This window comes from Adiantum capillus-veneris, chromosome 3, assembly GCF_014529385.1.
Source record: "Adiantum capillus-veneris isolate H3 chromosome 3, ASM1452938v2, whole genome shotgun sequence".
Taxonomy (NCBI): domain Eukaryota; kingdom Viridiplantae; phylum Streptophyta; class Polypodiopsida; order Polypodiales; family Pteridaceae; genus Adiantum; species Adiantum capillus-veneris.
In genome coordinates this window covers 102,284,891-102,356,979 of record NC_140933.1, presented here as the reverse complement: position 1 = coordinate 102,356,979, position 72,089 = coordinate 102,284,891, and the positions used below count along the sequence as shown (strand labels likewise).

At 41.3% G+C, this 72,089-nt stretch overlaps 1 protein-coding gene across 1 annotated transcript; it reads left to right on the top strand.

Annotated features, from left to right (window-relative positions):
- Nucleotides 1-40,559: 40,559 nt before the first annotated feature.
- Nucleotides 40,560-48,051, top strand: SMC3 (structural maintenance of chromosome 3). Its single transcript, XM_086508967.1, has 28 exons — nucleotides 40,560-40,788; nucleotides 41,229-41,318; nucleotides 41,428-41,529; nucleotides 41,617-41,793; nucleotides 41,911-42,041; nucleotides 42,194-42,272; nucleotides 42,374-42,531; nucleotides 42,606-42,681; nucleotides 42,781-42,909; nucleotides 43,000-43,144; nucleotides 43,242-43,372; nucleotides 43,437-43,589; nucleotides 43,676-43,865; nucleotides 43,964-44,097; nucleotides 44,188-44,346; nucleotides 44,609-44,917; nucleotides 45,005-45,181; nucleotides 45,265-45,348; nucleotides 45,674-45,883; nucleotides 45,958-46,047; nucleotides 46,143-46,264; nucleotides 46,353-46,508; nucleotides 46,589-46,696; nucleotides 46,784-46,844; nucleotides 46,923-47,057; nucleotides 47,248-47,335; nucleotides 47,428-47,500; nucleotides 47,594-48,051. Exons 1-28 carry the CDS (start codon nucleotides 40,657-40,659, stop codon nucleotides 47,709-47,711), a joined length of 3,717 nt encoding a protein of 1,238 aa, XP_086365093.1. The 5' UTR covers nucleotides 40,560-40,656; the 3' UTR covers nucleotides 47,712-48,051.
- The last annotated feature ends 24,038 nt before the right edge of the window (nucleotides 48,052-72,089 follow it).

The following is a 72,089-nucleotide window of genomic DNA, read 5'->3' as shown; positions in this document are numbered from 1 at the left end:
ATCTGTTACTAGTCGATTAAGCCAAATTGATTCTTTGCATGCCTCTGATGCTGCAACATATTCAGCCTCTGTAGTAGACTGAGTAACACAATCTTGTAATCTAGAACGCCATGATACTGCTCCACCAGCCAATGTAAAGACATACCCTGACGTAGACCTTCGGTTGTCTAAGTCACCTGCATAATCTGAGTCTGTAAAACCCTTTACACTTAGCTCCTGACTCCCATAGCATATACGCATACTCTTTGTAGCTTTCAGGTATCTCAATATTCCTTTCACTGCCTCCCAATGTTTCTTGCCTGGGTTTGACATGTATCGACTTACTACTCCCACTGCAAATGCAATGTCTGGGCGAGTAGCAATCATTGCATACATCAAACTACCCACTGCAGACGCATATGGAATCTTATCCATTTCAACCTGTTCTTCCTCAGACACAGGACAATCTTGTTTGCTAAGTTTCACATATGGTGGCAATGGAACACTCAGTGCCTTTCCCTTCTCCATATTGAAACGTTGCAAAACCTTGTCAATATACTCTGTTTGAGATAACCAAATCAACTTCTTTGATCTGTCTCTCTCAATGCGCATACCAAGTATATGACTTGCCTCACCCATGTCTTTCATGTCAAACGATTTTTCCATCTTTGACTTCAAAGCTGAAATTTCTTCCAAGTGCTTGCCAGCAATCAACATGTCATCCACATACAAAATAAGGATCAGCCAACTGCCATCCTTAGCCTTCTTTGTATATAGACAGTGATCGAACTCACTACGTTTGTAGCCTTGAGAAAGCATAAACTTGTGGAATTTATGGTACCATGCCCTCGGTGATTGTTTTAAGCCATAAAGACTCTTTAACAACTGGCATACCCAATCTTCCTTGCCTTTCTCAACAAACCCTTCTGGCTGCTGCATGTAAATTTCCACATCTAAATCACCATGCAAGAACGCTGTCTTGACATCCATTTGGTGCAACACCAAATCTAATATGGCAACCAATGCAAGAAAGCATCTCAATGTAGTCATCTTGACCACCGGAGAGAAGACTTCATCAAAGTCAATGCCTTGTTCTTGCTTAAAGCCCTTGGCAACAAGCCTTGCTTTGTACTTTGGCTGACTATCATGAGCGGTGATCTTATACCTGTAAACCCATTTACAGGTAGAGCCTTTTTGCCCCGTGGTAATTTAACTAGCTTCCATGTCTGGTTTTTATGCAGAGCTGTCATCTCTGACTGCATGGCCAATTGCCAATTCCCGGAGTCCTTCATTTGCACTGCTTCCTTGTAACATGAAGGCTCATTGCAATCAGTCAACATGACATAGTTCATAGATGGAACAAACCTATCAGGAGGTCGCGTGACACGTCCAGATCTACGCACAATAGGTGGCTCAGGCTCAGCCACAACCTGTGGTTCCACTCTATCCTGTCCTTGCTCCTCTTGAGCCCTGACATTTTGTCTTGCACGTGCAGGTCCATCTTCTTGGAAGACAACTCTTCTAATCTCCTCAACCCTCTCTGGTTTAGAATGATATTTGGATTCATTAAAGTGAACATCATTGCTGCGGACAAACCTTTCTGGATTCGGGATCCCAAAGTCTGTACCCCATCTCACCAGAATTACCATAGCCTAGAAAGATGCACTTTCTACTCTTTGGCTCAAGTTTTTCCTAAATTCCTTTGGAACGTGAGTATATGCCTCACAGCCAAAGACTCTGAGATGCTTGTATGAGGGCATTTTGCCTGACCATACCATCTCTGGCACTGAATCCTTCTGCAAAACCTTGCTAGGAGATCTATTTACAAGATGAACAGCTGTTGATACAGCTTCAGCCCAAAACCCATTTGGCAGCTGTGCATTAGACAACATACTTCTGACCTTCTCTTGTATGGTCCTATTCATCCTCTCAGCAACACCATTTTGAGGAGGATTGTAAGGAGCAGTAAGTTCACGTTTTATACCTTTTGACTCACAAAAGTCCTGAAAGGCCTTTGAAACATACTCTCCACCATTGTCAGTGCGTAAGCATTTAAGCTTCTTGCCACTCTGATTCTCCACAAGTGTCACAAACGTTTTGAAAACACTAAACGCTTCATCCTTGTGCTTGAGAAAGTAAACCCATACTTTCCTCGAGTAATCATCTATAAATGTCATAAAGTAAGAAGCTCCCCCTAGAGATAGGTTAGGCATAGGTCCACACAAATCACTATGAACAAGTGCCAACTGTGTATCTCTTCTACTGCTTCTATGCTTATGTGGCTGCTGTGTTTGCTTACCATACAAACAATGTTCACAGAATTCAAAATCATTAAATGAAAAGCCAGGCAAATAACCAGAACGAGACAAGATTTCCATTCCCTTCTTGGATATATGTCCTAACCGGCTATGCCACAAAGAAACGTTCGGCTGCTCGGTTACATTGATTACATTTTTAGAGACATTTGATACATAAATCATGTAAAGTCCTCCAGACTTTACTCCATGTGCTACTGTCATAGAACCCTTGGATATCTTCCACATGTTCTGTCCAAAAGTGGTGACGTAGCCAGCATCATCAAGTAAACCTGTGCTGATCAAGCTCTTTGTAATTGCGGGAACATGTCTCACATTCTTCAGCGTGAAAGAAGAGCCATTCTGAAACTTCAATTGAACATCTCCAACACCTAAGATCTCACATGTCTGCCCATTGCCTAGCCGAACATGATCTTTAGTGGTCACATAAGAGGTAAACCACTCCTTGTTTGGAGACACATGAAGTGATGCCCCTGAGTCTATAATCCAGTCACTCAGTGCATTTCCATCAGATGCTGTAAGAAGAGCTGAGTCCATTGTATTCTTCAAGAAGTAGATGTCTCCTGACACTAGACTGTCATCCTCTGCAACAGTGTTTGTCACATTTATTTCTTGAATCTTCACTGAGGACTTGTTCTTCTCACCATGGTCTTCAGCTTTCTCTTTGCCTTTTTCTGCTTTCCATTCTCTGCAGTCTCTTTTCATGTGACCCTTCTTGCCACAATGGTAGCATTCTATGTCACTCTTGCCTTTAGCACTGCGGGACTTGCTACGAGACTGATTCCTCTTTCCACCTTTGTACTTTTCTTTGGTCCTTCCCCTGACAACTAAGGTTGTTCCTTTGCCTTTGTCCATTGTCTTTCTATTGGTTTCTTCAGTAAGCAGACTTCCTTCTACACCTGCTATGTTCAAACCATCTGGAGGTGCAGAATTACTCAAAGCTGTGCGAAAAGTGTCCCAACTTTCTGGCAATGTGATCAACAGGAACATAGCTCTAACAGGTTCATCAAACTTGACACCTTGAGCTGACAACTGACTATAGATTGTGTTGAATTCATTCAGATGATTGGACATAGGTGTCCCTTCTTTCATCTTCAAGTCAACAAGCTTCTTAAGCCAATATACCTGTGAAGCTGCACTCTGCTTCTCATAAAGATCACTTAGCTTTAACCATGCTTGATAAGCCGACATCTTGTCTGCTACATTGAAGTAAACGCTTTCTGCCAAAGTCAGCATAATGGTAGAAAGTGCCAATTCATCCATTTCGCTCCATTCATCTTCGTCCATATCTTCTGGTTTTATCCCCTTGAGCTTTATAGGTTTTATCTGCTTCTTTTGTACCAACACGTGCCAAGTCTGCTTCTTCCACAATGGGAAATTGGTTCCATCCAGCTTCTTGATATTGTAAAGAGCAGTGTCCTGTGATCCAGCCATAGCTACGATTCACAGTAGTTTACTTTCCTATGAAAAATTCGGCAGAGTTTCCCCTGTAAACTGACCTCTGAACCAATATCAACCTGTCAAATGAACTAAGAAAGCTTCAGATTCTGCAGAATTTTGGCAGAGTCTCCTTTGTAAAATGGCTCTGGTGTACTAAAAACAAACCAAAAAACAGCTCAAAAAACCACTATCTCTCTAACACTGTAAGCTGTGGGTAAACCTGTGTTGCACCTGTACTGTCTCTGACTGTCTTGTCATTGTCCTATAAGCATAGACTGCAACAATGCCTCAACGGCAGTAAAGCAAAGATGCAATTCCAACTGTCTAACTCACAGTCAATACATCCTAGCTGCCTATCTAAGGGTGCTCGAGGGATCGCTCCAAGACCTGTATCACCGAAAGGATCTCAACATTCGAGAATCCCCCAGCTCAATAAAACCTAACTCGACCCTCAACAAAGGCTGCAGTAAATCTGACAGTACATAGACTTCCCACAAAGTCATACATCCACAAATTTCCCACTATATGCTGTAACCGCTGCGGCGGTTGTTTGCTGCGTGACTCACAGCCAACAAACCCTCAACAGACATACATCATCTCTGACAATACATCAAATGTGGAAGTACCTGCAATGTCAGGATGAAATCTAGAATATCAAGCAGCAAGCACAAGCTACCTGATGAACTAGTGGATGTTGCCTACAGTCTGTGTGTAGATGCGCCCGTGTCGTATGTGACACGCCTCCAAGAACTGTGAGCCGTCCTTCGATGTGTAGACAACCACAAATCAACACTCTGGGAGTGTCGATATCCTCGGCACCTACACTCGTAGGCCGAAAACCCCAAATTGGCAGAGTCGGATCTGCACCCGCTGAGACCACGTAGTCGAAAATGGCATGCGCAGAACTTTGTCGAAGCCGAACGGTGACCGAGATGACCTCAGAATGAAATTCTGAGCACACCAAGCCCTACGGGCTTGCCCACAAGATTTGGGGCCGTGTCTTTGCCTGTCGAATTTCACTCCAATTTGAGCTGGTGACTCTAGCCTCCTGCAGTGCTGCCCCGAGCCTCGATCTGAGCTCTGATACCAGTTGAAGGAGTACGAGCGGAAGTGCGACGGGAGAGAGAGTGCGAGAAGAAGAGCACGACGATATGGTGAACTCGCTCTACTGTAATGTGTAGAGCATAGTGAGTTCTTATTAGGTTTTTACAAAAGAATATGTGTACATACCTGGCGGCCCACCCACTTACCTGGGCGACCACATTGGGCTTTATACCCCAACATAATCTGCATATCATTGGCTTCGAGCATGCACCGTGCCATCTCTACCACCATCCAAGCGATTTTCCACAACTCCATTTTATTGTGGTGTGTAAGAAGCAGTAGTAAGGTGACGTTTGATGCCATGCTCGTTACAGTAGTTGCCGAATTATTCGATATGAATTCTCCTCCTCTATCTATGCAAAGCTTCTTGACCTTTATTCCTATTTCATTTTCTACAAGCTTGTGCCACACTTTAATTTTCTAAAAGCTTTAAACTTCTCATGAATGAAATACACCCACATCTTTCTACTAAAGTCATCGACTAACATCAAGAAATAGAAAGATCCACCCAAAGCAAAAATAGACATTTTATCACAGAGATTTGCATGTACCCACTCTAGAATTGACTGAGCTCGATAATTACTCTCTTGTGGAAATGTCTTCCTTTGTTGCTTGCCCATCATGCAAGCTTCACATACTTCATTCATATGTGAGATTTGAGACATGTTTGCCACCATCCTAGATCTTTGCATCTCTTTTAGCGCAACAATGCTTAGGTGATGAAATCTCTCATACCATAATTGAGTTGTACCTCTTTTTATAGTTACTGTAAGTGCAAAAAGTTGGTAAATATTGTTGCGCATTACACCCTCTCCCATTGTATTGCCTTCAAAATCCAAGATTTTTGCTCTAGCTCTCTTGAAGTGAACTTCAAGACCACGATCAATGATTGCAGCAATCAAGAGCAGATCCTTCTTGATTTGTGGCACATACAACACATCAAAGAGTTACTTAGTTTCATCTATAGTTGCTAAAAAATAAATTATCCCAGACCCTTTGGCTGGACATTTTGCATTATTCCCAACAATTACATTGATGGGTTCTTGTAGAGGCTTCCAAGTACTATACCAATCTTTCTTACTAGCCAGATGTTGAGATGCATCCCTAGTCATATGTTGAGATGCACCACTATCTAGAATCCAAGATCCATCAACAAATGGATTTTGTTCTAGTGAGCGAAAAGTGAGAATACTCTTTTATGACGGTCCATATTTCAAGGCCTACCTCAGCATTGTTGGCAGATTCTCTTTCCTTCAAAGAAGGTTTCATGGTACCGATCTTCGCATTTGCTTTCTTCTTTCTACAGTCTTTAATAGCATGACCCTCCTTGTCATAATAAAAATAGCTATCTAAAAATTTGTTCTTCTTAAAGGAATTTGACGTAGTCCCCTTGATTTTTGTGTTGGCTGTGAAAGTAGAATCACCCCCGCCATCCTTGGTCTTGAGTTGTGACAACCCAGCTGGCCGTTTTTTGATTACTTTCCGACTGTTGTTGAGCCAAGAAAAGGAATATTTTGACGAATCTTTCCTAAAACTTTGTCTTGGAGGCAACACCAAAGGTGGGCCCTGAATTTGCTTCGTACTATCCATGATCACAAATAAAGATCTCATCAGCAAGCAAGCTAGGATCCACCAAATATATGCTCACTAATAGCTTCTCCTAATATGGGGGCCTTACAAACTGTGCAACATACATTGTGGTGTGCAAAACTAACAAGTGGGTATTGCAAGTATAGTTTGAAAAAGACTCTATTACTCAAAGACGTGAGTACCAATGGAAAATTATTTTTGCAATAGTGCAGTCTCTTATTTGCTAAGGTTTGTCACATAGCTGACTTGTAACAATGAAACATCATATATATGTTTTCACTCCTTTGCGGTTGTAATACCCAGCCATACTTGCTAGTCTTAGAAATGAATTAATCCTTGAAGGCCAATTGTATCTAGAAAGTAAGCATTATATGTCTAGTGAGGATTTGTTGGGTACCAAAGTAAACAATATCCGTTATAGCCTTGAGACAGAGTGTTGGAAAGTTATTGTGGATTTTATTACTAAGGAACATCTCCAACATTTTTTGCTATTAAGATGCTTTTCTTTGGAAACCGTCTAGGGTGTAATCCCATATTAAATGGTGGATTTAGGAGGAGAAATGAATTGTAGTGGCCCCTCGCATCTATGAGTGATGTTTATGTATCTAGATTTGGTTGAGAGTGTTCTAACGTCCAAACTGTGAGACTGACTAGAGATGGAGTGCTTAAGTAATATATTAGTCTTCTAGCCTTTTACTTAGGGACTTGCATCAATTTTTTCCAAATGACCTCAATGTTTTGGGGTTGGTTTTTCTTTTGAGATGCCATGTAATTCTTCTTGCTTTTCTTGAAGGAGAAATTGTTAAGAGTATAAGTTCTTACAATTATTTTGTGGAATTTTTGTGGTATGGCACTTAAAAGTACAAGGTAACTATTGTCTTGCAGGTGGGATGGGACACCATGACTTGTACACAAACATTAACTTTTTCGTCTGCTTGCACACCTTTGTTGTGGTAGTGAAAAATGCACATTAGAAGAAGTAACTTGAAAATTATTAGACAAATTGCAACTAGGGCATAATTGCTAGCATAAAGTGTGTGGCCAACTTTAAGTATATAGAGTGCAAAGATCCTCTAAGAAATAAAGCTATGATGCATATGTGCTAGAGCTAATGGATTTAGCTCAAGAGTGACCTAAATCAAAATAGCTAGAAAGTAACTCTGTTGCTTTTTTGTTGCATGGCCAACCAATATTAGTGCTCAAATTTGAGTAAATTTTGGTTTTCAATGAGAATTAGTAAAGGTAGTTTTTGTTACCATATACATGTGGTAGTGATGTGTGTAAACACACTTAGGACCGCGGGGGCATTTTTTCCTCAATAGGAGTTTTTTCTCCCCGTGCATTCTATATATACCCATCACTCTAGGGCTATGTTATCTTTCAATTTCACACCAAGTAATACACTCTTTGTTGTGTTCCTTGAGCTCCCTTCATCTTCTCCAAGATGATTGTGTTTCCCTGCCACCCTATTTCCAACAATTGGTGTCATAGCAATTGCTCAATGATTACAAGGGTTGACTCTAGACTCTAGAATTAATGCCAAATGAACAACTGTAGAATGATCGCCTGTGGAACGATAGCCCCAAAATGAAGTAATGGGTAGGTCCTATTTATAGGTACCCAGACTAGGCTCTAACTGACAATACATTGTACAATTATGGGGGTAAACGCATTTGGTAAATGCCAAATTCAACTAGTGGTCTGACTATGCACTAGCGTAACGAGCATGTGGTACGTGCAGAGTGAGAGGGAGAAGAAGAGCAGACACAGAGTGTTGGTGGAGCTCTCAATGAGGATTGGAATGCCTCACTACTCCTTATTGTCCTATATGATCAAAAGAATAGAGAAGGTTAGTACGGTCAGTGTAATGGGTGTTCGACTAGTTGAACATAGCGCCCGGACTAGGGCCTATTCCCATTGTCTACACTCTTCCTCCACTTCCTTTGAATTTTGGCATATTCCAGAATCACAAATATGCATCTAACCATAATTGATATCCATGGGGATGCTCACTATGAATCCATCCACTTTCCTTCCAGCTTGCTCTTCTGCCTGATCTCAGGCTTCTCTGAAACGTCACCACTTCCTCTTATCTAGAGTTTTTTTTCATGTTGTCTTCTAAATCATATAACGTTGGACCTAAAGTGTCTGAGGTTGACTCATTCCTTCCAGCATTGTCCTTCTGAATGAGCCGATAGATGGCTTCTTGCTCCAGCTGCTCCCTATAATTAGTTATCATCTCCACTTTGTATGGTGTCACAACATTCTAGGTCTTTGTTTTAGCATCATAGAGAGTCCTCTTTCCCCTTGTGAGTTTGGCTTTGGCTAGTTTATGGAAAACTGATACGATGGGAATCCAACCATCCGGATATGGTTCGTTAGACTTTATTCAGATCTCATACAAAATTTCAACCATTCCTTTGAACTGAGAATTTGTTGTTGCTTTGTTGTCCAACTCCTTCTTTGGAATCTTAGATGCTTCAATACACAATTGGAGAAGCTCATTGGTGCACCTAAACAATGTGCAGATCTGGTCCCTCCACTGCATCATCATACCTTTGAAGTTGTGAAAATCATCCTTGTCTTTTGCCCAATATCATTGAGAACATTCTTCCAAGGAATGCAAACAGCTTCACTTTGTTTATACTATTCCCTAACCTGATCTACAATTTTGAAGTAGATATAATGCAGGGTAAAATATGGGCAATCCATCATCTTTCATAAGTAAGGCATAAATGAGAATTGGTGAATCAAGAACCGATTCATGAAGCTCATAACTATTTTATTTTCTTGCATCATCATCTTTTGCAAGACTCAAACCAGATGAAATAGATTCTTTGAAGCCATCTCTTGTTCTCGTAGGTCATCCTTGTTTGGGTCCTCTATTGTTGGAGGCATTATTTTTCAATAACATCCTTACCTTTTGATCTAGTATGTTTTTGGTGATCTGAATTTTAAGTGACCAGTGCCTACATTTCCATTTTAATGATTTTTAAACATGTGTATCCTTCATCCTTCCTTGCATAGGCACACATCATCTAAGAACCCCATTAATTCTCAATGTGTACAATGATCCTCCTCTTTATAACCAATGCCTTCTTATTGGACTATGGGATTAGCCCTTTAGAAATCCCCCAAATTGGAGGAAGTCATATACATCCTGCCACTCTGGATTTAGCCCATCTGTTGACACATCTTGGAATATTTCAGCATCTACTAGCTCATCTCTCATGGATGTTGCTAATGGGTAGGAAATCTGCATCACAATGTGGTTTTCCTAGTTTATAGAAGGTCTTGAATTCAAAATCCATCAAGAACATCATCCATCTAATTAATTGGTCCATTGCCCCCCCCCCCCCCCCCCCCCCCCCCCAATTATCACCTTGTTTATCCAAAAGGGGAGTGCTCGATGATCAACATAAAAGAGAAATAGCTTTCCCATTGAATAGTGTCTGAACTTGGTTGCACTAAACACCATTCCTAGTGTTTTCCTTTTCGTTATTTAGTATCATTGTTTGGTTGTATTAAATCTGTGACTTGCAAAGTAGACTGGGTAGTCTGTCTTCCCATCAGGCTGGGCCAATATTTCTCCCATTGTCATTTGAGATGCATCTAGATTCCGCATAAACATGAAATACCACATCTCAATTTGGTTGACAAAGGATTGGATTCTTGTTGATCACTTCCTCTAACCTCACGTTCCTGAGTCCATATCAACTTTGCTCCCTTCTAGATCAATTCATACAAGGGAAGATCCTTAATTGAAAACATACGCATGAATCTGCAATAGAAGTTGATGCACCCCTGGAATGAAATTAATTTGGATACATTCATTGGTGCTCTAGCCTGCTACACATTGAACTTTGTCCTTGACCATCTCAATGACATTTCTAGATACAATACAACCCCTTCCAGACCACAAAGACTGATTTGAAGGGGTTCAGACAAATCCATTGTGAAGAATTGGGCGGTTGGCTTTTACAGCACCTCAAATAACCATAAACAAAAGAGGACGAAGAGAGTAGCTCTCTCAAGATAATATGGGATGATCCTCGCTCACAAATTTTGATAGGGGCTCACTTACACTCAACCTTGCTAGCCCCAGCTATGAGCATTTGGCCTCAAGGAATGTAAAAAACCACTAAATTTTGAAGAAATTTTCAAAAAAGAAAAAAGAAAAATCATTGCACAAAATCCACATTGTCACACCATCTCAATAGCCTTTGCATATGTGAGACGGGGCTCCATAGTCACTCCCAACCATGTTTATAAACCCTGTTGGGGTAAAGCCTCATGTGGCCAGTTAGGCCAGGCGCCATCCACTACACTTATTCATTATGTACATAATAAAATAAGGGGTCTCACATATTCATGGTGAGTTTTAGCCCTTGCAAAGACAAGTCTCCTATCTTCTCCATTTCTACACACACACACACACACACGCGCTCTCGCTCTCGCTCACGCACTTCAACTGGTATCAGAGCTTGAGGACTGGAGAGCACCATTGGAGCTTAGCGGGGAAGCAGGTGGGGAAGCAGCAAAATCTTTAGCATGTTTTTGCAGATCTATTTTGGTCTATCAAAAAACTTCCATTCATGTCAATTTTTGCAACTATTCATTGTTTTTTTATGCTCTTCAACTTTACAAAAGAAAGTTTTATCATAATCCTCACCGATTTTGAGTTACGTTGCTCAGACTGCCTGAAGGTCACGTAAAATCAAGATTTTAGGTTGGTTCCCATGATTTCTAATTTTCTTTTGCATGCTCCACAACTTTACAGAAGGAAAATTTTTCAAACTGCGCATGGTTTGGGAGATAACTACTTCAGACAATAGGGTGGTCTACTTTTGTAGGTTCTTCTGCTTACAGGTCCTTTGTATTGCATGGGTTTTCTGGTGCATGTATATATATGCATACGCAAACATACACCTATAGAATGATATGCAGATGATGTATGCATATTGTAGTGATTTAAAGTGCTTTCAGAGCTGACTCTCTACATCCAGAGAGCTCGGATTGAGTTTGTTGGTTCTCTTGTTTTGTGCATATATGGTTTTCTCTTAGTGACGAGAGTGTGGGCTAAATTTTTTAGCAAATTTATGTACATAAGTTGAGATCATTTGGTGGATTTATGCACTCTTGTAGACTCTCAATACTTGAGAGTGGATTCATCACAGGTTATGCGCATTGACCTGTGCGATTGAGCAGATTTCAAAGAGTGTGGTGCACAGATTTGCAGAGAGTTTTGTAGGCATTTATGGCAGGATTGTGAGCTGAGTTTTTAGCTGATTTGGATGCTTATTTGATGCACGTTTGGTGCATGCTTTGATGTTCATTTGTATTGCCATGTGGATGCACATGATGTGTGATTTTTGGTGATGATATTTTCCGTTTTGCAATGGCATATGTGGGCTGATTTTCATTTGTTTTTTAGCATCAATTTGTGCCATATTTTGGTTTGTTTGCATCCAGGTTTATGCTAGTAGTCCCCTTGCTTATAGAGTGTGGTTGATGCACTTTGTGTTTTGGATTACACGATTGTTTTCTAGGTTCAGAGAGTTGAGGCTTTGGGGCAGCTCATGTATGCTTGAGTGCGGATTTTGCGTATGATTCTATCATGCTTTTGAACATATTTATGGCATGTATGGTTATTATGGATAGATAGCCAAAATATTGCTAAAACTCTGTTGTATTTTTTTTTACTTTTGTGTGTTTGTGTGCATGGTTTCCAATCGTGTTTGATTGCATTTGGTACTCATTGGTTGCTTTGCCATAGTGTTTTGGCATTGCATTGTGAGAGTGTTTACTCACCAGATTATGTCATTTAACATGTATGTGGTAATTCTCTTTGGAAAGAAGATTGTTGATGATAGATTCATTGATTACCACACAATGCTCTTGGATTAGAGCAGGGGTTTCTTTTTGGCATCATTTGAGTGGTCTTGCCCACTTGTCTCATTACATTGATCACCATATTTACTGACATTTCTCTTGGATAGCTTATGCCAGCTTATGCTATATTTTGATAGAGCTTGGTGTGTTAGTTAGCCTTGCTTTGGCTATTGTCAGCTATTTGATTTGTGCTTGATCTTGTTCATAGGTTATTGCAATGGATTTGGTAAGTACATCATTATCACAGTTTATGCTTTTCTAGTTTGATGGTTCAAACTTCGAGCATTGGAAAGCAGGTGTGCATGATGCATTGACTCAGTTGGGCCAGGACTTGGACGAGCTTGCATGTTAGACAATCATGTTACACCTTGGTGAGTCTGTATATTGCATCGGTTTGAATGCATGTACAGCTAGAGATTTATGGCAAAGATTGTGCAATGCTTTTGGCACAAATGAGTCTAGAGAGATGCCTATAGTCAAAGGACGATCTTGCATACATAGAGACGTTGTGTGTTGTCATTTGTGATCGTACAAGGCATGTATGTAGGCGTTGTTTTTGACAAATGAAATAGTGCAAGAGACAAACACAGGAAAAATGCTATCACTTTGGATGATGTGGGAGCAAATGTAGCGTATGTGGCTACGCATGACAAAGATGTCAACTTTGCTTCCATGTTTACTCATGGCTCTCTTATGTCGGTTTTTGACGACACATTACCTTTGCATTGGATATGAGTCACGAGTGCTAGATTTCACGTCATGCCGAGTCGTGAGTGCTTTAGCACATATGCTAGTGGTATGTTTCGACGTGTGTGTCTAGATAATGGTTCAGTGCATGGCATAGTTGGTGCGCAAGATGTCAGACTATGTTGCTGAGTGGTGCATCATATCTGTTGTGAGATGTATGCCATGTGCCAGGTTTGACGTAGAGCTTGATCTCTACGAGTCAGTTACAAGACAACAGATGCCAGGTTGTGTTGGACGAGCACAATTTCAGATTGCATCATGGATAGCTAGTCATAGCAAGAGGTGCTAGTGTTGGCACATTCATGCTATGCGAGTCCATCACATGCGAGATGACACATCTTTGTGAGTGCATAGCCATGCAGAGAGACGAGGCATGTCTCCTTTGTAGATAGGTTGCATGATGCTCTAGTTTGTGGGTGTTGAAAAGGGGAAAAAGGGAATGCACCTAGCACACAATCAAAATGTCCCTCTATAGCCAAGGGCTTCCACAACACCCCAATCCAATAGAAAACACTGACAAAACACCACAATTTCACAAGCAAACCAACGTTTTCACATAGTCTGATGCACGTACTCATTGCAATACCTCAAATAAGTCCACTCACTCTACTTTGCTCAATTCACAGCCCTCCAACACACAAAACACCTCTCTCTATCCCTCTCTGCACAGCACGACCTCGGAGGGGGGGGGGGGGGGGGGGGGGGGGGGGGGGGGGGGGGGGTGCATTTTTGACACCCCATTTTTTGTAAATTTGTAAATATGGACATGACATCCGATGTCAAAAGGATGTGTGGGCTTTCTTTTTGTGGATTGTTTAGAGCAAGCACATGTACATGCAAGGCAAGTCGCTAGGGTAGCGCCAACTCTCGGGTTACTATACGTGTCCGTAAGTGAGTTTTTGAAGTGAGACTTCTATATAACTAAAACTCATGTACAAACTAAAAAAAGTTCAGCCAAAGTTAAGAAAATTTCAGGTTTTAGCTCGTTGTGCCTCCTTGATGCTTTTGGATGTGATTTTTTGCCCTCGCCTCGCCTCCTCTATGTGTAGTCGTACCGGGATAGCTCTCTATTTGCGTCAATTTTGCACATAGCAACGTGTACAATCAATTTTGATCATCTTCAGCTTTCTTGACATTCATTTTTCAAGATTTCTTCCAATCTCTAAAGTGCCCCAAATGGAGTTGTGCTCTTCAAGTTACGAATAGTTCTTTATAGGGTTATGGATGCCATTGTTCAGGGTTATGGCTATGGCAGCCTAGTGGCAAATTGTGTGCAGACAGATTGTGAGGGCATGTATCTATGACTTGTGGAGTTGATGTTGAATTTTCGGTTTGTGATGTTCAATTGCAAAAGGGGAGGCCCTTGTCTTCATATGAATTGGTCAGCATGTGCTGTAAATCCGTGCTTTGACGAGGTTTTGCTCCTATGTGCTCTAGTCCTTTGGGTGGACGTGTGCTTGTAAGTTCCAGGGAGCATTGCCGTTTGGTTGGGGTTTACTAAGAGTGGTTTTGGTTTACTTTTTGGTACTGAGGTTGATGTTTTAATGCTCTTGGGCTATAAAGCTATAGAGGCGTCTCACTTTTTCTTTTTCCCAACAGTGTTTTCGTGCCCGCCACCCTTCGAGGAATCACTTCAAGTTAAGACAACAACAAACCCACAGCCAAACCCAATAAATGAAAGGGGCACCACCTAGTTATGGATGCAAATAGTATGCAGCCCAACGTGCAAAGAAAAGAATGCAAAATTTCCACACAAGCACACCAAACACAGTCCTTTGAAACTATAAAGATTTGGAAGAGAGTAAGGTAGAGTGTACAAATAAACTTAAACAACTAGATCTTGGCCTAAAAGATTAGATACTTCCAAGCTTAGAAAAATTAGAGAGACAACACAGGGCTTGATCTTATTGCCATTATACCATTGTCTTAGGGTTATGGGAGCCCTCTCCATATCAACCTCTTACAATTAGTCCTAGGCAGACAATTCAACAAGCCCCTTAAAACCACAAAGCATGAAAGGATACAAATAATCTTGAAAACAAGTTCACCTTATACAAGCCATTAAGCCAAATTGCCGAGCTCGTTTTGGAGAGAAGAGGCATAGTCGTTGTACACAATTGCACCCAAAATATCAATCTTATTTATGAGCAAGTGAAAGCTACAAATGTGATGGAGAGTAGGGCATCACCTCAATAGCCTCAAAGCATCTCTATACACATATGAGTATAATGTGATAGAGAGCTCGCAAGCTTACAATCTCTTCATACAATTAAGGTTGGAGAGTGCTATGTTCTGTGTGCGATGGCTTTCTTACAAAGAAGGAAAGGGCTCTATGTATAGATTTTTGGAAGCCCCGATTATGATTAAACCTAATCAATTTTATTAAGAGTAACATGAATTATATATATTTTTTAATTTCAAATGAGAGTGGGTCTCGCTTATCCTTTGAGTCACATGAATGTGGACTCAAAGGAGAGAATTATTGAGGTTGAAAGAAAAGAGGTTTGAGTCACATGAATGTGGATTCAAAGGAAAGAATTATTGAGGTTGAAAGAAGAGAAGTTTGAGTGAATAACTTGGGAGTGCCTATTTTAGTGGATAGTAGAGGGTGCATTTTTTACAACAAGGTTAGTGGTTAGTGTTAGTAATCACTAAAAAAGTTAGTGGTACAATTTACAATGGGTAGAATGAGTTTGATGGTTATAAAAATAGTGAATGAAGTGGGAATCCTTGAGATGGTGAAGCATTGAAGAAGCTTGGACTTATCTTGTGTAGATTGTCAAGAATGACTGCCAATCCTCTTCTTCTTCTTTTCTTTTCTTTACACCTTTGTTGCCAATGCCGATCACCAATTATGAAAATGACGATTCGATGATAAGATATTCCAATTTTGATGAGGTTAGGCATGGCCTACATGCTGAATTTTATGTACATAGAGAAGCGGTAAGATGAAATTATGATTTAGAGGTAATAGAGAGAGACATAGATAGGCTGTATATGCATGTAGAGTTCATATGAATACTAATGGAGGCGAGAGGGGAGGTTAGTGTGAAGAGGGTGAAAGAAACCATGGAAGCTGTAGTTTTGAGTGAGGGATTAAGAGAAATATGTATGTATGTGTGTGTGTGTGTGGAAGTGTGAAAAGAAGTGAGAGAAGACTAGGGATGACTCGTGAGAAAAAGTGGACAGACTGTAAAATTCATACCTCACTGATGGTAGCTCCAAAAATTATGCAAAAAATTGAGATGATTATTCAGCTTGTGGGCTACATTTTGTATGTTGGTCACTTCTTCAAATTTCAAGTAAAGATAGGCGCCAAAAATCTCACCAAAATGCCTATTTTTTATGCATGCAAGAGTCTTCTAGTGGCCCCCTCCTTTGTTGAATTTGCACAATGCATCTAAGAGTGAGCCCCTCCAAAAGTCATATCATGATAACAAAGCATCCAAGTTATCTTTACACATGCATGGAGGAGGATCATTGGTGAATAAAGAAGTAAATACATGGTGGGACTAGTGTATAAACTTATTCATGGAATGTAGCTTAATGAGCACATGGTGTTTGAATTATCATCACAAAAAATATATATACATATATATGTGTGGAAGAATTATTGATATGAAAAAAGATATTGAAATCATAGATATGGTCTCTCTTTTGTATTATTTTGGGTGAAAGGAAAAAGTATACAAGTAAATAAAATTTATATAATAAAAGTGACTAAGGGAGTAGAAAGTGGTTTTTTGTTTTCACATGGGTGAGGATAGAAATGTGGAGATGTTTAAAATAAATAAATATTTATGAGATTAGAGGATGTACACATTGGTAATAAAAATATACTTACGGTGCAAGAGGATGAAAGAAGGCATACAAAGGTATAATAAAACACGCACGTAGGTAAAAATATTTACAAAAATACCAAAAATTGAATTAAAAATCCCTATATTTAAGCTTTGAATACAATGAAATATTTACACACAAATGGGTCATAATATATTTTTTACTTTTTGTTTCTATTTTTTATTTTGGCTCAACTAGCCCAATGACTAGCTAGCTACTGGGGTTTTTTTGGGAGATATTGGAAAAATTCCCTAACTCACACACGCTTATGTACAGTGAAAGGGTGAGGATAACCACAGCGTTTGAGTGATTTTGATAGGGTGAGGTAGCTCACTATGGCAATTACAAAGAGCCGAAAAATGGCTAGCTCTTCAACACCTTGGTTCTCTCTTCAACGAGATGCTTATCCTCGCTAACAGGCTCGTCCACCATCGGCATAGACACATCATAAACCGAAAACTTCCAAGGAGCATAATTGACCATTGGTCTTACCTCAACAAGCTTTGCACTTTGAACATTTAGCACCACCTTCGGTTGAATCATGGGACACGTTGTCACCACAACTATGGGCATATAATCTATAGGCTTTAGCAATCCCAACTCCAACTTTTGCTTCACCTTCCTACTCTTCGCTTTGGCCAGATACACCATATCTTCATAGCTATCCGCAATGAATTCCACCTTTTCTCTAATCTTTGGATGCAAACACTCAAGAAACTTTGACAACTTGAAGTACTGGTTTCCTTTACAACCCATAGCAATCTCCAACTGCTTCCAATAGGCTAATTCAACCTAAGAAAAACTGAAAACTCTTTACTTACATATTGGCATAGCACCTTCAACTTTGCACCTACTTCACCGGAGAAATCACCTTTCAAAATCGCCCAAGAAATTGATTTTGTAGCTCCTACCATGAGCCTCCATCACCACTTCTCATACCATCAAACCGTACCTTTGCCCATCCGAGCATCAGCAGTGGCACCGTCTGCAACTTTTCCACATCCGTCACCATATGCATCGATAGCATCCATAATGCAAAATTTGCTACCCAATTTTCAATGTCTTCAGCACTCATAAATATGGGGCCAATACTTGGCTCCACCATCTCTACCAACTCTAAATCCGACCATTGCACATATCACTTGGCAGACTGCCAACCGACTGTCGGCTTCAAACACCGCTTCCAGCTTCAATCAGGAGCCATCAGTGTACTCCTTCGTGGGGCACTAGAAGATAAAAAAGGGGAAAGGGGAACACACCCAACACAAAATCAAAATGCCTCTCTATAGCCAAGGGCTTCCACATCACCACAATTCCACAAGCAAACCATTGTTTGCACACAGTCTGATGCATGCACTCATTGCAACACCACAAATCAGCCCACTCACTTTGCTCTGCTCAATTCATAGCCTTCCAACACACACATCACCTCCTCTCTCTATCCCTCTTTGCACAACACAACCTCGGGAAGGGGGGGGGGGGGGGGGGGGGGGGGGGGGGGAGGAGCAACACATGCACAACAACAAAAAAGAGAAAAGGGAATGAACACCAAGATACAAGAATGATGGATCCGCTTCATGCAAAACGACCATTTACAACGTTGTTTCATCGGCACACACATCGACGAGCTCAAATCACCATCCCGATAGTCCTCTTGGCTCTGCAAAGATACCATGGCTCAAGGCCTCCTCGATAAAACACAATGGCCAAAAAGCCCAATGGCCATTTGCCCCTCCTTGGTCAATGCGAAATTGCAAAAAGCCCTTCACATTTTTAAAAAAATCCTCTTATAGAGGTGACCAAACCAAAAAAGGATTTTTCTTTTTGCCTTTTCCTACTCATGCACCACCCTATGATCTCATTTTTGAATTTTCTTGCATTACACACACTTGGCACACCACATTTAGTATATATTGCATGAGACACCTTGATCACTCTCCATCCCTCCACACTATCTCGCATGGGCATGCTCAAATGGGATCGACGACTGAGGTGATCTGGGCCGTCAGATGCGCATTTGGTAAATTCGGGGCGTTTGGTAAATTTGGGAAGAAACGCACCCAATGTCTTGAACCCCCGACCTCCCCACCACGAGCCATGTGCACTAACCACTACGCTCTCATGCGTACGTTGAAATATAGGGGATTCGAGTATGTCATATTGTAAATGTGGGCCAATTAGTAAATTTGGGGCAAATTTGTAAATTTGGGCAAATTAGTAAATTCGGGGCAACCTCAAATCTGACGGTCCATGATTGACGCGCTCCGCCTTATCCTCCTCCACCATTGATCCCATTTGACCATATAGTGATGAGGTGTCCATCCTCTCTCACACATTGCATGTGAGACCCCCTTGTTGCTATCCTCAACATCATCTTACATTGTTGGACCCGCATGAGCCACCCTTTAAGCTCTAGGGGATGTCATGGTGCCATTGCAACCCCTTGGATGCAAGCTCTCCTCAATAAAAATATTGGCACCTTATGGGCATCGTGGAAACACCCCCACCTCAACCTACCATGTCAGCACTATTGAACATAGCCGTTGATTGTCACTATCCAGCACCAGACGCCACCGTAGCACCCTGCAGGGCCGCCCGCCACCAACTACCCCAACAAGCACTGCAAAGGCAGCACCTGCGAGGGCCTATGCCACAACCATTGAGCTCAAGGAGATCCCTCCATGATTTGATGCCTAATACAATGCGCAAATGTGTTATATATACCATAGCGGGGCTTCCATGCGCTTTGCCTATGGGTTATAGGCCCCGCCGTGTGACAGCATGGGATGATTCCCCCTCCAAGACTCCAAGGTCTTTGATTACAAAAACTTAAACAATTTTTTTTTCCTTCCCCACTTCAAACAGATGCAATCTACTACCTGATGGCGAGATTCTCAAGATGTAAGAACTATATGAAAACTTGCCCCGCCAGCCTTGAGCAATGCAAACCCCACTACCTTTGAAACTTGTTGGGCCCTCCAACCAACTGACCAATACTGGAAAAAAATAGACGGCACTGCATCCCCGTCAATTGCACTAAACTTCAACATGCCATATCTAGCTGTCCAGGCATCCGATAGACAAGTTGTCACTTCATGTTGGCTTCTCATGATGGACACTAGCTTTGCAAACCCTGGTAATGCTCAAAATCTCCCAGTTTGCATGCTTTCCAATGCAATCTAGTTGGCCCATAACTCACCCCCAACAAACTTTCAACTGACCATTTGGGGAGCCGTATGGACCAGCTTCTAAAGCACTTCATGCACTACATTTCAAGGCAAAAAAAAAAACACTTCTATACATATTCTTTCCCTGTCATCCCACCTGGCGTGTTTTGGAGCCCTTTTGGCCTATAGAACCACATTAGACATACACAACCACTACCACTTGCATGCCCACGATCTTGGTACTTGCTATAGCACTCCCATTTGCATATGTAGACACGAGCATGTTGAGCCAATTGTGCAGCGTGTTGAGCCAATTGTGAAACAAGGCATGTCATTCATGGATGAGATGACGAATATGGATGGCTTTAGTGCTAAGGATTCATCTATGATTCAATCATTCATTGATATGGTTAGGATAGAGGTTGATGCATGTGAGTTGGAGGTAGTCATTGCTCTTGTCTCACAAAGTTCAAGACAGACATATGCTCTTGGTGCGCATATACCATGCGATGGACATGAGGATGAGTTCTAGGGATCGGAGTTCGGGTGTCAAGGTGGTTGCCATGAGTGGAATTCTAAGCCAGATTTGACTAAGATGGTCAGATTGGCAGAGATTGCCAGGATTGCATCAGCATTCGAGAGTCCCATGTATGAGATACTAAACTTGAGACCCGAGATTGCATTTGCGGTAGGTGCATTTGCAATGGGGGCAGTTAGCCATGCAGTGGTTGATATTGGCCTTGAGCATAGGGCACTTTGCAGCGTATGGTAAGATACCTGCGATATGAGTGCAACTTTGGTGACGAGTATGTGGTCAATTGCTCTATACTTCCTCTACAATTAGGTCTAGATGCACACAAATTTAGCGAGCTAGTGGGCATTGGCTAAGGTCATACATGTGATGGCCTTGTACAGGTTTTGTACGGTTATCTTTTCTCTCTCACGGCCACATTGGCCTTTACACGGGAGGTTGTTGGGATAAAGCCCCATATGGCCAGTTAGGCTAGGTGCCCTCCCACTACACTTACTTATTATATACATAATAGAATAAGGGATCTCACATATTCATAGTGAGTTTTAACTCCTGCAAGCACGGGTCTCCTCTTCTCCTCTCTTCTCCATTGCTACACACACACACACACACACACACACACACACACACACACGCACACTCTTGCTTGCACATTTCAAACCAAAATTCATGATGTTTAGCCAAAACTTAGGAAAACCCATGGGGAACACGGGGAAACACTCACGCATTCACAATGATAACAAAGGGCTTTCATTGCCAACTTGAGTCATAGACACCACGTGTACAAGGGGAAGCAAAAAGCAAGAAGAGGGGTGAAAGTCCAAAATCCACCACCCATGTTCATAGCCCTCTTGATGAGAGACACGCTTTTTAATCAAGGCTCCAAGCCCTCACACACACACGCAGGCACCTCGACTACACAACCCCCATGCACCACCGTAGGCAGCAGCAACACACACTTTCTTCTTCATAGCTGAAAACTCTACTTCATTCATGGCCAAAAACTCCTTAAAATTTCATTTTTCTTCATATCTTATAATCACTTGGTCACTTGTTAAGTGTGGCAACTTGTATATACAAAAACAATAAAACTATGTATTATAGCAAATTGTTGTCCATGCACAGTGACACCTAGCATGCACCGCTTATGCACACTTTGTGCAAGCATGATCTATGTACATGTGGGACTCCCAAAACCGTATTCAAACATCATCAACGTGTTTCGGGTCTTCACACCGTTTTTCCGTGCATCTCTTGAACACGATTTCCAAAGATAGGAGATGCATATCCTCAATTGCAAAGACTATGAAATCATCCACAAATATAGTCTAAAAATTTACATAAGAACTCACTGAATATCTCCATCATGCATTGTTGGAATGTAGCTAGAGCATTACATAATTTGAACAGCATGATTAAGTACATGAATGCTGCCCATTTAGTGATGAACATTGCTTTTGCTCTGTCTTTTGGTGCTATTCTCAACAGGTTATAGCCACTGTATCCATCCATGAAACTATACATTTTGTGGCCATCAATTTTGTCCAACATCATGTCAGTGAATGGAAGATTGAATGGGTCTTTGATTGTCTAAGCGTTCAACTTTTAATAATCAACACATACCCTCAACTTTCCATTCGTCTTTGGCACAACCACTATCGGAAATAACCAGTCACCGCTTGCCTTTTCAATGTGATGAATCTTGCCTTCAGTAAGTTATCAATTTCCTCTTTGACCTTCTTCACATAATTGGGGTTCATCCCATACATCAAGCCTTATTGGTCTTGCTTCTGGTTTTAGTGGAATCCTGTGCTGACAAACCTCTAGAAATCTACCGGTTTTAGGTATGTATGTTCCCAAGCAAACACATCCTTATACTTTTGAAACAATTGCTTGACATTTTGTTTGATCTCTAGTCGTAGATGCTTATTGATTTTCATAATTTTAGGATTATCCTCTGAGTCAAGATTCCATTCTTCAATTTCTTGATCATCTAGGAATGACCAATCTGGTCCACCTCCTTTTCTTGCCAATGATTTCACCTCCTTATACGTTCATATTCCTATTGCATATTCATCAAATGGATTCCTTAATTCAACTACACTTTCTCCCCTATCCACCCGTTCACTGCTTCAATCAAAACTCTCTGTACTAATCTACCTTTGACCCTCCTATGATGCAAAGTCTTCAATTGCTTGTGCTATTTGGCTTGTATCCTTCCGTCCAAAGTAGTTGATCTCTCTCTTTGGTTAGACTCAGTGATCTCACTCTCAATCTAGACTCACTGATCTCTCTCTTGGGTTAGACTCAGTGAAGCTGTATGAATATTGTTGTCTTTGTCTTTTTGCTCTATCCCTATACATTAGCTCCGCATTCAAACATTTTTTGCATTAGGAAATATGTTCATTCATGCCCCATTGATGCAAGAATTTGCTTGATCTTCTTCATCCCATACTTTCTATAGAGCTCTTTTGGTTTTGCATAGCTTTCTTCTAGCTTCTAGTATTGTTGGTCTTCACCTAAATATATCGCTGAATGGTTAGTGTCTGGCCTGCGTAGTCATGAATGGCTCTCACACTCCTAAGCCATGGCTGAACCAATATCAAAAAGCTGATTTTCAAAATTCTCTTTTTTTACTCCGATCTGCAGGTTTTCCACTAATCCTATGGCTTGGACAACTCTATGGTCAACCATCATTATTTTGAATGGCACTGGCTTCATTTCTTGAATGTCCAATTTTGGTCATGTTCTCCCAATATATTTACCCTTGCCCCACCATCCAGTATGATACCTGACAATGGTTCCCTTTGTTTCCTTATCTTATAGTCTATCTAGATGAGTGGCACTTTGTCATCTTTAATGCCAGATAAGTCCATGACCATTGCTTCTAACACATTCTTCCCCTATTTTCTGCTAAACTTTGCAGTCTCTGGTAGGGTTTGCTTAATAACATCTAACTATATGATTATATTTTGAATCCTCTTGCAGACCTTAACATAAATTTCATTTTGCTCATTGTCGGAGCTGCTTTCTGAACTGAAGAACCTACTCTCTGATCGACTATCTTTGTAGTGCCATATCTCTGCTTGCCTTCTCCGTCTAGTGGCTAATTGACCCTTTGGTAAGGAATCGGATTGCCTTTGAGCATTTTCCATCCCTAGGTTTGTTTTCTCAACCTCGGCCAAGTATGGTCTAACTTGCCATACCTCCTCTTCCAAGCACACCATTGAGGCTTTGACTGACCTTCTACTTCCCTTCTCAGCTTCCTCCTTATCAGATACATTTTATGTGGCCTTGCTCCCCTTAGGCTTTGAAATCCGTGGCGACAACCTTTAGATGATTTTGGCATTTGAGCACTCCGACTGCTTTGACATCTTCCTAGCCGCATCCTCGATGATCTTGGATACCTGAGTTCTCTTCTCTTGCCATTCATCAACCTCCTTAGCCTTGCCTTAGCTTTCCAAGTGGCCCGCTACTTTTCCCATCTCCGAGCCTCTTTAGTTTGCTTTGTTTCCTGCATAGGCTCATCTAGTAAGTCCTTAATTGTCGGGGTAAAGACGATGTGCCGATCATACATGCCAAAGGCGTTTGATTGTGTACACACCTCTAGTAAAGAATAAGGGGCTCTCTCACACATAGTGTGGCGAGCTGCTCCACCCACATCGTGTGTTCTCCTCTCTTCCTCTCTCTCTCTCTCCCCCCCCCCCCCCCCCCCCCCCCCCCCCCCCCGCACATGTGCTGCATTCGCGCACTCACAACTGGTATAGAGTTTGGAAGCTTTGTGAGAATGCAATGGGAGCTTGTGAGCTCAGCAAAGAGTGATGTATGCTCTTGTGAAGAGACTATGGAAGATAATGTTTAGGTGAAGGTGTTGGCCTAAAAATTGTGGAAGCTCAAAAGAGACAGTGGAAGATAATGTTTAGGTGAAGGTGCTGCCCTAAAAATTGTGTGCGTAGCAATATTGTTTTCAAATTCATTTTTCTCCTTGTAGATTGCAAATTTGAAAATTTTGCTCGTAGAGCCCCTCCGTTTTGACGTGGTCTACAACTTTGTAGAAGAAAACTTTTTGCAAAATTCCTCCCCGTTTTGCTAATGTTCAGCTCATACTGAATTTATACAGGAAATTTTAGGTTTTTTGTTTTGCACAATGTGTGAGTATAATGCACTTTTGAAAGCACGACAGGTGCTCAAAGTTAGACGCATAAATTCTAAGGTTGAAGATGCAATTTCAACTTATGTGGAGCGACACAACATGTGTCGTAAGTATGTGCAAACAGAGGTAAAGCAGCTTTGTTCCCTAGAGACACAGGCTAGAGATGACGGACATGGAGTTCTTTCACATGCTCGTGCTAGAGGCTAATGCATTGATGCCACGACACATAGTTTTTGCATATGGATGAGAGGGACATAGCCATCCTAGTGTCGGCAATGAAACATCCATATGCACTGAGTAGTCCTAATGATGTAGTGCATGCAGATAGCGGAGGGACAGTCAGTACAACTAGGTTTGTGTAGATTTTGTTAGCATTTAGGCGTCTCATGTACGACATGCTAGTGTCCATGCCTCACCCAGTAGCTACAATGGGAGCATTTGTAGTAGGGGTTGTCAGTCGTACAATGACTGACACTAGCGTGATGCATTGTGGATCTATGCAGACCATACACAATTGTCTGCAGGATTTATGCGACCCTAGTGTGGATACGCATGCTCGACTATCAGTAGAACTGATATAACTGCATGTAGATCAACCGAGGTAAATTCACAATGAAATTGCTAATTAGAGGCTATTGGTGAAAGATGTCATACTTGATAGTGATTTGACCAATATGTATACCAAATGTGGTGTTTTCACAAAAGCATGAAAGTTCTTGATGGGCAAAGTCTTTGGAATATTGTCTCTTGAAGCACGTTCATTGTAGGATGCACCAAACATGCTTGTGGCAATGGGTTGTTTTAGCGAGATGCAAATGGAAGTTCTTTCTCCAATTGCATTCATCTATGCTTCCAACTTGAAGGCTTGTAGCCTCATGCAAGACCTTTGCATGTGTTATAGAATTGATATTTTATTATCTATTGTAGTTGACAGGTGGCAAAAGCATCAGCAGATAATGGATTATGCAGAAGGATATTACATTTTATGTATATTTGATTATTCAAGTGCTCTTTATGAGCTTTGGCCATTTATGTCGGCCGGATAGTTTGTACTGATTTTTGGGCATGCAAGAAATCTATAAATAAATACGTACAAGAGGGAAATGCTCACTCTTGCACGAGGGGAGATTGCACCCAGCGCCTGTGTTATTTTCCTCTCCACTCCTCCCTTCTCTCTCACCGTTCGGCGTAGCATTCCGCTCTAGGAGGTCCGTTGCATGTTCCCCTTCGCTCTATCTTGCTCTCTATCTATCTACGTTCGTGTTGAGATCGATCATGTGCATGTGCGACGATTCAGGTATGTTGATTTATCGTTTTTATGGTATGTATTGTGCTATTATGAGTATTTTGCAGGGCAGTATATGAGTGAAATCTACGGCCGCATAAGTAGAGTATAAGTAAACATCATCCCTGCACCCTTCTAGGTAACAAAAGAAAGAAGCTTTGATGCCTGGTTAGAATACGTAGCCCATGTGCCAGGTGAGAGTTTTAGAGTTTCACACAAAATTGCAATATTGTAGTGTGAGGGGAGATTTTGCAATAATCATTCGTACAATCTACTTAAAAATAAGATAAAATGAAATTATGTAACAGTTTACATATCTGGCAGCAAAAAATGGGTGTAAAACATTGGATTCAACATGAATATATCCCAATGACTAACAAAATTGTAACGTAAAGTTGTGGGTCAATATGTGTGTGATAACTGAAAGAAAACATGTCCCATCTATGAAATGAAGGTAGGGTAAGTTGATGATTAGAATTGGGATTCATGGTAGAGATTCACCAACGAGTGACACTCACTCTGAATGGTAGGGATCTACCTAGTCGTAACCATAGTATGAGCTAAGAGTGAGCTTAAGAATAATATCAAAAGTACAACACCAAGATCACTCACTACCTGTCTCTGTTGAAATCAACAATAAAATGGGGTGATTTTCGGCAATTAGCGCGAGTTATCTCACTTACAACCAGGGTCTCCTCTCTTCAAGGTTTACGAATTGTACGTATGTAGATAATTTAGACTATTTTGGATTTGGATTTAGAATTGTTATATGATGATTTTTTATCGCGACAGTATTTATGAAAGTGAACTTGAGATTGATGAGAACTGATTTATACAATGATGAGTGTGACCAATGATATCGTGATTCATCAGGGTATGGCATATACTGCTTATTCTAGTGGTATGGGACCCTAGAATAGGTAGTATGTGGATGACGGCAGGCATAACCAATGTGTCTAATTTTATGGATTTTTCTTTTACTATTTGATACATATTTCTAATCATTGTTTTTGACGAGTATTGTTTGCAGATTTTTATCTTCGCAACTGAGGACAGTTGCTTTCCAACCAAGAGGTATGTTATAGAATTGATAATTTATTATCTATTGCAACTGACACGTGGCAAAAGCATCAGCAGATAATGGATTATGTAGAAGGATATACATTTTATGTATATTTGATTATTCAAGTGCTCCTTATGAGCTTTGGCCATTTATGTCCGGCCGGACAGTTTGTACTCATTTTTGGGCATTCAAGAATTCTATAAATAAATACGTGCAAAAGGGAAATGCTCACTCTTGCACGGGGGGAGATTGCACCCAACGCCTGTGTTATTTTCCTCTCCTCTCCTCCCTTCTTTCTCGCCGTGTCGGCGTAGCACTCCGCTCTAGGAGGTGCGCTTGCATGCTGCCCCTCGCTCTATCTTGCTCTTTATATATATATGTTCGTGTTGAGATTGATCATGTGCATGTGTGACAATTCAAGTATGTCAATTTATCGTTTTTATGGTATGTATTGTGCTATTATGAGTATTTTGCTAGGCCTTCCACACTCCCGATTGTAGCAGCATGGGTGAGAGAATTTAAGATGTGATTGCTAGCCAAAGGTTGTTGGAGAAAGATTTCATGCTTGGCAGTGTTTTGATTGATATGTATGGCAAATCATGGTGCCCTCACTAGACTACAAAAATTTCTCAATGGGTATTCTATCTAAAATCTCATCTCTTGGAAGCGCATCAATTCCAGGATATGCCCAACATGGCTGTACAAGAAAGCTCTGGACAATTTTGATCAGATCCAAAGGGAAGGCCTTTATCCAAATGCAATAATCTATGCTTGCACCATGAAATAATGTGGCCCTTTTTTTTTGGTGCAAAACTCACAATTGTGAGTGGATTATATTGAGCAGCCCAAAAAATTACAAGGTTTTGTCATGCTCATGTTAAGCCATGACAACATCCAGGAATCATAATTACAACGGCTATTAGGGCAGCCACCCCAACCACCCCGCCTCCACATCCTTGATACACAAGGTCCATACTCTTGTCATTCTGAGATCTTTTATTTACCGATGGCCAAGATTTGCCCCCATCCTAGGCATTCCTTTTGTTGACAACAAGGCACAAGTAGTCCTAGACCAATCCTCCGAGTGATGCTTGCGCCCGAGTGCCCATATTAGCACTTTGCTTTCTTGTATAATTTCAGCGAAGCTTGCCACCTCAAATCCTCCTTCAAAAACACAGCGGTTTCTTGTCTGCCATACATTATGAAAGAAGAAGTATCTGACGATCTGAGTGCTGGCGAGGAGTGCAAGATTACCTGAATTTTTACCTCCAAGGCATAGGTCAGTCTTGAAAAAACTAATTTTCCATCTTCTTTGGATCCACTTGCATACTTTCCCTGCGAGGCCTTTTATAGCTGGGCAGTCCATGAATAGGTGGGCCAGATCTTCACTAGCTAACCTGCACCCCAAGCATCGATTTGACCCAATCCCTCTCTCCTGAATCTTCACCCCCGTTGGTAGAGCACCCCAAATAACCTTCCATAAGAAAACCTTCATGTACTGCGGAACCTTTGGCTTGCCTATGTTCTCCGTTACATGCTCCCACCTTTCCTCTGGCCATTGTTTTTTCCATAGATTGTTAAGGGGGCTAGACTAATTCTTCTTTTGCACCATTGTCTGATAAATGATTTTAGTATGGGGTTTCCTCAAGAGACTGCTTCCGGGTGATTTCCAGGCGTTCCAGTCCAACTCCGAATCACAGATTGGCATCACTAGATTGTCAAGTTCTTTCATCACTTTGTGGACAAGCAATACCTCCAAGCTATTAAGTTGGTATTGGGCAACCATAAGGTCAATGGTTTTCCAACTCTTGTTGACACTGTCCCAGAAGTGCTCAAGTCGGTTCAGACCCTTATTATTTAGCTTCCTGGCTGTCTCAATCCAATAGGGAGTTTGTGGTGGATCTACAACTTTGGAGAGTCAAGGGGACCAATGCAGGATGGAGTTCTTGAAGTATCTGGCTTCTTCCCCCCACTTTAAGACTCCTACTACTCTATTGCATTTTCTTACCAATTCTCCTGAGCTGCCCCCCAGTCTTACGGTAGACCACGCCGGGGCTAACAGTTTGTCATGAACCTCCACCCCTCTCCACTTTCCACCCTCGAGCCAAGTTTAGCTGCTTCTATCATATCTCTGATCGTGACAGCCCAACTTTATCCTGTTTAGCCAAGTAAACAACAAATTTGGCGCAACAATCTTCTGCATGGGCCACAGGGTTGAGAATCCTGAGGCCTCCTTGATTCCCCGGCCGAGCAACCGATTCCCAATGGGCCCATTGCCATGGCTTGGAAGATTTCGTGTTATTTTTCCATAAAAATATTTTTACTGGTTTTAAGAACTCTTTCTAGTGACACTTAGCCATCTTGAGAAGCGGGCTAGTGCAGGCAATATAAGGAATCATAAAGACATTCATCACTTTTATCCGACTTGGGAATGGGAAAAGAGCATACTCCCACCTACTCATTTTTGTTTTGATTTTTCAAGCACCCACTCGGATCTTTGCTTGTGAGTTACATCCACCCCCAAGGGGGCTCCCAGATGTCTAAAGATATTCCCTTTTGTGACAATCTCCCCTGACCAGACAGAAGCGTAAAATGAGTCATTTTTTGATAGAGAAATCATCCTTGACTTCTCAATATTACACTGGGACCTTGAAGCTATTGAGAACATTTGTACAATCTCCAGAGCTTTTCTAATGACCTAGGGGCACACCTTCAAGAAGAGGAGAGAATCGTCTACAAAAAGTTTTGCCAAGAGTTGTCTATTTCCTGGTAAAACAAGGCCTTGCACCTCCCCTCGTTCAGCACTAGCTTCGAGCATCGTGATTAGAGGATGTGATCCTATAGCGAAAAGTAGGGGGGGCGAGAGGGCATCCCTGTTTAATAGACCTTTTGACCTCAAAAGAGCCCACAATTCTATCGTTGAATAGGAGCTCTAACTGGCTTCCAACCCCCATTACACGAACCAGTCGACAGAGGCGCGGCCCAAAGCCTAGAGCTTCCATGCGGCTTCTATATATGTCCATGTTATTCTGTCATAGGCCTTGTCTAGGTCGAGCTGCAGCAGAATGCACTCCTGCTTTGTGACGATTGCGTATTCTATGCCCACCATTGCTGCCAAGATGTTGTCGTAAATGGACCTTTCTTTAATGAAACCATGTTGATGGGGGGAGATGATCTTGGTTAGTAAGGGGGCTAGTCTGAGGGCCATTGCTTTAGCTATAATTTTGTAGGCCACCGACATCATCGTTATAGGGCGCCAATGTTTCAGTTTAGAATAGCAGATCTGTTTTGGGATGGGCTTGATAAGCCCTCTCTTCACACTTGTCTCCAGCGACCCTTCGACCATGGCTTTCTTGGCCAAACTTGTGATTGGGGCCTTGAGATCATCCCAAAATTCTCTATAGAATTCCACCGTCATCCCATCCCAACCAGGGGACTTTTCCTTGCCAAGGGCTTGCAATGCTAGTGAAGATTCGTCTTCGGAAAATGCCCGTTCCAAGGTATTAGCTTCTGAGTGGGGAATTTCCTTCTTGACACTCTGAAGTAAGGTCCCTCTCACTTCTTCCACTTCTTAGGACTCGGTCTCCAGCCGTCCAATGATTTGACTAAGATAGCTCAGCATCAGACCAGCCATTTCATCCTGGTTATGAACTGTTGTCCCTTTCTCATCATCGAGCGAGCGGACGTGGCCCCGGCTCTCAAAGAGGATGGTAGTAAGGGATTATTTTAAAAATATGCTCTGTTGGCAATACTTTGATTGATATGTATGCCAAATGTGATGCCCCTTACACAAGCATTAAAAGTTTGTGTTGAGCTTTTGGTTCAAAATTTTCATCTCTTTGAATGCATTGATTGTGGATTTCCCCAACATAATTGTGGCAAGGAAACTCTATGTTTTTGTTCATCAAAATGCAATCACCTACACTTGCACCTTGAAGGCTTGTACCCTTATATAAGATGTTGACATAGTTAAGAGAATTCGCAATGGGATTGCTAGTTAGGGGATTTTGGAGAAAGATGTCATGCTTGGCAATGCTTTGGTTGATATGTATGCCAAATGTGGTACCTGTATGAAAGCACCATAACTTTCTATTGAACATTATATTTGAAAATGTCATCTCTTGGAACATGTTGATTTCAAGATATGCCCGGCATGATTGTGGCAAGGAAGCCAAATGCTATTGTTCCCTGGATGAGAAGGGGAAGGCCTCTCTCTAGATGCAATCACCTCTACTTGCATCTTGAAGGCATGTGCCTTTACATAAGACATTGACATGGGTGAGAGAATTCCTGATGAAATTGCTAGCCAGGGCCTGTTGGATAAAGATGTCGTTCTTGGAAGTACTTTGCTTGATATGTATGCCAAATGTGGTGCTCTCACGATAGCACATAAAGTTCATTAAAGGATATACTTGGCCAACATGGTTGTGACAAGGAAGTTCTAGACTATCTTAATCAATTGGGAAAGCGAAGGCCTCTCTCCGGATGCAAGCACCTTGAAGATTGTGCCCTTCCGAAGATGTTGATATGGGTACGAGAATTCATGAGGAGATTGCGAGTTAGGGGTTGTTGGAGAAAGATGTTGTTCTTGGCGGTGTTTTGCTTGATATGTATGCCAAATGTAGTGCCCTTACATAAGCACAAGAGAGGGTTCTTGATGAGTTTTTTGTGCAAAATATCGTCTCTTGGAGCACATTGTTTGCAAGAATGCCCAACACGGTTGTGACAAGGAAACTCAGTGTTGTTTTTTAATAGGATGCAAAGGGAAGGTAATGCTTTGATTGATACGTATGCAAAATGTGGTGCCCTCACAAAAGCATGAAAAGTTCTTTGCGAGCTTTACATGCAAAATGTTGAGTCTTGGAGTGCGTTGATTGTAGGATATGCATGGCTATGGAGGATGCTTTAGGCTATTTTGACCATATGCGAAGGGAAGGACTTATTCTTGCACCTTGAAAGCTTGTGGCTTGTATGCAAGACCTTCAAATGGGTAAGACAACAATGAGATTTATTGTCATGGGTTGTTGGAGAAACATGTTATTGTGCTTTGGCATTACGTTGGTTAGTATGTATGTCAAATGTGGTACCCTCACATAAGCACAAAAGTTTCTTGATGAGCTTTCACCCCTACCTTTGTGATTATACTCAATGCATGTTGTCACTCATCTCTAGTGGACAAGAGTGAGTATATATTATGTTTACATTGATGGTGAAGCTAGGCCTTCTCATTAGACACCGTTAACTATACTTGGACTTTGACAAACTACTTACGGTGATGTTATGTCCTTACAAGAATAGAGGCAACATGAGAGGTCAAAGGCAAGTTACGTGCATCATGTGATAGGACTTATTTTGCAAAGATTTTGCCATATCTTTTGCGTAGATTTTGAAAAAAGCGAGAAAATGTTGTTTTACGCTGTTTTTGTAGAAACTGTCAACTTGCAGGTAAATTTTTGGCCAAACCAAGCAGGAGATGGATTTTTTCCATCACAGAATTGTCGAAGAGATTGTCGAGACAAACAAATTCATATGAGACGGCTTTGGTTAAATTCAAAACCGTTCAGGAGCTACGGGCCGTTGAAAATGGCAAGGAATTCTAGGACTTCAAAAAAAAAAGTTTCCAATTTTGTTAATTCGCACGTGTGGGATATTTTTTAGTCTCTTATGTGTTTGTGTGCAGGATGCCTCTTTTTGAACCTATTTTGGGCCGCGTTGCTAAAGACAAGAGGTGGAGGATGAAAATAGCCACTTTTTGGCTACCTATTCGAGGAGGACTGAAAGGGCGGTGGTAATGCGTGTGCTAGTCTCCACCCAACCCTGCTATCTTATAGCCTCCCCCTAGCGTACACACTGTTCAGCCATACCGGTGGCCTTGCCCATATGACCCATGTCCTTACATTACCCCCCCCTTAGAGAATCATTTTCGTCCTCGAAAACGAACGTAGGAAAACGTTTCTTAAGTGCGGAGACATTCTCCCATGTAGAACCTTCTTCAGGTCTATCTAGCCATTTACCAACACCTGTCGTCTGACATGATGTCTGGTGCGAAGCTCATGAGAATCCAAAATCTTTTCAGGCTCATAAGGAATGCTTTGCGGTTCGATAAGGTCAACCAACACACCTATGTGAATGACATTATCGTTCTGTCCTAGATGTTTTCGTAAACGGCTAACATAAAAAACAGGATGAACTCGTGAGTTCTCTGGAAGAGCTAACTTATAGGCCACATGACCTATACATTTGAGAATGGTAAACGGTCCACAATAGCGTGGTGAAAGTTTAGAAACTTTTCCCGTGTTCAGACTTTCTGAATGCTCCGGAACTTTGAGGAAAACCTTGTCTCCTTCTTCGAAAGTAGCAAGACGTCGATGCTCATCTACGTACTTCTTATATCGATCTTGAGCTTGCTTAACATTCTGTCGAGCAACTCAAAGCATGTCAAAATGGTCTTGGAGAAAATCCTTCGCTTGTTGTATCTTCTCCTTAGCCAACCCCACCGTAACGGGTGATCTAGGTTGAAATCCATACAAAAGCATAAATGGACTAAACCCTGTAGTCACATGCTTTGAACTATTATAAGCAAATTCCAATATAGGTAAGTAGTCTTCCCAATTGGTTTGCTTCTTGCTACGTATGCTCGTAGCATATCCTCTAGCACTTGATTAACTCTTTCTGTTCGACCATCTGTTTCTGGATGATCAGTCATACTTAGATTAAGTTTAGTTTCCAACTTTTGGAACACATCTCTCCAGAAGTGATTATCAAACTTTCGATCTCTATCACTAATGATACTAGCTGGAAGACCATAGAGTTTATATATATGCTCTACAAATAGCCATGCTAATTTCGGTGTTTTAACCGTAGTCTTGGTGGGAATGAATCGACCCATCTTTGTGAGACGGTCTACAATTACCCAAATGGCATCATGGCCACGACTTGTAGTAGGTAGTCCTACTACAAAATCCATAGAGATACTTTCCCACTTACCTTGTGGAATCTCTAAAGGATGTAAAGGCCACCTACCTTGAGGCACTCTGCCTTATTAACTTGGCACTGTTGGCAGTTTAGCACATACTCTTGAACATCATGATGTAAGCCCGGCCAATAAAATTGCCGTCGAACTAAGGCATACGTCTTACGGATACCTGGATGACCAGCACTTGGACTATCATGACACTCAAATAAGATTTGGCGCCTAGTGTCTGAGTCATTTGGCACACATACTCTACCTTTGTGGAGTAAGTAGCCATCATCAATGGAAAAATTCTTCCATCGCTTAAGCTCTTCCTGAGTAGGGGTGGAGCTCTGTGTGTTGGAGTTTCTATCTGCGTGTGCAGAGACATGTTGATCTGGTTGTTCAGAGACATGTGAGTGTGAGGGATCCCTTTTTAAAATTGCACTCCACACTTTAGCATATGAGTGATCTTGTGCACACTTGCCATGTAATGACTCAAAAAATCCACTCTTTAGTTCCGTGAAAGCAAGTGAATTAATATGAGGCATCCGAATTAGTGCATCCGCTACTACATTATATCGCCCCTTGCGATATCGTAGCTTACAATCATAATCTTGAAGGATTTTTGCCCATTTAGCTTTACGGCCCTTCAAGTCTGTTTGAGTAGTAAACCATTTGATACTCTCATGGTCAAAAACTACTTCAAACTCGGCACCATATAAATAGTGTCGCCACTTTCGTAAAGCGTGAATTATGGCATAGAGCTCTCTCTCATAGACATAATAATTCTGTTGAGCTCTATCTAACTTTTTACTTTCAAAGGCTATAGGTCTTCCCTCCTGGAGAAGTACTGCACCAATGGCTTTATCACTAGCATCAGTCTCTACCACAAATGGCTTAAGTGGGTCGACGATTGCTAGGATGGGAGCAGTGGCTATAGCTACCTTGAGCTGTTCGAAACTGCGTTTTTGGGCTTCTTCCCAAGAAAAGGTTTTACCTTTTGCTTTAAGTTGATCCATCATAGGAACAGTGATTTTGGCATAGTCACGGATATACTGTCGATAAAATCCAGCCATGCTTTAAAATATTTGAAGCTCCTCAACCGTGTTGGGATGTGGCCAGCGAAGAATGGCAGCGACCTTGTCAGTGTCCATCTTGATGCCAGAATAAGAGATCACATGACCGAGGTAATGTATCTCTATTTTAAAGAAATTGCACTTGCTTTGCTTAGCATATAGCGCGTGAGCTTGTAGCTATTCAAACACTAATCGTAAGTGTTCTATGTGTTCACCTTCAGTCTTACTGTAAATGAGAATATCATCAAGGAAAACAACAACAAATTTTCCAAGATAGGGACGTAAGACACTATCCATGAGTGTCATGAATGTAGCGGAGCATTGGTTAAACCAAAAGGCATAACCAAAAATTCAAAAATGCCCAAACTGTGTTCTAAAGGCAGTTTTGGAGATATCTTGCAGTAGGATACGTACCTGGTGGTATCCCGAACGAAGATCTATCTTTGTATAGTATCTTGCCCCGTGGAGTTGATCAAACAACTCATCCACTCGAGGCAGAGGATACTTGTTCTTGATGGTTATCGCATTTAATCCGCGATAATCTACATACATACGCATAGTACCATCTTTCTTTTTTACCAATAGAATTGGTGATGCCCAAGGCGAAGTGCTAGGTCTAATGAAACCACGAGCGAGGTAGTCAACCAACTGACTCTCGACCTCCTTGAATTCTTTAGCACTCATACGATAAGGTGGTTTACTCACCGGTTTAGTGCCTGGCAAGACATCTGTGCCATGCTGCACATCACGTGTAGGGGGTAAACCCGGTGGTAAATCACTTGAGAACACATCACTATACTCCGTGAGTAAGCGAGTCAGCTATTGCCGTGTAAAAGGAGAAAGTAAACTAGAGTTATGCTGGGATGGAGAATCTTGTAATGTTTGTTTTACAACAGTTGCACGTTACTCTATCTATACTATATATTAAGGAGAGTGGTTTTTCAGTGCCACGTGTCGCAATTTCCTTTATCCGGCTACAATGAGGACAGTGCGCACGCAGGGGGGGAGAGAGAAAGAGAGAGAGGTGGCCGAAGGCCGCCGGCCACACTAGTAGAATTAAAATTGAGAGCAGTTTGCTCGTTAGATTTGTTAACACTTTGTTTATCAGTAAAATTCACTGATCTTTGCATACCATTACTAGAATTCATTGCACTTTGCATACCGTCACTAGAATTCATTGCACTTTGCATACCCTTACTAGAATTCACTGCACTTTGCTCTTGAGAATTCACAAGACTTGGAGACAAGTAGTAACACAAAAAGACTTCATCTATTAAATTTGCTTTCTGCAAAATAGAAAGCTCGGCTGTACATATACGAGGTGCAGATGGTATATTTTTCTCACCAAGCAAAAACACATGTTTACCATTGGCCATAAAGGATAAGGAGTTGTGTTCATAACTAGTGTGCAATGTGTTTCCTAAACCATGCAGCCACTCCCATCCTAAAACTACATCAGCACGATCCATGTTCATAACTTGGAAGTCAAGGGTCATCGTATGATCACCGTGTCCCATACTTCTTTATCATTCCCAGACATCTACTCCACCACATACTTGTGAGAGCAGGGAGTATGTGCAAGCTTCAATTTCTTGACTAGCTTAGAGTTCAAGAAGTTATGAGTTGCACCATCATCCACTAAAATACGAACACGTTGTCTGTTAATAGTGCCATGCATGCGAATCAAATCATGGGGGCCAAAGGTGGGCTGCCACATTGAAGCAGGCACACAACACTTGTGTTTTTCTTTCATATGAAAAACCTCTACAGCACAATATTTAGGAGACGAATCTAATGTGAGGCGTTGCACCGTGTGCATGGCCTTTTCTTTGCCTTGCAAAAGAGGACAATGTTTCTTGTTATGTTGGTCCGAAAGACATCTAAAACACAAATTGTGTTTCTTTGTACGCTCAAAATGAACAGTGTTGAGAGACCCACGCGGAGTATCTCGTGATTGCTTAGGCTTCTTAGCCTCTTGTGGGCGTGGAGAGGTAGATTGTCTCTTGTTCCTCTTGGAACGTGTGGGAGATCTACCTCGCCATTGGATCTTAGCCACATTGCTCTTAACAAAAGTATTCTTAGAGTAGGGAACATTTCCTTTCCTCTCTTGGTCATCATCATATCTTTGTGCATGACTAATGGCTTCTTCCAAAGTTTTTGGATGTTTGGTCTTGACATAAAGACGATAGTCTTTGTCAAGACCCCTATTAAAACCCCGTATCTTTTTGAATTCATCTAGACCTTCTAGTTTTAATATGATTTCCCGATACTTTGAAAGGTACTGTGTGAGAGAGAGACCAGACATGCGGCATGCATCCCATGCTAACCAATTCTTATCTTCTTCATTGGAGTCCAAAAACTCTTTGGAGAAAGAAGCTTGAAACGCAGCCCAAGATGGAGGACAAGCATCTATTGGAAATGTCATCCACCACTTATAGGTCTTGCCTTTAAGAGATACACTTGTTTTCACAGCCGTCTTTATATCCGGGGTGTGTCTCGATCTATGAATATCACTCCATTTGTGTAAGAACGTATTGACCGCATCCTTGTTGCTATCACGCTCTTCCCCGTGAAACTCAGGAATGGTAATATTCTTAAGTAATGCATTGCTAGCTTCTGTATCTTCTGCAACCCTTGTCTCTTGGACTCCTTGAGTCATGTGAGCTTGGTTCCCTTGAACCGTGCCACTTGTGGCTCCTTGAGTTGTCTGTGAATTCATAAATTTTACAAGTAACTCTGTAAGATTGGTAACATTTGCATTGAGTGCAGAGAGGTTTCTTTCAAGTATGCTTTAGAGATATTCCAAAGTCTTGAAAAAAGCCATACCTACAAGCCCATGATGTCCTATATCATCGTCATAATCCATATTAGTGTTAGCAGCACCCGTGGTGCCCTGATTTTGATCTACGTGCTCAAAATCAAACGTGTATGTAGGTGGGATATCCTCACCGGCCATGATAAACACACACTAATGCAAAGAGAGAAAAAGAAATGACAACTTGTACCTTGAGAAAATGAAGTCTCTGTGTTTTGTATGCTCCGCGATTTGTGTTGCATGTGAACCTCGCCTTGCGGGAAGTTGAGCGCTTTACTTGTCGTTCCTTGCAAGAACACTATTGATGATTCTTCACAAAAACGTTTTTGTGAAGGCTTTTCTTCACTTTGAAGCTACCTTCTTGAGGAAAAAAGAAATTTTGGAGAAAAACTTGCCTTCCTCCGAGAAGTGAAAAGGAAGGGTAAAGCTAATTCCTTGAAGTTTGAAGCTTTCCCTTTCCTTCTAGTTTTCGTTTAACACAAGTAGACTATCTTTCCTTGTTATACACAACAAGGGCCAATAGCTTAATGGTAAAGTGCTTGCTTTTTACCCTCATGGGGTGGGTTCAACCCTCTTTCATGCAAGAGTTAAGCAGCCCTTCTCGCGCGCGCAATCAACGACACCAATTGAAGCCTTCGAAGCCTCGGTATCGTCGAGTTGCCAATCGAGTTTGTCTTGGTCGTACGCTGTGGAGGACGTAGATGCGGTTGGTTGTCATTGTTTGTCCACGCGTTGCTCGCACAAGATGTTGTGTCTGTCTTCTTTTTGCTGCACAGCGGCGACGTCGCTGTCTGCGGAATGTGGGGGAGAAGCAGGGCGTCACACACACATGCAAGCAGCTTTTAGTCTCCTCCCAAAAATAAATTGGATACCAGTGAAAGGGCGGTGGTAATGCGTGTGCTAGTCTCCACCCAACCGTGCTATCTTATAGCCTCCCCCTAGCATACACACTGTTCGGCCGTGCCGGTGGCCTTGCCCATAGGACCCATGTCCTTACAAGGACAATCCCCATAATCAGAGGGAGCCGATACGACTGTGATGGTGGATTGAGATTATGATTGTGATTGAGAGTGCGATTGAGATTGAGAATTGTGCACAAGATTGAGAGTGAGATAACTTGTGGTTGGAAGGTTTGATACAAGCTACGCTCACACTGTCCGGCCGTGCCGGTGGCCTTGCCCATAGGACCCATGTCCTTACAAGGACAATCCCCATAATCAGAGGGAGCCGATACGACTGTGATGGTGGATTGAGATTACGATTGTGAATGAGAGTGAGAGTACGATTGAGATTGAGAATTGTGCACAAGATTGAGAGTGAGATAACTTGGGGTGGTCGGAAGGTTTGATACGAGCTATGCTCATATTGTACTCAGTAACTATATCAATACAGAATTTTGTTTTGATCTGTTTACTCTACATACTCTGTATTTTCTTATTATTTAGTATGCTTCTCTCCCATGTCTCATCACACATCAACAAGGGACATCAAAATACACAATGAGTAAGCACTACCACATTTTTCTCTCAAACATCGAGAATGCAGCGAACAAACACACCAAAATTTGCATGCGGCTATGGGAATGACACATTCCCACACATCATGTGAAAGTGAAGAGGATTGCGCAAACTCCCCCGTGGAAGGAAACTTGCATGGTTTTTTCTTTCAAACATAAATAATGGAACAACACACATTAACTACCAATCGTATCAAATATGCTTGGAAACATCTTAACAAATGTATTATAACCATTTTTTGGTCTTTTATGTGTGAAATGAATTTGAAATGCGATGATCGTAACATGCCACACACTATTTGATCAAAAGAAAGGTAATATGCTCTGATGGGTAGTGCACCCTCCCTCCCTCCCTCCCTCCCTCCCTCCATACAAACACAATTGTTCGATTTTGGTTTCTCTTTCCTCTTCTCATGCTTTGAAGGAATAAATATGGTAGACATAATTAAATGCAACAACTAATATAAATACACTGATTGAAGGGACAAACCCACACACACACACAAGGGTGTGTGTGAATAACAAGAATAACCAATTCTTTTGTATAACAAGTCTTGGATTCACAATTTGTGAGATAAATTTTTGAGGTCTCTTAGGATTGTTCCTAGGACGTCAAATTTTTTTCCCCCCCTCTCTCTCTCTCTCTCTCTCTCTCTCTCTGTGCATGTAGTGTGCCACTTGGGATGTCTCTTCCTCCGTCTCAAAAAAAATTATCTCAGAGATAACTATAAGCATCAAACAAAAAAATTATCCACCTATAATGGTTTGTTTGTAAATACTTTTATTGAATGTTAAAACAACTAATGTACAATTTAGCACTTTTTTTGTTGTTGTAGCAAATCGCACACATTTCGTGCGAATCGATATGAACGTCCTTATGAGCGCACAAGGTCGCTTGGCCTCCTTTGAACCCATGTTCCGTGTCACGAAAGAACAAAGACTCAACCAATCAAGCCAGCTCCTTTGGACATCACACCACATTCTTAAACAAACAGAGTTTGTGACCGTTCCCTCTCCTAACGAAGCACTCGTGTAAAATTCCCGTTTTTAAGAGGTCGTTAGTTCGATGCTTGATTGCTGCATTGGGATAAAACACGTTCTTCCCGCCCGTGTCTGAATTTTGAATCCAGCTCTCACTCTTAGGAAGGCGAGGAAGCACGCGAGCAGCCTCTGAGCTTGCCACCGCCATGGGTCGTCCGGCTGCCCCAGACCATGACACTGGAAAATCTTCCCGCATATCCAGGCTCTTCATCCGAGAGATGGTGATGGAGAACTTCAAGTCGTATGCTGGCGAGCAGCGTGTTGGACCCTTTCACAAGGTTAGTTTCCATATACGATCCTTCACAAAGCTCCCCTCATAAGATCACAATTGTACCTGCCTGCACCATTCAGACTGTTGATATAGGAAGGCAAGAAACACTCAAAATGCGAATTGTCTGGGGATGTGATTAGTACACCTAGTCCCGAATAATCAAGTTACAGACAGTAGCACTGCTGTGATAATGACCTGAAGGCACAACTGTCAACTATCGGGCTCCAACCAGTGTTGGCACATAAGATCTCTTGAATGAGAATATCAGCAGGGTGATGCCATCAGTCGTTCTGTGATGATATGGATTAAATTTAGTGAGTCGTGACAAGCTTCTGAGAATAGTTATACAATGGGTTTTGCCACTATGAACTTTTACATCCTGTTGATGGAGTATATTGTGATGCTGCAACAGTTTTGTTCAACTCTAATACAAAATCGTCCTTGCAGAGCTTTTCAGCAGTGGTTGGGCCGAATGGCAGTGGGAAAAGCAATGTGATAGATGCAATGCTATTTGTTTTTGGGAAGCGAGCAAAGCAGGTAAATTTCCAAGTCAGGACGAGGGTTATGAAGATATTTTTCCTGCATAACACAATTTTCTGGTAATTGTGAAGTAAAGTCTACCGTGTCCTGTGCTTCTTTTTAACAGATGCGTTTGAACAAAGTAGCTGAACTAATTCATAACTCAACTAATCATCAGAATCTGGATAGAGCTCGAGTTTCAGTACATTTCCAGGAGATAGTTGACCTGGTACTTCAATGTTTTGTAAGACAGATGATATGATTTTGATGCTTCTCTGACATGAGGAAAATCGACGGTTGTTATCATGACATACAGGATGATGGTAGCTTTGAGCCAGTACCAGGTTCAGATTTTACCTTGACTAGAGTTGCCTTCAAGGATAGCTCTTCTAAATATTATCTTGATGATCGACTCAGCAACTTCACTGAGGTGACCAAGAAACTTAAAGCAAAGGGTGTGGACTTGGATAACAACCGTTTCTTGATACTCCAGGCATGGAACTGTTGGCTTGTGTGCCTTGTTCAATATTGCTAAATCTATTCATCAAGGCCCCAGATTGGTACATTGCGTATCTAAGATTGATTCGTGTATCTAAGATTGATGTTGCAGGGTGAAGTGGAACAGATCTCTTTGATGAAGCCCAAGTCTCAAGGGCCTCATGATGAAGGGTTTTTGGAGTATTTAGAAGATATTATTGGTTCCAACCAGTATGTGGAGCGCATTGATGAGGCGAGCAAACAGTGAGTTTATTGGGGTTTATGTGCTGAAATATACAAGGACACATTAACAACAATATGCACCCAAATTTCTATTCTTAAGGCATTGCTCACGTTCATAAAATCTGTGGTTCTAGTAGTTATTAATGTTTACAAGTACTTTTGAAATTGTGCAGGCTGGAGGTTCTTAATGAAAAGCGAGGAAGCATGGTTCAACGCGTCAAAATTGCAGAAAAGGAAAAGGATGGACTGGAGGTAGCGCATTGCATTAAATAAAGAATAATAGTGTTAGCACTGAAACCATCTGCTGGCACAGGTACAATTAATATGCAAACATCACTATTGTTGGTGTTCAGGAATCAAAAAATGAAGCTGAAGGGTATATGCTGAAGGAAGTTGAGCTATTTAAGTGGAAAGGTAAGGCTGCTGAACTCTATGCAGCAGAGGCAAAGACAAATGTCGTGAAGTCAAAACAAAGCGTCGCAGAACTTGAGGAAGCTCTTCGACTTGAAAAGTGCGTTTTTTAAATTCTGTACTGGTCAAGCGAAATCACCATGGATATTACTTATGGGTTTTCAATGGCTTCAGAGAGGCATTTGCGCAGCATTTAAAAGCAATGAAGGAAATGGAAGGAAAGTACAACAAACAGAATAAAAGACGTGAGGTACAAAACATGGCATTATGTGCACTGTTTTGCACCCCATGTAACTGTATTTTTCATACATAATTGAATGCTTACCTTCTCAACCTTAAAGCATTGCAGGAGCTCGAAGACAATCTAAACAGCTGTTCAGAAGAGTTCAAAGAATTTGAAAGGCAAGATTTGAAATATCGAGAGGACTTAAAACATATGAAGCAGAAGCTTAAGAAGCTTGATGAGAAAGTGGAGAAGGTAGGATCTCTTATCTTTGATTGACAAGCAAAGCTGCCTCATATTGACTGGCTACGTGAATCAAATGGTAAGGATTATATATGGTCACAGGAAACCTTAAAAATTGCGGAACTCGAAAAGGAATCGGAAGATTCTGTTAGTGCAATTACAGGCCTAGAGAAAGAGGTGGTAAAACTATCTGAAAGGCTTCCTGAGGAAGAAAAGACTCTGGATAAGATCAAGGAGAGCTCAAAAGGTGGGCGAGCCTTCAGAGTCCTCTAATATTTTTGATCTTCAATGTTAAGTCACTCATGTTGTGAGCTTGTGCACATGAGTATGGTTGTTTTTCACAGGTGAGATTGAGAAGTTTCGTGAGCAACTGTCATCTGTCCGAGCAAAACTAGAACCTTGGGAGAAACAAATAATAGAATCTCAAGGGAAAGTTGACTTGGCAGCTTCTGAGAAAGGCTTACTCACAGAGAAGGTGACGATCTAGACCAAAGTTTAGTCCTCAATATTGAGTTAATTGATAACAACATTTTCTGTAGCATGAAGCTGCACGGACAGCCTACGATAGAGCTCAAGAACAGATAAAGTCAATTACGCATAAAGTGGTGGAGAAAGAGAGGGAAATGCAAAATCTTGAGACCTCTATTGCCAAAAACCAGTCTCTTGTCAAAGCTGGCCGGGAGAATGAAGAGGTATAGTTTCTTCAATGTGTGCCAGACAAGTAAGTACCTGTTTTGAGCAATGTTGTTTGTAAGCAATTAGCTGTTTTCTTTTTCAGCTCCTGTCGAAGGAAGAAGAAAGCCTCTCTTCACAGGAGCAGTTGGCCCGGCAAAAAGTTGCTGAACTGCAGTCTTTGATGAATTCTGAAAAAAGCCAAGGTTCAGTTTTAAAGGCCTTGTTACAGGCAAAGGAGTCAGGAGAGCTTCCAGGCATTTTTGGACGCCTAGGAGATCTTGGAGCAATTTCGGGTATGCCATCAAAACCATACTTTTGACCTTATTCACTGTTGGCATTGCTACAATTACCTTGGTTTATACTAAGCTACCTGTTGGCATGCTTTTGGCAGCTAAGTATGACATTGCAATTTCAACAGCATGTGCTGGTCTTGATTATATAGTGGTTGACACAGCCAATACAGCTCAAACATGTGTAGAGATGCTGAGGTCAAGAAACCTAGGAGTGGCCACCTTTTTGATCCTGGTATACTGATCGGATACTAACTGCAAGAAACTTCTCCTTAGTTTTCTTGTCTGGTCAGATGGTTCCTTACTACTCGAAACCATGTTTCAGGATAAGCAAGAGGGCCATCGGCAAAAAATGAAACAGCAGGTCCAAACTCCGGAAGCTGCTCCTCGATTGTATGATTTAGTAAAAATTCAAGATGACAGGCTCAAATTGGCATTCTTTGCTGTCTTGGGAAACACAGTGGTTGCAAAAGACCTGGATCAGGTAAACAAAAGGAAGTTAATAATCTAAAATTAACGTGTCCTTGGAGTAAAATAAATTTTATGAAGGGAAAAGTGAGAGTTATGAGACGATTCAACTGGCAAGTTTATTTTAACCCAATTTGTAATGTAATAAAATGCATGATGATTTTGTTTGAAGGAATCTATTGCCTGATATTTTTGAAAGGGCAGTCAATCATAGTTGTGTATCGGTAGAAATACAGTCTTTTTGTTTTCTGTTCATTCCCAGATGTCTTTGTCAACAGGCAACAAGAATAGCTTATGGTCCTGATAAGGAGTTCCGAAGAGTTGTTACTTTGGAGGGTGCTGTCTTTGAAAAATCTGGTACTATGAGTGGAGGTGGTGGCAAGCCAAAGGGAGGAAGAATGGGTACTGCAGTTCGAGCTAGCAGTGTTTCTGCTGAGACTATGTCTAAAGCTGAGGAGGATTTAAGGAATCTCACGGAGCAGCGGAAAGCTTTGCATGAGGAAATTGATGCTTCAGTACAGCAATATAAGACTGCTGAAAAGGCCATATCTCAACTGGAACTTCAACTGGCCAAAGTTCAAATGGAGGTTTGCCCTTGTACCTTTTTTTATCATGTTCTTGCTGCACTAAAACGGCATGAAACCGGGATGTTTTGACTCTTGCTTGCATGCTAGGTTGAAGGCTTGAAAGCACAACAAAAAGACATTGAGCAACAGCTTGATTCTTTAAAATCTGCTGCCAATCCCTCCAAGGATGAACTGCAAAAAGTTAAGGAGCTTGAGAAAGCTGTTGCTAGTGCAGAGACCGAGCTAACTAAGCTGAAGTTAAACTCAGGAAACCTACGAGATAAGGTAAACAGGCATTAGTCAGAAGACCCAGTCTATTTTGCTTGCCATTAATTTAGCTCAACACCGAATGGTATGCATTGGAACAGGCTGATGATCTACAAAAGAAGATGGAGAATGCAGGCGGAGAAAAACTTAAGCAACAAAAAGCTCTTGTTGAGAAACTTCAAAAGGTATCGTTTCCAGCCTATGCCTACATTCTAGGCTGATGCCACTGTTATCTATAATACTGTCATTCTATTTTTGAGTCTTTTCCACCGGCTGCGTATCTGAATGCAAAGTAGTTAGTTTTGCAAACACTCATCGTTTATGTGGTTGTGGGAATAAGGAAAACAGGGCAAACCATAATGTTCCACGCTGATAACAATGTGCTCTGTGTGCATAATATTAGAAACCTCAGAAAAGCATTTCATAACAAGTGATCTGTGCTGTTTATCAATGAAGTTGCATCCTCTGAGCTGAAGCTTACTCGTGCTTGCAAGTGATGTCAAACTGCAGGATATTGATGCGAAGAACACAGAAATAAATAGAAGGAAGGTCAAGATCACAACTGGTAGCAAGATGATTTTAAAGTTGAAAAGATCGGTTGAAGATGCAGCCAAAGAGAAGGCAGCTTGTACAGAAGTGAAGGAGAAAGGAACCATGGACTTTAAGGAAATAGAAAAAAAAGCCTTAGTGGTGGAGAAGAAATACAAAAATTTAAAAGAGGTTACTCTTTTTGAATACCATGACCTTGATACTTGTGTAAAGTCCAAGATACTGATCACCCTCTGTTCTTTCAGATACTAGACAAGCAAAAAGAGGAACTAGACGTTGCACAAAGAGAATATAATGATACAAAGAAAATAGTAGAAGACTTACGAACTGGTTCGGTAGGTGCAGATTTTGCCTTCCCTAGAATGAACTGCTAGGTCTTATAAAGAAATAAACGTATATAGAAGATGTTAACTGGCATTGCTCAAAGCAGGTTGATGCACAGTACAAGTTAGATGACCTCAAGAAGGTCCTCAAGGATTGGGAAGCAAAAGCAAAAGGCTATCAGAAACAGATGGAAGATCTTAGCAAGACTTTGAAACAGCATGTTGAGCAGTAAGTGGGGTCTTACAAATGCTAGTAGAGAGTATTTGCAAGTTTGTGGTTGAAAGCAATTATGTTACTTTTGAATGCTACACTACAGGATCCACAAAGAAGGCATTGAAGCTGGACTCCTGCAAAATGCTTTAGCACTTGAGTGCTTGGATGAAGGAAATGAGCTTGCTTCAGTCAAAGAGAAAGTTGCACTTCTTGAGGCTCAATTAAGAGAGCTCAAACCAAATCTGGATGCCATTGCAGAGTAATTTTTGTTCAAAGTGTTGACACCATGCTGTAGCTTGAATGCAAACTAGCAGTGTGTGCTAATGTTTTGCATTTCAGGTACCGGCAAAGAGCAGTTGTTTACAATGAACGGGTGAATGAGCTCAACGAGGTAACACAGGAAAGAGACGATCTCAAAAAGACATATGATGACTTGCGCAAGAAAAGGTACTGTGTGTTGTTGAATGATCGCCCTGCTATTATTTGGAATCTCGCTAGTTGCACTCATATGTCCTGAATTCTGTATGGCTTCAGGTTAGATGAATTTATGGCTGGATTCAATGCCATTTCGCTGAAATTGAAAGAAATGTATCAGGTTTGTGTTTTTTGACTTATTATACCAATGACTTTATCGATGTGAGTTACAAGACGGTCCTTGTCATGGTTCATGCAGATGATAACATTAGGTGGTGATGCTGAACTTGAGCTCGTAGATTCCCTTGATCCATTCGCTGAGGGAGTAGTGTTCAGTGTTCGACCTCCGAAGAAGAGCTGGAAAAACATAGGCAACTTGTCTGGCGGTGAAAAGGTGCAGCTTGTGTTTCTTTCAAGCTACTGAACGAGCTCTTTCTTGCATTTTAGCTCATTTCTGCTTATCAATTTTTCTGCATGCCTTGGTATATTACCCACATACTCAAGTAGGCAGTGATGCTAACAAACATGTTGGGTGTAATGAAACATTGAGAAGCTACTATCATAATGATTTGACTTTTGTGCAGACACTCAGCTCTCTAGCTCTCGTCTTTGCTCTTCATCATTACAAACCCACACCACTGTATGTAATGGATGAAATTGATGCTGCTTTGGGTAAGAAATCTCAAAGTTAAAAAGCCTCAATATCGTCTGCATATTGTTTCAATTGTTCAAATCCTGATTAATGCACTTTTGAGGAGATCAAGATTTCAAGAATGTGTCGATAGTGGGTCACTACATCAAGGATCGGACGAAAGATGCACAGTTCATAATCATAAGGTATGCTTCTTCCACAATTCTCAGAAAGGTAAGTGGTGGGTCAAGAACAGGCATGTAGTTTACGGTGTGTCTTGATTCTGATCTTTTCGGCAGCCTCCGGAACAACATGTTTGAGCTGGCCGACCGGTTGATCGGCATTTACAAGACAGATAATTGCACCAAGAGCATCACTATCAATCCTAGCAGCTTTGCAGTAAGTGCTGTCAGCTAAGAGTAATTTTGGCACATTGTCTTCCCATCAGCACCTTGCTGATGCTGCTTAAGTTATCATGTAGAAAGCAGGCATTTCATGACTACATTAAAGCAAGAGGCTTTGTGTGGCTCATGTTTGGTAAGCCCATACTATGTAAATCAGTTTGATATACCCCCACCCAGACCATGTAAATTATTGTTTGCTTTAACAGCTTATCTCAAGAGTCCGGGGTCCACTCTGGTTTTTGAAATGATCCATTTACAAACTAACCAATAGGTGTTCAAGGAAATACAAATGTAAAATGACTTGTACATTGCATGCAAGCTCGACCACCTCTTTATATATACATACGAATTCTTTTGACTTTTCACTCTCATGAAGCTTTTCACTCCTAGACTCACCTTTCACTTATACAGTGCAGGTGTTACATTATAAGGGTTGCCCATCATGAGGAAGTATTGTGAATGTGTTATGGTCAAAACTAAAACACAAAAGACTAGTCCACTAGGAGTTCTAGTATCAGTACAATAAGGTAATACATTTTCAGGCATAATAGTATGTCACTTTTTAGATGTAGTCCACTAAATTTTGTACTTCAGTCTTCTTTTACCCTTGTTCAACTCTTTTCTTTAGAATCCAAAGGGTTGGGAAAGTATTCCTTGTATTGGGCCTCTTGTTTGCCATGTTTCAGCTCCATCTTCATATATGCTAACTATTACCAGCAGCAAGTGGCATCTAGCATGCTTTGGGTCAATTGTCCACACCAAAATATCAGCCAACCATTTCTTACCAATTGCTTTTCTATAATAAAAAACCATTACACTTATTTTTAACCAAATATGCCAGAGAAAAGAAGCTTGAATTTTGTTCCAAACTTTAATAGGATAGCCAAAGACTCCTCAAGACAAGTGCATAACATTTAATGGCACAATTCTATATTCTATTTTATTATCTCTGCATGTGACAAATAAATGCATCATAGGTTCCATTTTAGTGTTGTATCTAAATCCCATTCCCCATATCCTTTTGTGTAGAAATATTGAAGGTGGCAGAAGCAATGATTGTGGGAGAATGGTCACTAATGGACCATTTCCTACTTTGTCAAGGTTGTGAGGGAGTGGGGGGGACGGGGGGACAAATCTGTGCCTTCCATCCCTTGCCCTTTATCTTGTAGAATCCTTGCATGCAGTTGCATGATTGATGCCAGATCATTGCAAAGAATGACATTGCCATGCATTCAATCATATTTGGCCAACTCAGCTCATAGAAACTTGTTGACAATCATTGCCAATAATTGTAACATCCTAGTTTTGAGGATACATGTGATGTTGAGGATGTTGGAGGTTTTGGTGGTACGATTGTTGTTGCTAGAGTTGTTTTGCCTACAGTTGAGCAGGCTCGTTGGGATGTAAGAGATGCGTATGCACTTGCATTGATTACATTTTTTGTGAAGTGCACCATTATTCCTCACGTTTGTTCAGCTAAATTTGCAAAACAACCTTAAGATATTCTAGCAGGTCTTTATGCAAGTCGCAAATGAGGCTAAGATTGCAATCTTGCGTAAAAAGCTAGAGTCGAAGATTATGCATGAGGAAGATGAAATGGACATTTTCCTTGTCAGTATCAAGGACATCAATGAGCAACTTATTTTTGCAGGCGAAGTCATTTCTCACAATTCCTTGTGCAGATTGTTCTTGATGATTTGCTAGATTCTTATCAGAATTTTGCTAGTACTTGGAGACTTATGATCCAACGAAATCTTGAAGTTGTCAAGTTTGATGCATTCTGAACATTGCTATTATAAGAGTCACTTTCCAAAAAAAAAAAGGGCTAAACAACGTGCAACTGAGCATTCATTTATTGTTGCTCAAAGAAAAAGTGGTAACAGTAATGTAGCCACTTCTCATGGTTCTTCTGCGAGTGAAAATGCACCTGTTTCTAATGCTTCTTTTGGTAGCAATGTGCCTAGAAATTTTGATGAAAAGAGCGAAAAGAAGATGCGTATTATTGTAAAGCTAATGATTACTTGTCCAAGCAGTGTCCAAAGAGGTTAAGAAGAAAGAGAGTGGTTCCACTACAAGTGCATCTATTGTAGAGTCTTCTGTGAAAGGAGATTGTGATGCTAATGTAGATGCAGAATGGGCTTTTAGTGCAGAGTGAACTTATGATCCTTCTGTCCATGATGCATGCATGTCAATTGATGCAGATGCTCATGTGTGGTACTTTGATAGTGGTGCTACAAAGCACATTACCTCTCATCGTGACTAATTTAACTCTCTTGAGGGTGTCCTCACGGGAATACAATCACTTGTGCAAACAATGCCTCTTTTTCGATCAAGGGAGTTGAAAAGATTGTGTCGACTATTGTAAATAGCATTTCTTTCACACTTGTTGATGCACTGTATATACCTGGGATAAAAAAGAACCTTTTGTTTGTATTTGCACTTGCTAGACTTGGTCTTGTTGTGAAATTTGTGGTTGACAAATGTATAGTTCATGATCTCAGTTTTGGTGATGAAATTGTTGCATCTAGTATTTTGTGTCGTGGGCTATATAAGCTCACTTTGTATGTCAAGTGTGGGTAGAATTTTGCAAATGCTATTGTGGATTCAAAGACTGTTTCAAATGGAAAATTTTGGCATGCACATTTTGGGCATCAGAATTTTGCCAGTTTGTTGCGTTTGCAAAAATCTGATATGGTTGCTTCTTTGGCACCTCTTGAAGCACATGTGAAGCATGTTTGTGAAGGTTGTATTTTGGGTAAGATGCAGCATTCAAAGTTTCCAAAGGATGGTTAAGTTAGGGCTACATGCAGGTTGCAACTTGTGCATTGTGATGTTTGTGGGCCCATGCAAACTCCGTCCTTTGGAAATTACCTTTTTCATTGATGATTACTCCAAGCATCGGTATATTCGCTTAAAGCTAAGTCCAAAGTATTTATGTGCTTCAAGAAATTTCTGGCTATGGCTGAAATGTCTTTAAATGCACTATGGGCACCCTCCGTTCCGAGAGGGGGGAAGTATATGTCTCATAAATTTAATGCATTTCTGGCTAGTCGTGGGATAAAGTATCTATTTTACGCATTTTTATTGACAACCCGTGAATATGTATCCCCATTTTTGCGAAGAGGATCAAGGAGCTTGGGATTTTTTCCAAATTTTTGTGATGCTGACAAAGCCCTAGACTAAGTGTGGGGACTATTTTAACTAGTTTTTGGCGGGTCAAATGTGAACTCTACTTTTATAAACTCATGATGTTAAACAACTCTTTTTGAGCTGTTATGAGGGTTTGAAAGTTGGAGAGCTAATCACATTATAAGCTCGAGAGCTTTGTGAACGCCAATGAGCTCCATAGATTCCCTATCCTCTCAAGTGCTTCTACCTACTTGTATTCTCCTCTTTCCACATGCTCCTTTATGCATGATGGTTGGTATTTTGAATAGAACAAGTGGATTTGTATAACTCTCTTTGTGCAATGTGTTTGGAATAGCTAATCAAGCATGCTTGTTAATTTTAATGCTTAATTCTTGTGTTTTGCTTTTTGAATCTTTGATTATGCTTTAGGTTGTGTATAGGAGTAGGTGTAGGGTTATGTGAGAGTGCATTGAGCATTTGAGCTAACAAGCATATTGCATTGGTAGGAAAGGAAATTCATGGTGTTCCAAGGAGTATAGGTCATTGAATAAGAGTGGTAGAGCTTGCAATGTACACATGATGTATCTCTCAAGACCATCATTACAGTGGTAGGTGTAAATGGTTTTGCCCTCTAAGTTAGGTCGAACCTTCTTCATTGCCGGATTGACATTTTATTTGGTTAGTGTGAATGTTATACTGCTCTTTAGCTTCTCCTTCATCTTCTCTATCTTCGTGTATATTTTTGCAACCGTGTTTTCAACAATGGTATTAGAGTGGGCTTTGACATCCACGATAGCATTGCTAGCAAGCTCTCTCAACCTCACATTCTTTGATTGAAGAGATTTTTGATGAGCATTCTTTTGTGCCTCTATTGTACACGTTTTCTGTGTGAATAATGTGTGGTACATTGATAGTGGTGTAACTAAGCACATTACGTCTCATTGTGATTTGTTCACTGCTCTGAGACTGTCCAAAATGGCAATATTGTTATTGTGCCAGCAATACCTCTTATCCACTTCAAGTAATTGGAAAGATTGTGCTTATTGTTATAAGTGGAAGCTCTTTCACACTTTTGGATATTTTGTATGTGTTTGGGATCAATCAGAATCCTTTTTCTATGTTTGCACTTGAAAAACTTGGTCTTGTATTCAAGTTTGTAGATGACAAATGTATTGTGCATGATTTGAGTTTTGGTGATACTATTGCAACATCTGGTACTTTATTTGGGTTGTATAAGCTTGTAAAATCCTCAATTTTTGGGTCTCTTTTAAAAATAAAATAAATAAATTTTAAGTATATATTACCTTAATTTTTGGTGTAGAATGCTTGTTGTGTAGTGTTGGGAGGCTTTATTGTGGAAAGCAAGGTCGTTTTCATGTTGTGGTAGGTCAGACAAACACTTGGTTAAGTTTTGGAAAAAATTACTCTCTGTGCTTTTTGTGCTTTTTGTTATTGTTTTTGTAAAGCAAGGCAAGATTCTTAAGCTACCAGTTTCAAGAAAGCTAAGGTTCAATTATTTTAAAAATTGCTTTTTGAATGCTTTTTATACTTTTCAATGAAAAGCGGTTTCGTTTCCTAGTTCAAGTAGGTTAGGTGAAGTTGTGGTTCAATTTTAGAAAAAATTGCTTTATTTTTAGCTTTTTGTGCTTTTTAACATTGCAAAAAAGCAATGTGATTTTGAATATTGTCTAGACCCAAAGATATTATTTTTGATCACTGTGTGACTGAACAGAACATATGGTGGACAAACAACGTTAAACAAAATTTTTACGAAGATTATTTTATAAAGAGGCACTGTAAATATGTCGAGGTGATACGCTAAGTGTGTGATTATACAGGGCACCATGATGCAATTTAGTTCATGTACGATCTCATTAGTTGCTTAGATACCATTTTAATTGAATGATTTGGCCAAAGTTGACTTCCAAATGCAAGGCCATTGTTTTAGAAACTCACAAAAAGTAGGATCTATTTCTAGCAAAAGAGGGGGTTCCTGGTTTTGGCTGAGGACACACTCTAGCTTGCCGATGAGCAATGTAAGGGACATTAGTGCTCAATTTTTTGCACTAGTAGTTGCATAGAATATAGTGAAAGTGCGTACGTATTATACGGAGGTGGTGTAAGCTCTCCATCACCATCTCCATTAGAATCCCTATCTCGCTTGTGAGAAGAAGTAGAAGTAGAAACTCTCTTGCTATATTCTCTTCTCTTTTCACAAGTGTACTCATTGTACATCAACTTCATGGTGGAATCCTCTACGTAGCTCTCATCAATGCTCTCTTGTGGCAAAGAAAAAAGCCTTTCAATCATGGGTAATCACTCCTTGTTCACAATAAGAATCTATAAACTCCATAGCCATCATCTCTTTCTTTGTTTCCACAAAATTACGTTCTCGATGGTTGTTTTTCTCTGCACATAGGCATGTATGGGCTTGCCAAAAGTGTACAATGTGACCCCATGCTTGTATCATTGTGGCTCAGGGGGTGCAGTATGTAATCATGATACTGTACCACGTGAGTTCAATAGGAGGGGTTTTAAAATGCAAAATTTTTAGGCAATTTAACATAGATACATTAAAACAAGGGGTTTTTATATTCAATTTTGGAAAATTTTTCTAGAAGGGATTATTTTATTCATTCAAACATGTTACAAAAGGGGTTTTTTAATTACCCCACGAATGCACTGTATATAGGAGGGTATTGAATAGTGCACCCCCCAAGCATTGTGTTTAGTACATTGAAATATGCATACGGTGTGTTTATGATCACATAGATATAAAAAAAGCACTCTTTGCTTTTATGTCGGCAATAGGGACATTGTTTTGGCGGTATCTCCTAAATTAATATGAATCAGATCAAACCCTTTGAATCAAAGATTAACCACATCATTTAAAGTGTTTTCTCTAGCATGTCATGCAAAAATTCCACTGAAGTGAAGAGTTATGGTCAAATTACAGCTTGTTGTCCACTGCACTACTCAAGATTTTGAACCCCAAAGCTCTATGGAGAGCCACCATATAGACTTGTTCGATGAAGAAACCCACAGCCAAATCAAAACCTTGCAAGCTATTAACCAATCTTTATACGGGGATTTACCTATACGTATAGGGGTGCTGCCTAAGAGGGGTACCATATAGAGTCATGGGTTTGATGAGAGGTTCATATATGTTTTGATGATTTGATTTCATGTGTTTGATATCCATAATCTATGCGTGGATGTATGGTTAGCTAACTCGAATTGGATGGGTAGTTTTGCATAAAACAACTTTCTTTTTGTATCACGGTTATTACTATGAGTCTCAGATGTGTGAAGTGATCTAACAAGGTGATAGTATATGTTATAGGACAGAGGTTAATGCATTGATATGAGGTCAAATACTCTCTTTTGTATGTCTTGTGCACATTCAAAAATAGGGAAAAGTTGATTTTCACCTACATGTGAAGTAATGGCATTTGGTTGATCAAAGTGGTGGGGTTGTTTTGCATCATAATTGCATTGTTGTGATGATGTAGCATGATGCATGAAACCTCAAAGATAAATGTGAATGTCTCATGTGCATGTGTGTACTAGTTTCCACCCCTTCTAGGTCAAAATTAGCTCTATGTGCAAGGGAGGGAGGGAGGGGGAGATGCGGTCATTGTACAATGCTTACATATGGTTAAATGCCTCCAAAATGGTGATTTGAGATTATGTTTATTCGCTAGTCAGACTTCTTAGTATGCATAAAAAATTGATCTCTAAGGATCATGTGTGTTAACTCAGTTTGATTGCAACGTGTATAGTCGAAACTCCAAGTGTGAAAGTAGGTTTCAGTGAGACACTTTATGACTAAAGGCTAAAGATCCTTTATGGTTATGGGTTGTGTTTTTGGTTGGGGAAAGCTGGTGTGACTCTTGGTTTTTTTTATATTTAATGATTATGTTGCCAGAACTTTTGCAGCCATGTTATGTACTAAAGTTAGTTTTTCAGGATAAATGTGGATCACCTAGAGAAGGGTGGAGTGATCGAGGATTGGATTATGGTTGATGGTTTTGAATTGGGTTATGAAGTGGTTTTGAGGCATTATGTCGCCGTGTAAGGGTCTCTCTGATTGCCTTGAAAAGAATTGCTTATGCATATACAAGATGATATGGTATGGTTAGACTCATGTGTTATGTTTCTCATGATATTGTCGAAGTAAGATTAGGCCGCCTACATTGCTTAGCCTTAGACCAAAGAGTCGATAATAACCCGAGGCTTTGCTAGATTGAGAGTGTGGAGCCTAGATCTTCTTCATTTTTTCTTAGGCTCATGTATATGGTTAGTGTGTTGAGGCTTGATTGATCTACATGGATAGTGCATCTGAGCAAGCATAACACACTAACTTAAAGCTTGAGTTTCATCTAAGAACCAAAGGGAAATGTGTAGGATGTGATCGATCAGCTTAAATACTACATCTCAAGGTGTCCAACTTCAGCAAATCCCTCAAAGGAATGGCTAATTTCATGCTTCTTGGAAGGATAATATGAGAAAATTGTATAGTCACCTTTTTGGTAAGTACCATGCTACCTTGAACTAATGCTATAGAGATGCTCTGATGTATGTAGATAATTGCAACTTAGAAGGAGCAACCAAAGTGATTGATAATATCTTTGGAGAACATTTATAGAACATAACATGACATACATAGCTTTTTTTGTGTGCAAAACTCACAATTGTGAGTGAATTATATTGAACATCCCAAAAAATTAAAAGATCTTGCCATGCTCATGCCGAGCCATGACATCATCGAGAGACCATAATTACATCAGCTAATTGGGGAGCCACCCCTAACGGCCCACCCTCTCATCCTTGGTACAAGGCATCGGTAATCCTAGGCCATTCATCCGAGTTTTGCTTGCACCTGAGCGTCCATGTTACCATATACATGTGGTAGTGATGTGTGTGAACACACTAGGACCGCCGTGGCATTTTTTCCCTCTTAGGAGGTTTTTTCCCCCGTGCATTGTATATACGCCCATCACTCTAGGGCTATTTATCTTTCCATTGCACCCTAAGTAACACACTCTCTATGGTGTGCCTTGAGCTTCCTTCGTCTTCTCCAAGTTGTGTGTGTTTCTCTGCAACCCTAATTCCAACAATTGGTATCAAAGTAGGTCACGTCCTCCCGGGCTTAGTCGCCAGCTGCTCCAGCACATGCGTGCTCACTTTCTCCGATTTCAGTGAGCTTTGGCGAGCGTTCGCAGGTCGGCAAAAATTTTGGGACAGCTCGAAGAGCCTGGTCTGCTCAGAATTTTGATTTGGGCTCATTTCGGACTCCGTTTCCACTACAGACAATACTGCACAGGCTATTTCGTCATTTTGTGCAGAATTTCTGTCAGTGCCGTTTTTTGCATAACAGGTGCCTTATAGTCTTCTACGGTTTGTGCTATATAGCACAGGTTGTTCCCGCTCCGTTTCTCCTATTTTCGGGCAGTTTTCACATCAGGTGCAACATTTACCATGGCTGACAACAACAACACAGATGTGTTCAAGATGTTTGCTGCTGAGGACAGGTTGGATGGGGACAACTACCCTATGTGGGCTTATATGATGCAACATGTTCTTGTGTCAAAGGGTGTCTGGAACATTGTGCAGGGCATTGATGTACGTCCTGGTTCTGAGGATGTAGGCAATGTTGAGGATGTTGCAGGTCTTGCTGCAAGGATTGCAGCTCTTAGAGTTGTTTTGCCTACGGCAGAACAAGCTCGTTGGGATGTTAAGGATGCACAGGCTCATGCATTGATTGCGTTGTCTGTGAAGTGCACCATTGTTCCTCACATCCGTTCAATAAAATCTGCAAAACAGGCTTGGGATATTCTAGTAGGTCTTTATGCAAGCCGCAATGAGGCTAAAATTGCTTTGCTGCGTAAAGAGCTGGAGTCGAAGATTATGCATGAGGAAGATGATATGGACACTTTCCTTGCTAGTGTCAAGGATATCAATGAGCAGCTTATTTCTGCAGGTGAAGTCATTTCAGACAGTTCCCTTGTTCAGACTGTTCTTGATGCCTTACCAGATTCCTACCAGACTTTTGCTAGTACTTGGAGACTTATGACCCAAGGAAATCCTGAAGTTGTCAAGTTTGATGCATTATGCACATTGCTGTTACAAGAGTCACTTTCCAGAAAAAACAGGACTAGGCAGCGTGCAGTTGAACAGGCTTTTATTGCTTCTCAAAGAAAGGGTGGTAACAGTAATGCAGCCACTTCTTATGGTTCTGCTGCGAGTGGAAAAAATTCTGTTCCTAATGCTTGTGCTGGCAGCACTTCGTCTGGCAATTCTGGTGATAAGGGCAAAAAGAAGATGCGTTGCCATTATTGTAAAGCCAGTGATCACTTGATCAAGTCGTGTCCTAAGTCGAAGGCCAAAGAGGCTAAGAACAAAGAGGGTGGTTCCACTGCAAATCATCGTTCCACTACAAATGCAGCCCTTGTTGAGTCTTCTGTGAAAGGAGACTGTAATGCTGATGTTGATGCGGAATGGGCTTTTAGCGTAGAGTGCACTTACAATCATGCTGTCCATGATGCATGCTTGTTAGTTGCTGCAGATTCACATGTGTGGTATTTTGACTGTGGTGGTACAAAGCACATTACCTCACATCGTGAATTGTTTACCTCTCTTGAGTCAGTCCCTCATGGGAATTCAGTCACTTGTGCCAACAACGCCTCTTATCCAGTTCAGGGAGTTGGAAAGATTGTGCTCACTGTTGCTAATGGCAATTCCTTCACACTTGTTGATGCACTTTATGTACCTGGGATCAAGAAGAATCTCTTATCTGTATCCGCACTTGCTAGACTTGGACTTGTAGTCAAATTTGTGGATGACAGATGTACAGTTCATGATCTCAGTTTTGGTGATGAAATTGTTGCATATGGGCTTTTGTGTCGTGGGCTGTATAAGCTCACTTTGTATGACAAGTGTGGAAAAAATCTTGCAAATGCTGTTGCAGATTCAAGGGCTATTTCAGATGCAAAACTTTGGCATGCACGTTTTGGTCATCTGAATTTTGCCAGTTTGCTGTATTTGCAGAAATCTGATATGGTTGCTTCTTTGCCGCCTCTTGAAGCACCCGTCAAACATGTTTGTGAAGGCTGTATTTTGGGTAAGATGCAGCGTTCTAAATTTCCAAAGGATGGTTCAGTTCGGGCCACATGCAAGTTGCAGCTTGTGCATAGTGATGTTTGTGGGCCCATGCAAACTCCGTCCTTGGGCAATTACGTGTACTTCATGACTTTCATTGATGATTACTCCAAGCATGCATGGGTATTTTTGCTTAAAGCGAAGTCCGAAGTTTTTATGTGCTTCAAACAATTTCTGGCTATGGCTGAAAATGTCTCGAAATGTACTATGGGCACCCTCCGTTCCGATCGAGGGGGGAAGTATATGTCTCATGAATTTAATGCATTTCTGGCTAGTCGTGGGATAAAACACCAATGTATACTGCCTTATACACCTCAGCAAAATGGTGTTGCTGAGAGGAAAAACAGGTCACTGACGGAAATGGCACGATGTATGGTCAAAAGTCCAGCTTTGCCGCATTCTTTTTGGCTTTATGCCATTATGTGTGCCACTTATGTACTTAACAGGTGTCCTACGAAAGCTTTGCAGTCTATTACTCCATATGAAGCATGGCATGATAGAAAACCTTCTATTGAGCACATGCGTGTTTTTGGCTGTTTGGCATATGCTTTGATGCCACAAGTGCAGCGCAGAAAATTGGATGATAAGGCTGTCAAGTGTATTTTTGTTGGTTATAGTGCTGAAAGCAAAGGTTACAAGTTGTATCATCCGCAAACAAAACGTATTCTGGTTTCCCGGGATGTAGTGTTTGTGGAAGATTCTGTTCAGCCCTTGCTGTCATGTACTAGAGACAGTAATGTAAGCTCACAGGACATTTATGACACTTTGTTGCCTCTTTTCAGTGGTGGAAATACGAATGTAAGTTCCAATGAGGCAAATGTATAGCCTATGGGGGTTTCTGAAAATGTTCTAGATCAGCCTATTACTGATGCAGATGTACATGATGTACTTGATGAGGAAAGGGCTGAAAATGAGCAGGCTAGAGGTATGCCAAAATGGCTGGTGCACACTTTGCGTGACAGTAAATTGGATGCACCTTTGTCTAGTCGTACTCGTTCAGGCTCTCGCCATGCATCTTATGCATTAGATTGTTATTCTTTGGCTGTGTCTAGCTTACATGATGTTGAGGAGCCTCTGACTTTTGATGAAGCACAAAATTCAGAAAATTGGATGGCTGCCATGCAATCAGAATATGATGCACTTATAGAAAATGACACATGGACTTTATGTGATTTGCCTCCTTGCAAGAAGGCCATTGGTACGAAGTGGGTTTACAAGTTGAAACGCAAGCCGGATGGTGAGATCGATCGCCATAAGGCTCGACTTGTTGCAAAGGGTTATGCACAACAAAAAGGCATAGATTATGAAGAGACTTTTGCTCCTACTTGTCGTATGACTACTGTGCATTTTCTATGTGCATTGGCAGCTCATTTTGGTTGGGATGTACATCAATCAGACATTGTTACTGCTTTCTTGAATAGTGACATATTTGAGGAAGTTTATGTAACGCAGCCTCGCGGTTTTGTCATAAAAGGACAAGAGGACAAAGTGTGCAAATGTAACAAGTCTTTGTATGGGTTGAAGCAATCTCCTCGTGCTTGGTATGAGAAAGCTGACACTCATTTGGTCAAACAAGGCTTTTGTAACAGTCCAACAGAAAGCACATTGTATGTAAAGCATGAGGGTGATGTACTTCTCATTGTGGTTCTTTATGTTGATGATTTGCTGATCACTGGAACAAATGAGAGACATATTGCTGAATTTAAGGCTGATTTGAATGCTACTTTCAAGATGAAAGATTTGGGGCTGTTGCATCATTATTTGGGTATACAGTTTAAGCAGTGTGATGGTGGTATTGCTTTGTGTCAGAAAAGTTACATAGAGACATTGCTATGTAAGTTTGGACTTGAGGATTGCAAACCTATTGCCACTCCCATGGAAACAAGTTTGAAGTTGAGTCTACATGATGCTGGTGATCCTGCTGATATCACTCTTTACCAAACTGCTGTTGGCTGCCTCATTTATGTATGCAACACGAGGCCGGATATTCAGTTTGCAGTCTCACAGGTCAGCAGATTTATGCATAGCCCAAGGTCTAAGCATTGGCAGGCTGTCAAGAGGATTTTCCACTACCTTACTGGCACTTTACATCTTGGCTTGTTTTATCCCAAGGGGGGATCATTGCCGCAAGACTTACATGCCTTTTCGGACTCAGATTGGGCTGGTTGTTTTGACACGCGAGTGTCCACAAGTGGTTTTTGTTTCATGCTTGGCAATTCATGTATATCATGGTTGAGAAAGAAGCAACCTACTGTGGCCACTTCGAGTTGTGAGGCTGAGTACAGGGCAGTCTTCACAACTACGATTGAGTGTGTATGGCTCAGACGCCTTATGGCTGATTTGGGTGTTGGACAGGACACTGCCAACACTATCTACACTGACAGTCAGAGCGCATTGGCAGTTGCGAGGAACCCAGTTTTTCATGCTCGCACAAAGCACAGTGAGGTGCATTACCACTATGTCAGGGAGAGGCTCTCAGCAGGAGAGATTAGCTTGGATTATGTGCCAACACAGGACAACCTTGCATATCTTTTCACAAAGGCATTGTCTCGTGAGAAGCTTGAAGCTTTCCGCAAAGCTTTGGGCTTACTCCCCTTTGTGGACTGATCCTATCCTCAGAGCATGTCACTTCCCTTTACTCATGTGCCAGCTCTCGTTCATCGCATCACTCCAGGGGGGATTTGTTACCATATACATGTGGTAGTGATGTGTGTGAACACACTAGGACCGCCGGGGCATTTTTTCCCTCTTTAGGAGGTTTTTTCCCCCGTGCATTGTATATACGCCCATCACTCTAGGGCTATCTATCTTTCCATTGCACACTAAGTAACACACTCTCTATTGTGTGCCCTGAGCTTCCTTCGTCTTCTCCAAGCTGTGTGTGTTTCTTTGCAACCCTAATTCCAACAGTCCATATTAGTACTTTGCTTTTTTTAATAATTTCTTCAAAGGTTGCCACCTCAGGATCTCCTTGAAACACACGGTGGTTCCTTGTCTGCCATACATTATGTAAGAAGAAGTACCTGATAATTTGAGTGCTGATGAGGAGGGCATGACTTCCCAAATTCTTACCTCTAAGGAATAAATCAGTCTTGAAAAAACCAATTTTCCATGTCCTTTGGACACCCTTGCATATTTTCCCTGCGAGGCCTCTGATAGTTGGGCATTCCATGCATAGGTGGGCCACATCTTTGCTAGCCAACATGCACCCCAAGCATCGACCTGTTCCAATCCCTCTCTCTTGAATCTTCACCCCCATTGGTAGAGCACCCCAAATTACCTTCCACAGAATTACCTTCAGGTGCTGTGGAACCTTTGGCTTCCAAATGTTCTCCATTACTTGCTCCCACCTTTTCTCCGGACATTGTTTTTTTCATAACTTGTTAAGGGGGACTAGACCAATTTTACTTATACATCATTGTATGATATATTCCTTTAGAATGCGGTTTCCACAATAGATTGCTTCCAGGCCATTTCCAAGCATTCCAGTCAAACTCCAATTCACAGATTGGCATCGTGCTACATTGTCAAGATCTTTCATCACTTTGTGGACGAGCAAACCTCCACGCCAGTTAATTGGTACTTGATTACCAAAAGGTCAATAGTTTTCCAGCTTTTGCTATCACCATCCCATAAATGCCCAAGTTGATTGGGACCCTTATTATTCAGTTTCCTGGCTGTTTCTATCTAGTAGGGATTTTGTGGCGGATCTACAACTTTGGAGAGCCAGAGGGACCAGTGCAAAATGGAGTTCTTGAAGTATCTGGTTTCTTCCCCCTATTTTAGTACTCCCACTGCTCTCTTGCATTTCCTTACCAATTCCCTTGAGCAGCCTCCTAGACTTAGGGTAGACCATGTCGGGGTCAATACTTTGTCATGAACCTCTACCTCTCTCCACTTTCCTCCTTTTGAGCCAAGTTTAGATGTTTCTATCATATCTCTGATCACGATAGCCCAAGCTCGATCTTGTTTAGCCAAGGAGGCTACAAATTTGGCGCAACGAGCCTCTGCATGGGCCACAAGGCTGAGAATTTCGAGGCCTCCTTGATTCATTAGCAGAGCGACAGACTCCCAACATGCCTATTTCTATGGCCTGGAGAATTTCGTGTTGTTTTTCCATAAAAATGATTTTACTGGTTTTAAGGACTCTTTCCAGTGACACTTAGCCATCTTGAGAAGCGGGCTAGTGAAGGACATATAAGGGAGCATAAAGGCATTAATCACTTTGATTTGGCTTGGGAATGGGAGAAGAGAATATTCCCACCTACTCAATTTTTATCTAAATTTTTCAAGGATCCACTGAAATCTTTGTTTGTGAGCGACGTCCACCCAGGTGCCTGAAAATATTCCCTTTTGTGACAATCTCCCTCGACCAGTCGTCAAAGGAGTTGTTTTCTGATAGGGAGATTAGCCTTGACTTCTTTCTATTACATTGGGACCCCGAAGTCACTGAGAACATTTGTACAATCTCTAGAGCTTTCTTGACGACCTGGGGGCATGCCTTCAAGAATATGAGAGAATTGTCTGCAAATAGTTTTGCTAGTAGTTGGCTATTTCCTGGTAAAGCCAGGCCTTGAAACTCCCCCCACTTAGAACTAGCTTCAGGTGTCGTTATTAAAGGATGTGATCCTATGGCGAAAAGCAGGGGGGGCAGAGGGCATCCTTGTGCTTAATAGATACGTTGACCTCAAAAGAGCCCACTATTCTATCGTTAAATAGGATCTCTGACTGGCTACCAACCCCTAGTGCTCGTATAAGGCAACATAGTCGATGCTCAAAGCCCAAAGCTTCCATGATGGCTTCTAGATATGACCATGTTATTCTATCATAAGCCTTATCAAGGGCTAGAGACAGCAGAATGCACTCTTGCTTCGTGTAGGTTGCATATTCGATGCCCAAAATTGCTGCTAAGATGTTGTCGTAAATGGACCTTCCTTTGATGAATCCATGTTGATGGGGAGAGATGATCTTGTTTAGTAAGGGGGACTAGTTAGAGGGCTACTGCCTTGGCAATAATTTTGTAGGCTACCCATATCATTGTTATAGGGCACCAATGTTTCAATTGAGAACAACATACCTGTTTGGGGATGGGTTTGATAAGCCTCTCTTACACTTAACTCCAACGACCCTTCAACAATGGCTTTGTTAGCCAAACTTGTGACTGGGACCTTGAGATCATCCCAAAATTCTCTAAAGAATTCCGCCGTCATCCCATCCCAACCAAGGGACTTTTCCTTGCCAAGGGCTTGCAATGCTAGTGAATATTCGTCTTGAGAACATGCTCCTTCCAGGCTATTAGCTTCCGACTGGGGAATCTTATTCTTGACACTCTTAAGCAAGGTCCCTCTGGCTTCATCAACTTCCCGTGACTGGTTCTCTGGCTTTCCAATGATTTGGCTAAGATAGTTCAACATTATACCAGCCATCTCATCTTGGTTATGAACTGCCATCCCTTTCTCATCATAGAGCAAGTGGACGTGTCCCCGGCTCTTCTTGATTTTTTAAGCCCTAAAAAATTGAGCTTTGATTAGAGGCTTCTCGTTGTAGGAAAGTCTTCTTGGAGAGAAGCCTTGCCTTTTTGATATCTTCTAGCTACTCATTAGCAAGGCTAGATTTGGCTTCAATCCATCGCTTGTGCTCATCCTCAGTAGCAAGCCCATTTGCTTTAATGGAGGTCAACAACTGCACCTCATCTGTAAGATGTAGGAGGTGTGCCTCCCTAACTTTTTTGATCCAAGGGCTCAAGGTTTTGATTGCTTTTTGAATGCTCCAAGAAAACAGGTCCCACGCATTGTGTTTGTTGAGATCGACATCCTTTTTGAGCTTACCCAGTGCTTTCTTGGTAAGATTCCTGAAAAGAGGGTCTCTGAATGGGTCCGACATCCCATAAGTCAATCATCGCCCACTTTTTGCACAAACTTTGCCATTTAGTCCTTTCTGAGCCAGCTAGCATACTGGCGGATCCTGCTCTATCCTTGCTCTTTTCCACCATATTGAAGTCTCCAATCAACATCCACTCTCCTTCCATAGGAGTATCTCTAAGATGCATCCATAATTTAGCTCTATCTTTTGCATTGCAAGGGCCGTACACATTCAGAATGGCGAAGGGATGCTCGTCCCATCTGATTCTAATCCCCAAGATTCTGTCGGAGGGGTGGTTCAGAACCAGCTTTGGCTCCAATTCCCTATCCACAATGCTTAGGATGCCACTGAAACTGTTACTTCCTTCTCCATAGAAAACTAGTTTCTTTTCTAGAGCTTGCTTTCTCTTGCTATGAGCATCCAAGTGGTGCTCATGTATGGTCCAACAGTTGAATGCCTTCTCCTTCTTTATTTCCTCCTAGAATAGGGCACTCTTCTTATGGTTCTTCAATCCCTTTACGTTCCAAGATTGGATAGTGAGAGACTCCATCATTAATGAGGGGTTCATTGGGATAGAAGAACAAATTCTTCAACATCCAAACCATGGCTACCCCCCCTCTCCTTGGTATCGCAAGAATCTGGGGGTTCCAAAGTCAGAGGATTTTGTTTCTTGCAGTGCTGCAAATGGATTGTGAAGTGGGACAGTGAACCCTCGTCCTTTCAAAGGGGTGGAGGATGGAGAAGATTCTTTCCCCTTAAGTTCTCTTGTCTTTGAGCACTTCGGAGCCTCTTGCCACTGCCTTTATCCTTTTGGCTCTTTTCAATCTAGGGACTTGAATAGCGATCGTCATTGTCACCATCATAAATTTCGGGGTAGTGGCGGGAATAATGATCACATTATCATTGCATGAGCCTTTGGGGATTCTTTTTATGGGAATCAATTTCTCCACAATATTTTTGTGCATCTTGATATCCATTTTGCCACCTACCATATCCTCTTTATCCTTCCCTGCATTTGCCCCTTTGTTACTGCCTCCTTGCTTCTCCAACCCTTCCATCGGGGTTTCCTTTTCCATGAGGACCTGTGCTGCTGGAGCTGCAGTGCCATTGCCTTCATGGGGCAATCCTTGGTGAAGTGTCCAAATTTGTTGCATTCAAAACATGCTCCAAAGTATGTCCAAAAGTTTAGCGGAATAGTAATAAGCCCAGCTCCAACATTGATTACCATACTCTTAGGTGGCGTTTTAGAAACATTCCAGCCTATACAAACCCTGTTTGAGGTCCTGCCAAACCCTCTCTTACTTGGTATAAATAAGGGGGTGCCCAATTGACTGGCAAGCATCCTAAGATTTTCCCACAGCCAGCTGGGCAGTCCCAAAAAATCAACCCAGACCGGGTGAAACCCTTGTAGAGATTTAGTCGAGTCGAACACTGGCTCCCAAGGGACCACACAAACCGTAGTCCTATTAAATACAAGGGGCCCTTTTTCAAGGATCTTTTCCACATCAATGGCCTCCTTGAATCTAACTGAACAAAAACCTTTAGCTAGGTAGAAGGTACTTTCAACTGTTCCTCCATGTCCAAGAATTTGCGGGCTCTGAAGCCATTGAATCATCTCAAACCTATTTGGGATTCTTCCACTGAAACCAAATACAAGCATCAACTCAGCTTTCATAGCCAATTGTTTTTTAATCAGTGTTGGTGGTATTGCTACAGTAATAGCCTCGGAAATCTCCACCTGCTATGGCAAAGACTTTTTAAAGCATAAAAGGCCCTATCTGCCAACCCGTCTTCAACCAGCCCACTGCCATCTGCTTGGGACCAAGTTCTTTTGTTGTTGATAGGACCGGTCTCAATCATTTTGTTGACTTCCTTGAGCTCTTGCTCGAGTCTAGCTCTTGCATTTTGCATTTTTTCAATATCTCCTTCACTCGATGACCCATCTGATGAAACTTTTCCAAAGTCCTTAGAGTCGGGCCCCTTGAGTATGCTAGCAAATGAAATGCTTGGCTTGCGAGCTGCAGATACACTTGTTGCCTTATTTACGTGTTCGTATAGATGGGACCCTAAGGTACCCTAGCTTTGATGGTTTTTGCCTCAAATTTAAACCCTTGAACTGAGCACATTTCTTCTTTTGTTTCCTAAGAGGAAATTTTTTCAGTCGAAATAGTTTTGTCCTCTTCCGTTGTTGGAGCCCTTGGCAAATCGGGGCTTGACATTTCTGCATCACACAAAGGTCTCCTGACCGAGCCATCTCCTTCTTCCATAAGCAAAACTAACTCCTTCTCAGGTATTCTTTCCGCCGCTAACCTATGTGAGAATTTGACAATATCATGATCTACGACCAGAGCGTCGAGTTCCATTACGAAATAGAGCAAGACAACTAAGTGCCAAGAAGACAATTTTTATTTTTGTCTATTGGTTCCCCTTTCTTTAAAAAAAAATAAAAATTCTTCCTTGTCTGACCGTCTATCATGATCGATGAGACATAAGGCAAGGTGACCGCGTTTGTGTTGCAGAATCCAAGAGACCTACAATCATGCACTGTATGCTATTCCCCCTTCTCTTCTCTCTCTTTTCTCTATTTTTTTTTGCGATTGGTGGGAAAGAGCTCTTCTCTCTCTTTTCTTTCTTCTTCTCTTTTTTTTTTTTTTTTTTGGGATCATGATCAATGGGAAAGAGGAAGGATCGTGATTGATATGAAGTGCTTCACTTGCATGTACAATAGCCTAGAGCGCGGACGAATGGAAGCAATGCAACGCCTGTGGAGACAAAGCCCTTTCACCATATAGTGGCAAGCTACACTCCCAAGTTAGTATCATTAGCATCATGCATGGATCGCGATTGAAGGCGGCTGTGGATGGATCATGATCGAAGTCAAAATCCAATAGCACTGTCAACCCTCAAGCACCCTCAAAGGTGAGCAACAAGCTCAATCTCTTCCTTCTTAGCTTTGTAGTGCAAAGCTCACCAAGCTAAATCCCATAGGCCGGAAAATCAAGCCTGCACACACCCCTCAGGTCAAACCGCACAGCTCCACCCGCACACCCCTCACAAACTTGGTCGCTCGTAGATCGCACAAATCTCAGCAGGTCGCTCACATCATCAGTTTTGGATTCATTGCTTCATTGGTCCTGACACATGCATATGTTATCTTTTAATTCCTCCGTAACGTGGCTTCTTACTACTCAACATGACATACATAGGATAACATCAAGGATCTAGCATTGAAATAAACAAGTTCAAAGTGCATTGATGATTTTTTTTAAAATAATTGCATATATGATGATTGATTACCTCTATAGTTGTCTATAAAATGGTGAAATTCCACGACATTAGTGAACTTTTAAAAAAGAATTGCATGTGTACTTACTACTCTAAATCAAGCGTAGTCAAATTTCTCTTATTTCTCATAGAACCTGAGAGAGAGAGAGAGAGAGAGAGAGAGAGAGAGAGAGAGAGAGAGAGAGAGAGAGAGAGAGAGGGTTGTCCTCGTGCTACAAATTGTGCATGCTCACAAAAAGAATCAATAGATTATAAATAAAAATTGAATTGCACCATCGACCTAGTAATCATGTACATGTGTCGTCCAATTGTGCAAGGTGGAGGAATCAAGCTACAAAAAAGTGAATAGTTAAACATTTTGTCTTGCAATTAGGCGCAAAGCAAAAATGTTAAATATACAGTGCACGTCATGAAGAAGTGCCATACAAAAGTATGGTGGAGAGTTGGCACTGTGGTCTATCCAAAAATTATAAGAAAAAAAAGCCGTGCCCTGCCCCGTAGCATTTATGTGTTGAGCCAAGAAAACATATAGGCATGGAGAATTGGATATAGGTTCGTTGTCTAGCTGGAGTCATGATTGTGCAATCGAAACTTCCACTGTTGTGAATATATGTCCTTTCTATCATACACAAAACATGAGTTAACACAAATACAAAAGAAGCAGGATATAGATTGAACTTAAAGAAAAATAGATCTAACTTTATGTTCTACATCATAGACATATTGGAGTCCTACATAGTGCGAGAAGTGTCCTCGCTTCGCATCCAAAAAACAACCAACTAGATCTTTGTGGCTCAATCCTTGTTCGGTATATTTCGCAAATCAATGCATTTCAAGAGACAACATTCCAGGCATACATGTCAAATGAGGTTGTGAAAGTATGCTCCATATACAAAGTCTTTTGAGGATTTTGAAAATGTTGAAGGTGTTGGAGTACAAGTGGGACTAAATATAAGTCTCTTGCAAAAGACAGTGAAACCAGTGGCATTACCTCTACCAAAAGATTGAAAAGATAAGACAAAGCAAGCTGCTTTGCAATAAACTAAGCAAGATTGACACAAGTTTATGTAGGATTCCTTGAAGGAGTTAAAGGTTGGCTGCAATGACTGCTTGTTGACAAACACTTTTGAAGAAATGCTTGCCAAACACAAAAATGATTTTTCATTTAAGCCGTATGAGATAGGGTGCGATGATCCACCCATTGTTGCACTTATGGTGATCTTCATTATCCCTCGTGTACCTTGGAACTTTCGGTCTATTCCAATTCCAAAGGCTCATTTACCAAAACTCATTGAGTTGCTTAATGAAAAGATCAAGATGGATTTTGGAGCCTTCTTGTGCTCCATATCCAAATAGGCGGTTTATAATTAGCAAAGTAAATGAGGGGGGTGGGGAAGTAAATTCACCTTTCACGTCTCATGTAGACCCCACGCTCCGTAAGAGTGCCTATGTGAATATTCCATCCACTGTACTCCCTGGCCCCTCAGAGCTATTCCCCTCTAAAGTTATATTACCTGATAGTAGGAGTCTTACAGAAGTACAAGAGTTCAAAAGCTATATCCTTGCAGCTAGGAAAAGGGAAATTGAAAGCTTATGCAAGGTAGAGCAATGCAAAGAACTAAAGGCAAAGCCCCCTATGGTGTCAATTGTCCCATTTGAGCTATCACAGTCTCCTAAATTAGCAGCCCTTGAGAGTCAAACCATAGGGAGCCACATGGCATCTGCTTCAAGGGACACCCCCAACACCTGAAACCTAGACCTAAATGAAAATTGGGAGTATGATATACAAACAGAGACTCTAACTGACCTATACACGGGTCACACATACCATGTGGGTTGATTAGACGTTTTACAATCCACATCGGATGCTACCGACTTAGAGGAGCAACAACAAAGAGTTTGTGATGTCATCCATAGGGTTATCGAGTTGGAGAGGCAGAACAAAGGGATTTACATGCCTTCAACGGGTCTCATGAGATTTTTGGATACGGGCAAGGCCAAACAATCGATCCTAAAACAAATGGAGACTCTCTCAGTGAGTCCGATGGATCCTTCATATGTTGTTTTATTGGGAGTCTTGATATAGTCTGAGCCCATGAGCAATAGTTTTACCTTTCCAAATTTAGCTCATTTTTTTCTCAAAGACACTATGGCTACCATGCTTACCCCATTGATGAGCATGGCAAAAAGTACACCTTGGACCTCATTCGTTAGTAAAGCACCAATATTTAGTAGCACAGTGCCTACAATAGTACCTACAAGTGTATATAAGTCATATGTACCTATTGCCCATCATGCTCATGTAACTCCTATACCCCCAATTGTTTCAATAGCTTATGCTCCACACCACCCTATCCAAGTCGCTATTCTAATGGAGCCATACTAGTTGACATTAACACGTCATATCCCATGTTTGGTAGGCCCAGGGCCACACATATGAATGTTGGGTCACCGCATGGTGCAATGACGTACCAAGCTTGGGACCCAAGGACTATCTGTATGCCAACCCCCATTCCACATGCAATATGGGATCATCTTTGCCCAGTATACCTGCTCACTTGGGTGACTTGGCAACATTTGCTCAAGTTATTAGTCAATTTAATATGTGTAGCACACTTAGTAGAGAGCCAAGCAAGGCAATACAAGTGGCCAAGCTTACACAAAAATTCAATGGAGATGGAGATGTTAGAAATTATATTGAGGTATTTGAACACGTATGTGATTCCCTAGAAGAGCACAATGAACTACATAAGTGCAAGGCTTTAAGATTGACTTTAAGTGGGAAGGCAGGGGATTGGTATAGGACCTTAATGAAGAGTGCATGAACTATCCTACTCTTAGGAGATTGTTCTTGAAAGACTATATACGAGAGGGAGTGATTTGGGGTGTAGCATCTTAACTCCAAAATACCCAAAAGAGAGTAAGGTGAATTAGTGAGAGACTTTATTACTCGCTTAAAGAATTTAGATCCTTGCTGTAATTGAATGAGCATTTTAACAATAACCAGCTACTTGATAGATTCATTAGGGGACTGCGACATGAGGATATCTGTGATGACCTAGTCATTCAAGGTATCACTACTTGAGAAGTAGTCACCACCAATGCAATCCAATTGGAAGACAATTACATGATTTCAAAAGAAAGATTGTCTGTTGAGCCAAATTCTACCAGCTCAGAAGCGATTGGGCATGAGCCGATGACCATAAAACCCATTCTTAAAGAGAAAAAATTATTTGAGATGAACTTCGCTGACCTCACCAAGGCGATTCAAGAAACTCTTAAAGATAATGGTGCTCCACAAAACAATCATATGTATCCAAGAAGGGAGCAACAATGGTGCTCAGTTTTCTTTGGCCCACATAGCACCAGTGAATGTCCTACATTTAGAGCAAAATTTAACGAGAATTGCAATGCATGTGGGAGGTATGGTCATCAAGCCAAGGATTGCATAGTGTTTAAATGCACAATGGCAAATAAACGTCCTTTGGCATGGACGAACACATCTCGAGTTTTTGCATTGATGCCTACCCCACCTCTTGAACAACCATCACAGCACATGGTCCCTAGGACGCAAAATGTTGTTCAAACAACACCATTACCACCGCTAGTGTTAGGATTGCAACCCCCACATTTGAGAGTTACCCATGTGAACCAAGTGGGTTGCAAGTCATCTAGTGCTTGTGTGGATTGTGAGGATGATATAGACCCTACTATAGCCTATGGAGTTGATGCGCTTGAGAGTTGAGGTTCAGGCCAAGTGGTCAGCCGCCCATCACTAACTATACACCTTATTCTTTGGTTATATGGATAGAACAAGGAGTTTTGAGAAACAATATCACTTAGAGCTCCACCAAACACCTGCATATTGTTGCATTGCACCTTGCACTCGCACGCACATGCTCTTGTGCAGGCTCATAAGTGGTATAAGAGCTACTATGATTTCTCAACCCGCTCAATGAGTGCATGAGTTTTGATTTGAGCTAAGGCTCAAAGATTTAGTAGAAGGTGACATTCATTGAGTTTTGTGGGGGCTCGATAGTGTGCAGAATGAGAAAACCAAATCACTGGTTTTGTTGCATAGTATACAAAGCTTGGAAAAGCAATACAATAATGCTGCAGTGAGCAAAACATTGGCAAATGATAGTGTTTTAAATTTTTGCAAAAAACAATAGCATTGATGAAGAAATACAACAACATTGGATTATTTTTGAGCTTCTGTTGGAGTGCTTCTGAGTAGAGAGAGCAAGGGAAGAAGTAGAGAGCTCTCATGTGTTCGCAAGCGGCAAGAGAAAATTCAGCCAAGTGTGTGTTTTCCACACACACACACACACCCACTCTTGGATTTTGCAAGACAGAGAAGCTCTTGATATTGACAAGTGAGAGGAGAAGCTAGAGTAGAGAGAGAAGCCTCTCTTTCTCATTGATATCGGCATCAGAGAGAGAGCAAAATGACTGATTTTGGCACGCATACAAATCAGCCCGACGTTTTTCTACTCACACATGAGCTGATTTTCAGCTTTTTGACGTTCTCAACACTCTCTCAACATTGGTTTCTTAGTCTCGGTGTCTTTGACATTGGCTTTGGCATCTTCGACATTGATTTCAATATCTTCAACGTCATCTTCTCTAGCATCATCCTCTCCAGCTTCGACATCTCTAGCATCGTCTTTTAGGCATAGACATCACTCTTAGACACAGATAGACACCGGATGTATGTTTTTTAATGGATTGTTGAGGCATACACCTTTGGATCTTGCTTGAGTCCACGAATCTCACAAAAAGATAGACACCATCTCGATTAGTGGGACACAGAGAGCAATTATTCTCTATGCTAGTGGTCTCTCAAGAGACACAATTTCTTGAGCACACTACTCGAAGGCATAGATTCGGCATTGACACTACACATTGAGTTAGCGGCACTGAAGATCCGATCATAGATCGGCGATCGCATTCT

Bases quoted from the DNA above. Each gene is read 5' to 3' on its own strand.
- SMC3 (XM_086508967.1), top strand. From the start codon at position 40,657: ATGGGTCGTCCGGCTGCCCCAGACCATGACACTGGAAAATCTTCCCGC. The intron at 43,373-43,436 runs GTGACGATCTAG...CATTTTCTGTAG, and splicing joins AAGGCTTACTCACAGAGAAG to CATGAAGCTGCACGGACAGC. The intron at 46,845-46,922 runs GTTTGTGTTTTT...TGGTTCATGCAG, and splicing joins AATTGAAAGAAATGTATCAG to ATGATAACATTAGGTGGTGA.